The sequence below is a fragment of the Silurus aristotelis genome (assembly GCF_946808225.1).
Source record: "Silurus aristotelis genome assembly, chromosome: 8".
NCBI classification, from domain to species: Eukaryota; Metazoa; Chordata; class Actinopteri; order Siluriformes; family Siluridae; genus Silurus; species Silurus aristotelis.
This window is the reverse complement of record NC_139581.1, coordinates 21876268-21948356: the sequence shown is the minus strand read 5'-3', so window position 1 is coordinate 21948356 and position 72089 is coordinate 21876268. Positions and strand designations below refer to the sequence as shown.

The following is a 72089-nucleotide window of genomic DNA, read 5'->3' as shown; positions in this document are numbered from 1 at the left end:
CGCAACATCGCAGGGTCATGCTTCCATCGAACTGAATCTAGTTCTGATCACGTAGAATATCTTTTTTTTTCTTTAACAGTATGCGTGGGGTTTTTTTTGGGTAAGACTGGTGATGCAATGAGTGTGTTTTCAGAGGCAGATGTCTGTCTTTATTTTCTTAAGGCATTTTTTCAGTTTCCTTTCCAAGGACAGCAATACTGAACAGGATTTAAAAAAAAAAAAGCTGTATGATTTCTTAAATGCCTGCACATCGTGTAAATAATGTTTTAACATAGTTTATGGAAGTCAGAATAGACTTTCTGCCATAATGTGACAAAACATGTTATTTAAATCTGATCAACATAACTGACCTAACCTCATGTACCATCCATATAGGCATTTAACTTGAACTGCCTCGATTATGGGGGTTTTTTGTTTTTCTGTCTTAATAAATTCTCTGTGAAGCTAAAACCTCTTTTTTTTTTTACACCCTGGTTTAATTCTTTTGGAGACCAAAATCCAAAAATGCATCCTTTCCCCTTTATACATGTTCTTAAAAGAATTCATGGAGCTATTAGTTCTTTTTGCCGCTTCCAAATCAGAGAGGATTTTTTTTATTTCCATCCACAGAGGTAAGTGTCATTTATAAAGTGATTCCTGATTAAGGTTCAATGTTTAACATTTTAGAAATTGTTGTCTTTTGTAGGTTCTTCAATGTAATTTGACCCAAATGTTCAGCCAATTGGAGTGAGAAGAAATCTCCAGAAGGGGAGGTCTTTTTTTTTTTTTTAAACCGAACAATAAAATGACGTGGGACGGGTTTGAATTTGCCAGCAGGCTTGTGGGGAAGTCGAAACGTCAAAGTTCCTTTTTATTTCTTTTTTAATTTTTTTTAGGAGCAGCGTGTTCTCACAGTCCCGTGATGTCAGATAGCTTATCAGACTGGTGTTGGCTCTGAAGTCTGTAAGGCGACAACAGTCTGTAGGCTGACTGAAATTTTGGGTTTGTCACCTCAGAGGAAATGAAAGAGCTTCTGTTTTGCAATACCAACTTCTGTTCACTTCTGCCTTTTAATAAAGAAAATTGAAAAAAAAGCAGAGACGGTTGGAGTTTGGATTTCCCAAGAAAATGGGAGGAAAAAAAAATTGTAACCAGGAAACTGAAGTGAGATTTTTTTTCAACTCGGGTTTGTGAAATGATCTTTCAATTTTAGAGAAGTGAGTGTTTCAGATTTGCTGTTTTATAGTCCGCTTTTTCTACACCCCTGAAATTCGATTCATGCTTTTTTTGCAATAAGTAGCACAAATTAAATTTGCATATATGTAAAATAAAGCTAATTTGCATTTTTTTACTTGCGGGGGGGGGGGGGCTGTTGTGGTAACTGACGGACCAATGAAGACGAATATTCCTGTAAATGTTGATGATTACATGTGATTAAAAGAAATAGGGCAACATGCTGAATAAAAGTCTTTGTGCTTCATATTTTCTTCCTGGTGATTTTTATTTAAATCTTGATACGTCTTGTAGAAAACAACCATTTTCATGTAAAAGTTATTCAAAGTCCTGAGGTCTTTTCAGAGGTGGGTGTAGCTGGAAAGAATCTGTTCCAACATGGTAAAACTTTCAAGAAAATCATCTTCTGAAATCCCAAATTTGGTGTATTGATGAATATACGCCCTGTTCAGGAAAAAAAAAAAAGATATTAAAAAAAAATGTTTCCAAAGAAAAGTAAAATAAATTGACCTCTATTATATGATCATTTGGGTTCTTGGTACCTTGATGCGAACATGTTCCAGGCCTTCTGAACTATATTATCCAGAGGATTTAAAAGTGACTGGTTATTGCTGATTAAAGTGGCCAATTTCTCATAGCCACTGAATGGCACAGGGGAGTGCCATGTATGGAAAGTGCCATCTGCTGGAAGCCACGGCACGTACAGTCCAGTCTCTTTAAAAGCTCCTGATCGTTTAAAAAAAAAAAAAAAAATCCCATAATTAAAAGCACCATAATTAGTCTTTTCTTACAACCTTATAAATCTCGCGTACTTGCCTCCATCCGCAGAGGAAACCTCTTTCCCCCTCAGTATTAGAAGGTTAGAGAGGGATCTGTTGAAGCCCACGTGCGGGTTTCTTCCGCCCTCTGCTCTATTCGACGGCACACACACTTTCCAATCGATACCTAAACGTATAGTCATTTTATCTGATCGTTGTTAGAAAACCTTTTCCAGTGACCGTGTGTGTACGTGTGTGTGTGTACATTGCGAGTGTTCACCTTCCTCCATCCTGGCATTGGCGATAAGCATTTGTCTTAAATGCTTGAGCAGTCCGGGCCAGGTGTAGGCACTGTACTCCAGAGATGTCTGAGCCATGTGAGGTATGTTCAACATGCTGAGCAGTTTGTATTCAGGATGACACACCAGGGAGCTCAGCATTTCACCTGGAGCAAACACACGAACACATGACATGACACCACACCTACGAGCTGCAGTCTGTTGCTTGTATATGGCCGTTTTCACTGGGCGAGTAATAGCAGAGGGTGTAAAAAAAATTGTGCAATCGCAAAAGAGATTCTTGAGAAACAGGACTTTGAGTATTAGTTGTTTGAGAGGTGTTTTTTTTTGTTTTTTTTGTTTTTTTATACACAACTAACCCAGGTTTCGTGTACAAAATATTTGGAAAGAACTCTAAGAAACTCTTTCCAAGGAAAAACTAGTTGAATTCCATAACATTTTTTCCCCCTAATAATAGCTTCTAGCAATATTTAAATTGATTAAATAATTCATCAAATATAATTTCAAACATGCTGCAAATAAAAGCAAGTCTAAATAAGTATACCGTGTTAATAACATTTCCTGTGTATTTGACCCTGTATTATGTTAATCCTGTTTAATGCAGGAAATACATTTTAAAAGGTTTTTTTATTGTGCTATTTTTTTATGGTGGAATTTTTTTTTCCATTTTATATATATATATTTTACACAGTTGCAGTACAGGGCTTTCAGTAGGGTCAAGACATGTACCGTTACCCCTTTTTATATATATATATATATATATAAAATATAATAAGGGGTAACGGTACATGTATTCACCCTACTGAACTCACGAAACGGTGTACCGAGTGCAATCCTTTTTGTACGTGCAGAACAGTTTAAATTTAATTCACAAACAAATTATGTGGCCGACCGCAAGTTTGTTTACTCTTCGCCACGCACTTTGAGCGCAGTGTCCCCGTTTTTGTATTATTGTTAAACTTGAAAAGATACACAACAATGCCAGGGATATAAAAAGAAAATCGAGTTAGCGCAGTGTGACTGTAACCACTCACGCCGTACCGGAAATACAATCTGTAGCATATCGTTTTATGTACAGCTTCAAGAGTTTCTCATAATAGGAGAAAACCGTAAAAACCACATATCGAAGAGTGAATGACAGAAGGATGGAATGTTTTAAGCATGTTGTTAAAGTGTGCTGAAAGAAGTAAAACAGTTAAGTAGAACACACACACACACACACACACACACACACACACACACACCAAGAATGGGCTCTAACAAATGTAAATATTTAATTATTTCATTTATTTAATTTGTGCCAATTTATTCAATTACTTAATTCAATCCATTTAATCAGTGTATTGCATTCATTTGATTTATTCTATTTATTTTATATATATTTTTTTTATAAAATATTATTAAATATGATTTTTTCTTGTATTTTTTATTTTTTAATTATCAAATATTTTATACATTATTTAACAAAGCAGGCATTTGATTTAAACGTTTTATAAATGTAAACTGTTAATGTTCACAAATGTTAATAGTAGAAAATTGCATTAATAAAAAATTAAAAACTACAGGTAATTTTAGGTTTTGCATTTGCAACTGTACTGAAATTGTACGGAACGCTGACTTTAAAAATGCGGTTTGTACAGAAAACAACAAATTACCATCTAGTAAGTAAATAATTGATATATTTTAGGGCCGTCAATTGATAAAATATTTAATCATGATTAATCGCATTTTGACATATATATATATAAATTTACACACATTACAAATATATATTTACACACTCACACAGGGAGTTCAAGTCAGACCGGGACTTCTGTGTTTATAAAGTAAAAGAACAAATTTTAAATGAAAACTGCATTAATTTGTGAACATACTCCCCTGCTACATTTATACACTTCTCCTAGTGTTTAACTAATGCCTGGAAAGATTCAGCATGGACAGATTTGTCAGTGCACCTGACCCATCCTTTTTCTGTGAGTTTCTATAGATATTCGCGGGTTTTACGTCTTCGTTCACAACACAAATCACCACCACACGCTGTTCCATGCGTAAAGTAACACTGTTTTCTGCCATCTTGATTAACGGTGTGCGCCACCTATTGGTAATAAGACACACTAGCCTTTCACGACTGCGTGTAGTACCGCCACACTAAGATTCATTTTTAAACCTTTACAATTGCAAGTCCCGGTTTAACTTGAACGCCCATATATAAAACACCGACCAGCATGTTGATCTGTAATACCTATTGGGTTTCTGCTGTAGTGAGCGGGCGAGTCAGTGGTGTATGCAGGCTGCAGCATGCTACCCAGTTGATGGGCGATCACCTTGTTAAGGTCGGACACAGAGATGTGCTTGATGTTCATCAGCTGGCTGCAGATTTTGTGAACCGTGTCATTCTCGTGCACCACGAGAGCGTCGGAGAGCGTGTAGAGTCGGGACAGGGTGAGAACCGAATTGTAGTTTTGCACGATCACCTGTCGGAAAACGAGAACATTCTGAGAACTAATGAAACAAAAAATGTATGCAATTTAAGAACGTGTGACCAGGGTTACCTCTCCTGTTCCATAGGGCCATGTCAGGTGATTAAGAATAAACGAATGTGGATAAGTGTCTCGTAGACACTGGGTGACATAGGTGCCCACTCCAGAACCAGTACCTCCTGCCACACTCATCATGGCGAATATTCCTGCAAGCCGATCACAGCATTCTACCTCCCGCCTCACCAGATCTTCCACGACATCCTTGTGTTGAGGGCCATGAACATAGTACCTACCGAACAGTAATGACACATTAATCATACTGCAAAATCCTGCAATGAAACTTCATATACATATTAGGGATGTGCATCACCATAACTAAGGCCAACAATATGATAAATTAAAAATACATATGAAGCAGCTACTGATGCGATATGATTCACCAGTATTACGATTCAGTGCGATCCAATTCCCATTTGACTCAATACAACGCAATGGAAAAATTATGATGTGATGCATTTCAATATGGTACAAATAATTTCTTGGGTTCAGACAGACAGCAAATCATAAATTTGATTAAGTGCCTTCTGACTTGTAACGCATGCGTCTTTCATAAACAGACTTTAAAAAAGAAAAAAGATTCAATAAACCAGATTTCCCTGTTCTGTCTCCAGGAAGATGCAGCTCTACCTCTGCCATGTTAATCTATATTCTGTGTGACTCTCGGGACACGCCTCCATAGCGCCGTGATGCGTCTTTAGCAGCAGTGGTGTCGAGAGAACGAGCCCGAGAAACGGTTTAGTGAAGAGAAAACAATATGCATATCAAATATTGGTCACTGTCTAAATAATAAAAGTATAGCACATCTATTATTATATATAAATGAATGTGTTTTTACCAATAGGAATATGTTTATTTTTTATGCACACTTTTTTTTTTTTATCGATGCATCAGATCGTTAACTTTAATGCCGATGCGTCAATGCAAATCAGTGAATCGTCATAAACAGAAAACACTACACACAAATTAAAAAATAATGCACTACAATCCTCTTACCCATTTGCCCAGTTGTTTCCAGAGCCTTGTTTCTGGCAGAAGTGACTTTTTTCCCCATATCTCCATTTTCCTGAGCCTGATGCCTTTGCTATGGTTTGGGCAATTACTTTGGGCTCCATGTCAATAAGAACTGCGCGTGCCACCAGCGCTACACACAAAAAAAAGAATGTTATAATAACCTCCAATCCTCAAATGTTATTCAACAGATATAGGGGGGGTTGCCGCTACTGATTTCTGCCCCAAGAGCACATGATTGCAGTAGTGGGAAAGATATAGACAATGGACATTCAGTGTCACTCAGGAGGATGGGATCCCTTTGGAGTCTGGTTCCTCTCAAGGTTCCTTCCTCTTACCATCTGAGGGAGATTTTCTTGCCATGGTCAACTCTAGCTTATTAGGGATAAACTTCCAAGTTTATTTCCTTGGTTTTAGGAAGAAACCTTGAGAGGAACCGGACTCAAAAGAAAACCTCATTATCATTTGACAGTCATTTTCATTTACATACATTTTCACAGTCTTATACAGTCAGTTGATGTTCTGGAACCAGGAGCTACTGAGCAACTGATAAAATGGCTGAACATTTGAGATCATCATAGATTCAACACCGGCTCCTCCTTGCCAGAGCTTTTAAACCTTCAAAGAGGACCAATGTCCAAACTCTACATGAAGTGGGATCCATATGGCGCTGGTACTTCTCGGGATGTTTGCCGGGTCGGCATCTACTTCTTTAAAGGTCCATCATCTTCAGTAGGTGGGACACGACTGAGGCTGGCACAACCTCGAGATGGGTTTATATAAACTTGAGGAATGAACTTATATGGACTGATTTATAAATGTAAAAGTTATATTTGTCAATTATTTCATTCTGTAAAGCTGCTTTGGGACAATTCCCAATGTTACAAGTGCTATACATATAAAAATGGGATGTAGTGAAGAAAGGTGAGGAGGTCTGGAGTGCAGTCAGTTCATCCCAAAAGTTTTTTTGCATGCTTGAGGCTCGAGATCTTCCTCTTGACCAGACCTGCTTCATGGACATGGATATTGTTTGGCTGGAACAGGTTTGGTCCTCCAAGTAAAGGGAACATCTACAATGTTACAGCATTCTAACACATTATAGCATTTTGTGATTCTAGTTTTATAAAGAAAGATACATAGAGGTATGATGAGGGGGTGTCCGAATAATTTCGATCACACGCGTTCAGACGTGTTAAACCTCTAAAATAAGTTCATCTGACACATTAGCAGTTCTATTTACCTCCTTCTGCATCCTCCCTGAAGAACCTCTCATAGCTGCACTCTTTGTAGGTTCTTGCATGTGCTCCAGTGGAGTCCTCATACACAGTACTGAGCACTTCCGGTCCGATCTGATTTCCGCACTGACCTAACTGCACTGTCACAACCGACATGTTAGGAGCTAGAGAACGACCTCGGCCACTCCAGAAAACCAGCTACATCTTATTGCTTGACTACAAACTACCCCCAAACAGAGTACATGGCATCGTTAGCAACTAATCACGTGACGTCGCGAAAGATTCGGCTCATTGAGTCGACTCCTTTACACGAACGTTGTGTAAAGACATATATGAGTCGTTTCATTATTATTCTATTTGTTGTTGTTTTTTTGTTTTTGTTTTTTTAAGGATGCAAACAACGTAATTACCGTCGCACTAAAATACATGATCATATCTATATTATTATTATATATTCGGAGGGAAAAAATTTTAAACAAATTGTCGCCAAATTTGTCCGGGTTGAAACAAAATGGCAGAGAACCGTTTGAGAGCTGAAAGAGTCGGTTAGCTGAGCCAAATTATCTGACTCCGTCGAAGTCTGAGATATGTCTGAGTTAGTCTTTTAATATAATTACTAAGCTGTTTTTGATAGAACTAGAAAACACGTGCTTGGGTCCATCTGACTATACATCCACTCCAGGACTTTAGTAAAATACATACATGCATTAAATTCACAAAAGTCAGTGGTGCACCCAGGAAGGCCTTCTATGCTGGTCTAAGCTTTACTAGAATTACTGATTTACATTTTAATCTATTTTTGTTCATGAATATATATTAAATTATTCCCAGTAGTCTTCATTTCATATCGTTTAGGTTGCACTTTATTCCGCTGCACTGCTCTTTCACCATCTCAAGCAGCAATTCACTGAAGTCTGTGGACCATGAGTCTCTTATTCATCTGCTCAAAATCTGCTGGGTCTATCATCCCTAATCAAACATATTTTAATGAATCATTCTGTTGCAGTGTGAGAAACAGTATGAGAACAAAAGAAGGTGAAAATTTACATTAGGGTTGCATTTCCAAAAATAGCCAAAAATATGTTACCTCTCAGTATTTTGGAAAACCCCTGAGTTTAAGTACCTGCTAATGACCCAGACATAATTTGCATTATCTGATAATTCACTTCATGGTTACTTTCTGACATGTGAACAAGCCAAACGGGCAAGCTTAAACACTGGGTTTTTTTGTTTGTTTGTTTTTAAGAATACCATTTGTTTAAATTTTTCTAGAGCAAATACAAAATCATTGAGAGATACATATAATATCTACGAAATTTTGGAAAAAACTTTCATGATACAAAAATGTTTTGGCAAATCACCTAGCCCTAATAATCATTCATATGTTCCTGGTGTAAGCAAAATTGTTTTCCTTTGTAATTATAATGCAGTGGCGCTCTGTCTGGGCCAGTTTTTTGTTTTTTTAACAAATTTCTATCCATGAATATATATAAAATTATTCCCAATATTCTATTCACTTCATTTCATAGCTTTTCTCTCACTTGCGCAGCTGAGTGTTTGTGTACATTGGAGTTTATATCCAACCAGATTTCAGTCGTCACATCATGTGTTGCTGGGGTTAAAGGAATCTGTCCCGAGGTTTCAGAGTAAGCAATGCTTGTAGCTGTTGTTTTTACCAAACAAATTTTGAGTGTACAGCACTTGGGCCATCTTGCAGGGGCACAATAACGTTTGCATTAGATGGTCAGAGAGCTCACTGGTCAGAACTAGCAAACTGCATCTGTAGCAAACCGCACAAGCTCAAATATATTTGTGTGGATTTAATAGTTGTTTCTTCTTATTTCAAGAAATGTATATGGCTGCAGATACACTTACAAGGACATTAACAAGACAGACTTTTCAAGAAACGCTGGATATCGTGAGGAAAGGTCAATCAAAACTTCTTATTCTTAGAAAAACAGTAATGCATGGTAAAATGCAAAGAAAATGCAACCTGGGGACATTTTTTTAGTTTAATATTGATGCTTCTGCTAGAGATGATGTATGCGGGCAGCACAGCTGTGGCTGCAGTGAAAGGCAACTTGCTGAATTATGATTTTTAGATTTCTTGTTTTGTATTCATTCTCACTACACTACTATACCTGTCTGTGATGCAGCACTATACTATACTGCGTCTCTCAACAATATCAATGGTTTCTATTGTCATTGTATTAACAGGTATGACTGATTCAGGTAGGACACCACTGAAGGCCCAGGTATGAAAAGCACGGCCCATTGCTCGACCATCATGCCCATATGTGCTTTTTGAACATCCCTATCCAGATTTATTCTAACTTATAACTTCCACTTTTTTAAAAAGGTTTTTTTACTAGATTTTGAATCAGGCTTTGGGGATTTCCCAGTCAGTCAAAAGAACATAATATCAGGCATGAAGATGTGCAGGGATGTTAAGGTCAAAACTCTGGTCATTCAGGTAATTTTATTCCAACCTTGGCCAAAAATCTTTAATCCATCCATCCATCCATCCATCCATTCATCCATTTTCTATAACATTACTTTACACAGCGCCATAGAGAGTTTGAACTGTGGGACACCCTGACCTGGATGGGGTGCCACACACACACGTGCGCGCGCACACACACACACACACACACACACACACACACACACACACACACACACACACACACACACACATTACAAACAATTTGGGAATGCCAATCAGCTTTACACACGTCTTTTGATTCGGGGAGGAGTATGCGGAGAACATGGGCACTTTAATATAGTGCATATTGTGTTTTTGGTTTTGTGTTTTGCAAATCATATAATTTTGAATATAACATAGTGTTTGACTAGTAGTACTATAATCAATCATAGTGTATCTGATGGACAACATCATGTGGTCTTTTTGTGTTCATTTAGATTTACATAAATAAGTGTACCTGCGGTTATAAAATTAATTTTAGCTTAGCTAAAGAACCTCGATGATTCACAACTCCACCGATTCACATGATTCCAGTTTTGCATTTGTTCACGAACAATGTGATGCTTGTCATTTTTACAAGAAACTTTGCATTAAAGACTTTCCTTATGGGGAAAACCCTCAGAGGTATTTTAAGGTGATCTGACAGCAACCATGGCTGATTAATAAATGTGCTCAAGCACCCCCTTTTGTCAGCTCTGGCAATAACATACACTCTTCAAATGCATATCAAATACTGTACCTCAGAAAAATGATCTGCCTTGGATTTTCCAGGAACTGAAAGGAAATCCAGGAAATGCAGGAAACTCAGGGGTTAAGAGTAATTTTAATAGAGTATATTGTATTACCACCATTTATAAGATCAGAACTCCTCACTCTAACTGCTATTTAATGTTGGATATCTTTTATCATTTCTCAAATAGCTAACAAGACAAACATGCTTTGGATCATCTCTGGAAGGGGCGATATATCAAATATTAGCGATATTATCTATCTTAAGTTCTTTTTCTGGCTCTTTAAAATTGGATAACATCGTGGATATTGACTAATGTTAAAAATTAAGCTTGCTTTTCCAAAAATGCTGGTAAATAGGCACCAAAATGATGATTTGGTTTTTAAAATACAGACACTGAACAAAAATTGTCACAAAGGGTGGTAGCATAACTGATCTCTTTCACCATCTCAAGCAGATGTTTATGAAAGCCTGTGGGCCATGAATCTCAGACTCTTATTCATCTGCTAATCTGCTAGATCTACAGTCCTTAAACAAACATATTTGGATGAATCATTGTGATGCAGATGAAACAGGAAGAAATTACCAGAAGTTAGAAATTACCAGAGATGGCAAAAGTACACTCATCCTTCACTCAAGCTGAAGTTCAGATTCTCATGTTTTAAAAGACTCTGGTAAAAGTTAAAGTACTGAATACACTTTTTCACCAAAGTCTGACATGCACATAAGTAAAAAGTAGCCATTACTACTACTTGTTTTAGTGTCCCGCTCATGGACCTCACATCATTTTAATATATTGATATAAAATAATCTCAAATTTAGTTATCTAATGAATGTATCCAGGCTGAACAACCACCCTATAGAACACAAGCAGAGTAAAGATGATGATGATCAGGTGTTCAGGAATGTCTCGGTTTTTAGTCATGAACCCCTCTGTCTCATCATCAATGAACCGCTCTGTCTCATCCACGTCAGCACCATACTTTCTGTTGCCTTCTGCCTTGCTCATTGTTAGCTTCGTAGTCTAGTCTACGTCTGTGGTGCCTCATAGCCAGGAAACGATGCTGCGCAAAGACAGGAAATAGATTGATCAGCTAAAAAGAAATAATATTGATCATGTCACCAATTTGATTCAAACTAAAGTAGCGAGCCTGGTTTGAAAATGGAAGAAATTGAAAGTACAGATATTTGTGTAAAAATTTAGAGTGAATGTAAAAAGATTGTAAAAAATTAATAGTGAAGTAAAGTCTTCTACTTGAGTACAGTATTGAAGTATTTGTACTTCATTTCTTCCCACCTTTGGAAATTACATTAGTGTTGCATTTCCAATAGACAAAGAGATGATACCTGTCAGTATTTGCGAAAAACCCAGAGTTTGAGTGGCTGCTAATGACCCAGGTATAATTTGCATTATTAGGAAGCAATTGTCACAGACAGAACTCATATAATTCACTTCATGATTATTTTCTGACACGTCAACAAGCCAAACTTGCAATACACACCACAGTCTTTTTTTAAAAAGAAAATCACCTGTTTTATTATTGTGGAGCGAATCTATAAAATATCATCAAAACTTACATACAATTAACATTCATGTGTTGCTGGTGTAAGCAAATGTAGGTATTTTCCTGTTATTATAATGTTCTATAATATTCATATCAGTTCAATCCAGCTTATACACTGGCACTGAGTTTTCTTCAAGAAATACATTTTTACAAGATTTACAACTGGAACTAATATTTCTTCTGTGTGTTGGTGGAATTAACTTCCCCTGGATGCCTGAACAGCTGGTGTCTTCAAAGAAACACTAAAGACCTACTGTAAAGAGCTCACAAGAATGAGAAAATGGGAGACAGGCGGCAGGTTTTCAGCAACAACAACAACAAAATGGCTTTATTTTGCCACTTTCTGGTTATCACTTTTACTTTTTTCAGTATATATAATCGCACTGAACACACACACACACACACACACACACACACACACACACACACACACACACACACACACACACACACACACCTGTCTCCTGCTTTTTCTTTCTTTCCTAAGGCTATTGTCTCTCCCTGCTTTTATTTTCTCTACTGCTCACTGAAAGAGAGAACACTCCTTAATAAAAATTATGCACAGGTGTTTCTTCTGTTCTATTCACTTCCTCCAGCTCCACCCTCTATTCACAAACTCCATTCATTTGCCACATATCCTCAGCATTTGACTCTTATGTTAGCACTGCATTGCCCAAAAGGAAGGGTCAACAATTAAGTGGAACAGGCAATTTCTTCAAATAATATTAGGGTCAAGTGGATTTGCTGATATCTTTGTAAAATTCAGTAACATTCAGTAAAAATCACTCAAGAAGTTTGTATAAAATTTAGACACAGCATTGACCCTTCTAAAGTCCACAGAGGACTGATCTGAACTATCACCCATGGGTACCAGAACCACCGGGCTGGACCAGTCACAGTAGGACTACTTACCCCTATATCGAGCATAGCCATGAGCTCTTCCTGAGTCACCTGGGGAGCACACTACCACCATTGGGGGTGTCTCAGTTGGTGTTTTATGAGATTTGTGTACCCAGGCAGAGGCAAAAACATCAAAAAGGTTTTAACAGTAAGTTCAAATTCTCTGATTCTCTGCACACAAATTAATTTGATAATGATGTTTTTGCCTCTGCCTGGGTGCACAAATCTCATAAAACACCAACCACTGTTGGTTGATATTAGCAATATTATGTGCTGAAATGCAAGAGGTAAAACTTCTGTTGTGTCACCTGCTGAAAGTAACACAGAGTTATGCCCTTGTGTTGTCTATTCTAAGGTCAATCATAATTCTGGCTAAGGGGACCTGATTACTAGTAATGCTCATAATGTTGCTTTAGGGGTGGCCAGTGGATTCAACAGATGACATTTGTGACATTTTGGGTTACCCATAACTTCTTGTCCAGCAATGTTGGATATTGGATGTTGACCCACTTTGCTGTTACCTCCATCTCCATCTTTTGTAGGCAAAACAGAGCTGCTGGACGGCTGAGCTCTCGGACCGCCATTGCTGTTTAGGGGTACGGCTGACCTGCTGCAAAATTTTTGCTTCAGATTTGTAGTGTATGGACTGTGAGCTGCTGGCCTGTGAGTTGAGCTTCCCCAAAAAAGATTGGCAGCAGGTGGAACGCCCCTATAATTCGAGCCAGACCCATGTCTCAGATGCAAGCTCAAACAGCCCCTGAACTGCCTCAGTGTCGTTGTGTGAAATCTTGTTGAGCGTGACATAGGGCATGGCCATCAAACTGTTTTCTCTGACACAGGTCTTTTCCTCGGGTGGGAGCAGGGCCTGAAAGCATCTAACAGAAAATGCTGAAAGAGGCCTGGTGTTAAGTCTCCTAGTGGGTGGTGAGAACCTTAACAGGTGGCAGGGACTCCACAACCGTGTACCTTCCTCTGATCCTATTCTCTGCTGTTTCTGAGAATACACATTAATGAAAATTATGCCCAGGTGTTTGATTCTTCCCACTCACTTCCTCTGGCTCTGCCCTCCATTCACAAATCTGTGACAACTCCCCCACTGCCACACCTACATTTTCCCCAAGTTCTTGGATAAACACTTCAATTAAAAAAAAATCTCTTGTCTCCTTTCACGCTCTACTAACCTCTGCCTGACAGGATTTTAGTTTCTATTGTACTTGCACGAGGGTGTATTTTTATGCAAAAATTAAAAAATTTAATAAAAATTTGAATGCTACGAAATGTAAATGCCAGGATAAAAAATTAGCTGTTTATCAGACATTCCACATGTCCCAGATGTTCCCTACAGTAGGTGGCTTCCTACTGACAGTGGGGTGAAATAGGGTTGCAAAGGTGGTCTACCTCCCTGAAATGTGTTTGTGCTGGGTAAAAATGAATCAACAGCTTCTGACCAGTTAGAATCCCTTTGATATCACCCAAATGAGGATGGGTTCCCTTTTTGAGTCTGGTTCCTCTCAAGGTTTCTTCCTCATTCATCTAGGGAGTTTTTCACTTGCCACAGTTGCTTCACGCTGCTCATCAGCGATAAACACACATAAATCACTTTAATTCTTAAGTTCTGTAAAGCTGCTTTAAGACAATGACCATTGTGAAAAAGTGCTATAGGAATAAACTTGAACTTTATATGATATACACTACCAGTGAATAGTTTGGAGGCACCTTCCTAATCTAAGTTTGGAGACACATTCAATAGCTTTTCTTTATTCTTATTGTTTTTAATATTGTATATTAATATTTAGGTAAATAATATATTTCTAAGGCTGGTATTTCTAATAAAAATATTCTCTGCAGCAGAGGTAGCTCTTGGTCTTTTCCTGAAATAATTCTAATAAGAGCCTGTTCCATAATCCCTTTTGTTGGTTTTGGTGACTGCACTTGATGCTACATTTAAAATTCTTTAGGTAAATTTCTTAGGGTAATGATGTACTGTCTTTTCTCTTTGCTTATCTGAGTGTTTATGGCTCCAATATGGATTTTTTTGTAGTTGCATTAATACTGCACTAATAGTTCTATTGACTCTGTACTCACTGTTTCCTCTGCACAAGACAACTGATAGTCTAAAGCACATTAAGAAGGCAAGAAATGTCACAAATGAACTCTTCATAAAGCATCCCTGTGAACCGAAAATCATTCCAGGTAACTACTTCATGAATCTAATAAAAGAATGCCATGAGTTTGCCAAACTGTCATCAAAGATAAATTTGGACGATCTAAAATCTAAAATATGTTCTGGGTTGTTTAATGTTTTTGTTGACTAAATTCCATAAATGCTCTTTCATAGTCTGGTTGTCTTCAGTATTAATGTGCCATGTTGAAAATAAAAATAGAGATAAAATCAGACGTGGGAGGCGTGTCTAAACTTTTGACGGTACTGTACAATTGAAATGCAAACATAGAAGTAATTTTTGTTGGTCTCTTATTTAAAAATGCATTTCTACTTCTAGTAGACCTGATGATTTGTTTTAAGGATGTGCATCTCCATAACTGAGGAGATGTGATTCACATCTCGATGCACAGCCAACGATACGATATATTATATCCAAGATGGCGCCACTGTGTTTAGACGCCGTCTTGGTCGGGCCGCTTTTCATTTCACTGCAAGTTGTATTCTGCATATAACTATGTTTGTGACAAATAAAAATCTTGAGTCTTGAATATATTAAAAAGATATAAAACAGCTACCGTTGTGATGCGATACAATTCACCCTATTACGGTGCAATGCAATCCGATTTCGACACGATTTAACGCAAAGAAAATTCGGTATGCAATTCATTAAAGTACAGATAGTTCACTTTTATTTCGTTGGTTCAGACAGACAACAAATCATACATTTATTTAGGTGACTTCTAATGCATGGCCCTTTCACAAAACAGGCCTTTAAAAAAAAGATCAAATGAAACCAGACATCTTTTCCTGTTCCGTCTCCAGGAAGATGCAGCTCCACCTCTGCCATGTTAATCTATATTCTATGTGACCCTAAGAGCACGTCTCGATCTCCGTATTGTTGTGATGCGTCGTATTCACGTAGCAGCAGTGGTACTGAGAGAACACGCCGCTTAAAGAGGGAAAAAGATTTGGAGAAATCAAACATCGGTCACCAAATATTGGTCACTTTCTTAATAATAAAAGCGCATTTACTGATAATCATATACAAATAAATCGTTTTACCGATGCCAATATGTAAAAAAACTTGGATCTGTGGCACACTTTTTGGTGAATATTACTATGCTTGGTGTGTTGTGAATGTGCCATACAGTGTGCAGTCTATTTTTACTGCAGGTACACTACACTGTACACGCGGCCCGCCTCCTAAACGGGCGCGCACACGCGTTCCCCCAGTTCGCCACGTGAAGGCGCGCTCGACGCGCCGCGGTACCGCGCATGCGCAGACCAGAGTTGGTCATGGCGACGGTGCGTTCGCGTCCATGAGGCGGGAAGCACGACCTCTACTCGCAGCCCGGGAGCGGATTAAACACGCTGAAGAGGAACCATGGCCGGCGTCTTCGATATCGACTTGGACCAGCCGGAGGAAAATGTCTCCGACGACGAGCTCGAGGAGGTAACCGGCTTTCCTCCGCATGCTGGATCCAAGCCCTGCCAGCCTGGCGGCTAGCGCGCCTGCTACACTTAGGCCTGCTTCACTTAAATGCCGAGTGCCTAGGCCTCAGCTGTGTTTCTCAATGCAAATCACTACCCGTTTTGCGGAAGGGTGATAACCCCGCCCCGTACGCTACGATTGGCCAGTACTGAGGGTATTCTCCCGAATATCGACGAAATCTATCCACACCGGCCAATCACAGCGCAGGGGGCGGGCTGACTCCTCGAATACGGGTGGGGAAAAAAGTTAAAACGCAAAGCCAGGACGAAAACAGCTGAGAAGCTAACGCGCTCTGCACCTACCATATAACGCACATTCTTAGTAATTCCACGACTGATGATAAATGTTTTATAGATTAAATATACACATACACGATTTTTTTGACAGTCTGTTGTCCGTCGCAGGATCCTGACACACACATGTAGAGTGAATGCTAATTATAGGTGTGCCGTGTCCAGGATCGTGGGCTAGCAGCCTCACTGCTGCCTGTCTAGCCCTGTTTCATCATGGCTCAGTCCTCAGTTATGAACATGGACACTACATAGTTCACTACGAAGGGACCCCAAACCTTTATTTTTTATTGTAGGTAGGGCAAATGTAAAGGATGAAGAGCTGTGTTTAAGACAGAGTGGACATGGTGTATAAATGTCTCCGGTTTTGAGCGTGTAAAGTGACTTATTGTACAAACTTCATGCAGATCTGACACACAGCTGCTAAAAATCATGCACACGTGTGTGTGTATATGTGTGTGTGTGTGTGTGTGTGTGTGTGTGTGTGTGTGTGTGTGTGTGTATATATATATATATATATATATATATATATATATATATAATAAATTAATTGTGGGTTATCCCTATCACCTTGTTTTATATATATAATATACATACGTATGATTCATTAATTCAGTTGTCAAAAGTAAAAAAGTTTGTCCATAAAATACGCTTATGCAGTATGCTTCAATTGCTTATTATAACAATAAAATAATATATGTATTGCTAAAGACAACAAATGTTAACATGCAAAATGTACACAGTTTAGAACTGTTGAGAGAGAGAGAGAGAGAGAGAGAGAGAGAAACCCAACATTACCAACTTACTAGTTTTTAAAAGTGGTAAATAGTCTGCAGAGAGATGTTTGCATTCTGGAGTGATCTGGAAGTGATTAATATCTTCTATTAGACAGACATACTGTATTAAGAGGTCTAAGTTGACACTCTTTGGGTGTAGACTCCCTGTAACTGCACCTGAACTATTTAAAAGGGCAGTGTGTAAGTTTCTAACCAACCGCTGAGGAATGCAGATATGTTATTTATAGCGGTCCAATCAAGTGAAATGTCTGTTCTTCTTCAAGGCACAGATAAATGACATCATGGATCAGCGCAGTGGCTTTGAATTGTGAGTATCATGAAATACACTACATGTTTGTGAATTTATGTTTAAACATTTTTTTTGTTTATTTTTTAAATCAGTCCGACTGTTCGAAATCCATTGGTTGGATCATGTACGCTGTTTGTAGTTTCACACACGTGCAGAATGACGGCAAAACTTTGACATTGAATGCTGTATGTTTGCCGTGCACCTCCCCTTCCACTCGTTACAGTAACATGGACGACTGCGAGAAGATCGAGATCTTGGAGGGCAGTGTGAATCAAGGCACCGAGAGCATTCGTCCTGAGTGCTTTGAGCTATTGCGAGTTTTGGGGAAAGGCGGCTACGGAAAGGTACACATCAATAAAACTGTCTGAATAAAAAAAATGAATTAAAATATTTTTCTCCTGGTAATTACATTTTATTCAGGAAGAACGCATGTTCTGTTCATTGTGTTTCAGGTGTTCCAGGTTCGGAAGGTGACCGGTGGCGGGTCAGGAAAAATATTTGCTATGAAAGTCCTGAAAAAGGTTTGCTTCAAAATGTTTAATCCATACTAATGAATGTGGTGTGTGGCAGTGTTCTGAATTTCTATGGTATTTTTCCTTTTGACTTGCTAGGCCATGATCGTCCGCAATGCCAAGGACACGGCCCACACCAAGGCCGAGCGTAACATCTTGGAGGAAGTGAAGCATCCTTTTATCGTCGACCTCATTTACGCCTTTCAGACCGGCGGCAAGCTTTATCTCATCCTCGAATACTTAAGTGGTCAGTGAATCGAGCTCTGTCTTCATTCTAAGAAACTGTTTGCTCCTCGGTTGTGTCCGGACATGCCCACAGCATTAAATCGTGCCTTAATCACGTGCACTGGAAATCCTTCAGTGAATGGTTTTCATTGAGAGCGTATGTCTAGAGGATGTTTAAGACGATCCCACAGCACAGCGACTGAACTGTGTTGGACATAATATGATTAGGACAAATAGCTGAATTTTCTATTAATTGCTGTTTGATTTAGAGCTGCAACTAACCGTCATTTTGATCATCGATGAATCGGTCGATTAATCGGATAATATTATTAATAGTTAAATAAATCTGTTTTGCTTATCAAAACTATATAGAAGTATTCAGTATTTATGTATAAAAGCTTTTAGATTTGTTTGTTCGCATCGTTTAATGACATCCATGCTCGCGAGTCACGCCAGAACAGATCCAGTGCGACTGTCCCCAAGTCAGCAAACACAGTTAACACAATAGCACTTCATTAAACGAACCCTTTTCACATGATGATAATTATACAGGTTTTTCTGCTTACCGTGCTGCCGGTTGACCCTGTACTCTGCACCATGGATGTGTTATCTGGCCGTCACGCCAACCCCGTAAATGAAACTAAAAGTTATTGATTCGGTCGATTAATTGTTGCAGCCCTAATTTGATTAAACAGCCTCAACTAGTGGGCTTTTAAATGTATTTCTAAAAATGTACTAAGCAGATTTATTGACATTTTGGGGGCTGCTGGACAGCAAATGTATTTATTGATCCTTGTTGATTTAACAACAGCATGCCCTCAGCGTGACGTTTCTATCTCACAGGACATCTGTCTCACTGACTGACTCGAGGAGCCGACAATACAAAACCAATAATTTTTTCAAATGTACTCTTTAATACCATTTTTTACTCTCTCGGTGCAGTAATGTGCGACTGCTCATAAAACAGAATGTGACTGAATTGCAGCTAAATAAGAGAAGAGCAATTGTGAAAGTATTTATTCATCTATGAGATCTATATATTTTTTTGTTGTTGATGTAATTCACTGTTCCATTCTCCGGTGAGACCGTTACAACATACACACACTGGCCAGAACTGTGGGCTTACGCCTGCGGTCTCACGACAAGTTATTATTTAACACACTTTGTATTTTTTTTTTTTATTTAAGTATTAAGCAAATTTTTTTTTTATGTTATATATATATATATATATATATATATATATATATATATATATATATATATATATAAAAACTTTTTTGGAAACATTTTCCAAAATGATATGGTACAAAAAAAGTACAGTTACTTAAAAATAGAAATGAAGCACAATAACAAAGCAGAAACACTTTCATCACTGCAAAAAAGTGTATGTATATAACAAGTGTGACCGCATGCTGGTGGCTTTTTAACGGCAAATGTCCTCACGTGTTTTGTCCCGAGTTATTTTCGAGTGTCTGATTACGAATTGCTTTTGTGTCTGTCATCATTTGCAGGTGGGGAACTTTTCATGCAATTAGAAAGGGAGGGCATATTCATGGAAGACACTGCCTGGTAAGGATTGTGCTTTAGCTTGTGTTTTGCTCACTGAGTGTCCACATTTCGACAAATCCAAGTGATTTTTTAGGACTTTCCCTGTAAATGGAAGAAGAATGTTAATAATGAATGCAACTGCAACGTTCTGTTACTCTTAATATTTATGGTATACTGTTATTATATTATATAAGATCTTCACTTTCAGACATAGAAAGATCAGATGAGCTGTCTTGATTGGCCAAAATGAAATAGAATCACCAGAATGATCCTGGAGGCTTTTTACTTGCAGCTTTTACTTGGCAGAAATTTCCATGGCTCTCGGCCACCTGCATCAAAAGGGCATCATCTACAGAGACCTTAAACCCGAAAACATCATGCTCAATAGTCAAGGTAAAGCTGATGGTTATGATAAGTGATGTAATAATGCAGCTGTGTCATGGAAGACCAGCAGTTTTTTTTTTCTTTTTGGCGGTTCATCAAGTGTGTTTTATCTTTGTCTCGGAAAAGGCCACGTGAAACTGACCGACTTTGGACTGTGTAAGGAATCCATTCACGACGGGACGGTCACGCACACGTTCTGCGGCACTATCGAGTACATGTAAGTCATTTCATTACAAGTGTGAGCTCGTGTCTGTATCACTGAAATCGACAAACCTGTTAACAATTTGATTAGAAAACACATCTGCAGCCGTATTTATGCTTGCGAATAAGACCTGTGTGGTTTTGCTTTATGTATTTGTTTATTTTCGTTGCTTTGTTTCCTCATATGAAAGATCCTTCTCTTTCAGCGGCACGTGTAATGAATAGAGTTGTACCGATGTACCGTATGCAGTACTCGTCTGATTCTCTTTTCGATTCTCTTTGTACCCTTAGAGAAAGCAAGTGGCACTGCATGATGGTTTGAAAGCTTGCAGGAGCTGTAGGCTGATATTGGAGAGTTTAAAAGTGACACACGGATCAAATCCAGATTAATATATGCCCCAAGTTTAGATTTATTGGGGAGAAAAAATGTTGGTACATATTTGAGGGATTCCTCATATTAGGTTATATCGGTTTGGTAATATAATATAATTAGATGATATGTTACTGAATATTATGGGTTGTTTAGGTTCGATTATATTGGTGCTGTGGGAAGTGTAACTGATTAAGTTTCTCTTTTGTTCCAGGGCTCCAGAGATCCTGACGAGAAATGGACACAATCGTGCTGTCGACTGGTGGAGTCTCGGAGCCCTGATGTACGACATGTTAACCGGGGCTGTGAGTGTGAATTTTACGTATTCAGTTACACAAGTGTCTTCTTCTGATGCGGACCGTGTCGGGGAGAATCCTATAAAACGACACTTTCTCACTTTCTGCCAAGTTGCTAGCATGCATTTCTCTTTATTTTTCACAAAGGGTAATCCAAATAGCATTTCACAAGTGAGGAGATGGATAACGTGCACTATTCTGTCTTCACTGCAGAAGCCGCTGCTCCAAGTTGCTTTATATTAGAATAAAATGAATCTTTTCTTAGCTTTGTCACTGTATGTGAACAGATACTGCCTCTAAAGAAGCCAGTAAACCAGTAAACAATAAACCCGTACATCTCGGAGAAAAAGTGGCAGATGGAAAAGCTGCGCAAAATCAACCCTGCTATAAACGAAAAACAGTGATCAGCCCATATACAAGACTTTACTATTAAAGGGTGAAGAACCCACAGCATGTAAAACAAAAATGGCCGTTAAACATGTATTAATGAACTATTGATGCAAATATCCAAAGTGCATCACCAAGGAAAATTCTGGAGTCCTTATGTACTACAGTAAAGGACCTTATAAAGCTGCTGTTTATAACAGCTGAAATACTGCAAGATTCTTCTGTCGTAAAAGTACAAGAACTACTAAAATGTCTCGCTTTACCTATTTTTCTGCTTCCATGAAAATAGCCATTGTTTCTGGTACCAGTGAGAAACAAAGTTCAAGTGTTGTATCGTTCACCGTCAGTGCGATAAATAAAAGGAGACGTTTTGGCCATCAAATACACCGGGTTCAATAATTGGGAATTGTTTATTTTGTGGGCAGAAAGCCCATGTAAGTGGCATAAAACCCCCCCCCAAGAAAAGCATGTTTTGTATTGAGACAAACTGTCAGGCAAATATGAGAGTCCAAAAAAAAAACACACACATTGTTATACGTTTCACACTTTATTTTTGGCATTAAACATTACAAGTTCGGGACCTAAACGCATACAGATTCATTGATTTGAAATGTGCTAAAACAAAGTTTAATAAAGCTCTGACTAAACCTGTTAAATAGTCGCACATCTTGTGTCCTCCGTTGCAATTGATAGACACATGAAGAAACTAGTCAGATTTAATCATATATATATATATATATATATTTTGCTGATTTCTTCTACTCTTTTTTGCATGTTTGTCACACTTTAATGTTGCATCAAACTAATTTAAATATTAGTAAAAGATAACGCAAGTGAACGCAACATGCAGTTTTTAAGTCAAGTCAAGTTTATTTCTATAGCGCGTTTCACAACAGACATTGTCTCAAAGCAGCTTTACAGAAATCAACAGTCAATGTGAACAGTGTGTATTTATCCCTGATGAGCAGCCGTGGTGACTGTGGCAAGGAAAAACTCCTTAGATGTTATGAGGAAGAAACCTTGAGAGGAACCAGACTCATAAGGGAAACCATCCTCATTTGGGTGACATCAAGAGTGTGATCATAAATCTTTCAACAATACAGAACACTGAAGAGTGAATGAAGTTTAAATGAAGGTTTTTATTATTGAGGGAAAACCAAATCCAAAACTACATGGCCCCTGTTAAAACTGTGGTTTATCACACCTGAGATCAATTTCATTCGCCACACCCAGGCCTGATTACTGCCACACCAAGAAATCTCTTAAATAGGACCTGCCTGACAAAGTGAAGTAGACCAAAAGATCCTCTAGGATCTTTTGGTCTACTTCACTTTGTCAGGCAGGTCCTATTTAAGAGATTTCTTGGTGTGGCAGTAATGTGTGTGTGTGTCCCATTACGTCTGGTGTAAAAGTAACTCCGCATTTCAGAAAAAGAACATCATACCAACAGTAAAATATGGTGGTGGTAGTGTGATGGTCTGGGGCTGTTTTGCTGCTTCAGGACCTGGAAGACTTGCTGTGATAAATGGAACCATGAGTTCTGCTGTTTACCAAAGAATCTTGAAGGAGAATCTGTTTGACCTCAAGCTGAAGCGAACTTGGCTTCTGCAGCAGGACAATGATCCAAAACACACCAGCAAGTCCACCTCTGAATGGCTGAAGAAAAACAAAATAAAGATTTTGGAGTGGCCTAGTCAAAGTCCTGACCTGAATCCTATTGAGATGCTGTGGCATGACCTTAAAAAGGCGGTTTCTGCTCGAAAACTATCCAATGTGACTGAATTACAACAATTCTGCATAGATAAGTGACCAAAATTCCTCCACAGCGCTGTAACAGACTCACTGCAAGTTATCACAAACGCTTGATTGCTGTTGTTGCTGCTAAGGGCGGCCCAACCAGTTATTAGGCTTAGGGGCAAACACTTTTTCACACAGGGCCATGAAGTTTTGGATTTAGTTTTCCCTCAATAATAGAAACCTTCATTTAAAAACTGCATGTTGTGTTCGCTTGTGTTTTAATTTAATAATATTTAAATTAGTTTGATGATAATTTAATCTCTCTATCTATCTATCTATCTATCTATCTATCTATCTATCTATCTATCTATCTATCTATCTATCTATCTATCTATCTATCTATCTATCTATCTATCTATCTATCTATCTATCTGTCTATCTACAGGCTATCATGTTGTATATTTGAATGTGTCTGGAGACTGATTTCTGATTTCTTTCTAGCCTCCGTTCACTGGGGAAAACCGGAAGAAAACCATTGACAAAATACTTAAATGCAAACTGAGTCTCCCACCCTACCTCACACAAGAAGCCAGGGACCTGCTTAAAAAGGTAAGATGATATTTTGATATTATATGATATTTATTATAACATTTTGGGATTTGGGAGTTTGTCCTGCCTTATAAAAAAAATACAAATAAAACCCACATATAAATATTTATTATTTATTAAAATGTGTTCAGCTGCTGAAAAGGACTGCCTCATCCCGTCTTGGAGCTGGACCCGGAGATGCAACGGAGGTGCAGGTTTGTACAAACGGCTCTCATGTTTCTATCGCCTTTTTGAAATAAATAAAAAAAAATGCAAAAATGAATCTTCTGCACTATTCGTTTCTTAGACCCATCCATTCTTCCGGTTAATTAACTGGGAAGACCTTCTCGCGCGGAAAGTAGATCCACCTTTTAAGCCTTTCCTGGTGAGTACTTGCATGCTCAGGTTCCTTCGCTCGTTTCTTTGCCAACTGGCACGGCAGGGGGTTGAATGCGTCCAAGTGATTTTAAATGACCTCTGCTATTGCTTTCTTAGCAATCCGCTGAGGATGTGAGTCAATTCGATTCGAAGTTTACCAGCCAGACTCCTGTGGATAGTCCTGATGACTCCACACTCAGCGAAAGTGCAAATCAGGTCTTCCTGGTAAGGCTATGGTTTGTGTTTTTATTTAATCAATATTTTTTTTTTTTTTTTTTTTTTTTTTTTTTTTTCTTCTCCATATAAATATAAGAAGAAATGGTTTATTTTTTGTTGTATTTTTTATTCCTTAGGGCTTCACATATGTAGCTCCATCCGTGTTGGAAAACGTGAAGGAGAAGTTCTCATTTGAGCCAAAAATCCGATCACCTCGCCGCTTTTTAGGGAGCCCCAGAACGCCAGTGAGGTAATGAGAGTTTAACGTATGCAAACGTGTTGTGTGTAAATGTGTGTAAATGCACTGCTCGGCTCAGGTACGTGGACAGAGTTAAGTTTATACGTTTAGCTGGAATCAGATCATAGTGCTCATATCTTTGCTGCACAAGTGCCCACACACATGAGAAATGTCAGGAATGACGCATGACTGGACATGCAGTTACACACGGTGTTCAAATGAGGCCCGATGCGAAAGTTATAGGGTGGAACAATACACGTATTTGTACCGAGCCGTTCCGATACAGGACTCCGTAACGGTGCACATGTGTACCGAATGCAATACTTGTTTTACTTGCGGAACATATTTAAAATCTGATTTTCCTCACTAACGCATTAAGTTTGCGGAAACACGATTTGTAATGCACAAATGCGAAATATCAGATTTTGTTCTGCGTTTTATGTACAGTTACAAGAATTTCTCTTAAAAGAAGAAATTCCTGATAAATCTGCATATGGAGAATGGATGGATGGAATAAATTCATTTATGAATAAATAATTATAGCTATCCTGTGTGTTTCTTGAGTGCAGCAATCGTTAAAGTTTGCTGAAATAAGTAGAACAGTTAAGTTGAAAACTACATGTAAAAAAAAAAAAAAAAAACACGTTATATACACATCTGTATTACCCAAATCGGGTCTTACCTATGTAATCTATTTAATACAAATTTTCAACTGTAATTTAAGTATTTTTTGTATTATTTAAAATGTTAACAATTAACAACATTAAAATAAAATTTTAGGTTTTGCATTTCTTCCCCCAAACTGGACCGATATTAAATGCGACCTTGACCTAAAAAGCGAGGTGAATTTTGTGTACCGTTACACCAATAAAAGTTAGTGTTTGCAGGCTATAGTTTTTCTTTTCAAATAACACACATTCTAATGTGTATTAATCCTCTTATACCTGTCTCCAGACAGTGGAGACAATTCTGTCTCCAGACAGTGGAGACAATTCTGTCTCCACTATAATTCTCCCTGGCTGCGACTAGATTTAATGCAATGTCCATTAATACTATACGCTTATTGTTAATGTTTTACAGTGGTTTTGTTATTATAGTTTCGAACGAACTCAGCGGTTCAGGGATTTTTATTTTTTTAGGCCATATCGTCCAGCCCTATAGCAGCTATAAAGTGTTACCCCACCAGCCTTTCTTTCTTTCTTTTCTTTCTTTTCTTTCTTTTCTTTCTTTTCTTTCTTTCTTTCTTTCTTTCTTTCTTTCTTTCTTTCTTTCTTTCTTTCTTTCTTTCGTCTACCATGTAAATTTAATGTGGTACAGTACTGAGGAACATCAAAGTCTCCTGTTCGTGGCAGAAAATTGCAAACTGACTGTTATAAATGCTAGGCGTAGAAGCGATGACGTCTTCTGGCGTGCGCATTAATATGCCATCCTGTGCTTCGCCTTGCTCTGACCCAGTCGTCTAGCCTGAACGATTTGTCACAACGCGCTCAAATTCATTTTTCCTGCTTCTAACACATCAACTTTGAGGACAAAATGTTCACATATCCCACCCACTAACAGCTGCCATGATGCAGAGATAATCAGTGTTATTCACTTCACCCGCCATAATGTTATAATCTTAAGCCTGGTTGGTGTAATCCTATTGTTTTCCTCTCTTCCAGTCCTGTGAAGTTTCCTGGCGACTGCTGGCCTCGATGTCCTGGCATGCCTGGCTCTTCCACTCTTCAGTCCCCCTCCGAGCATGCTATGGAGGTGTCCACTGTGGATCAAATGGAGGTCTCAGCCAGCAACGAAGTCACCGCTCCACTACCCATCAGACAGCCCGCCGGCTCTGGCATGGGCACGTTCAAACAGCAGACGTACCCTGTTATGCCTAAACGGCCAGAGCATCTACGCATGAACCTATGACCTGTAACCCATGACCTAGACATTTACTATGAATTTGTGCCCTCAGTTTCTTTTATATGAATACTAAGGGGGGGGGAGGATAAACCAGAAAATTCCCCACCATCACAGATCCAAGTCTGTCGTTCACTGATCTGATGAGCATGTGCGCTTCACTGAGCTCCAGAAGCTGCTTCAGTTGCTCACATCCCAAAAACCTCAGCCCACATTGTTCTCAGATGCTATGCGTCACATCAGATGGGATTTTTTTTTTTTGCCCGCTTTTGGATGAATTTTTTTTTTTTTTTTTGATTGTACTATCAAAAGGAATATGAAACACACAAACAATAATCCAACGTCTGGCTCAATTCGCTCGACGTGCAAACTAGGTGACAAGGTGCTCCGCTCAAGATGATCAAGTGTTGTTGAGGAATTGCTTCCATGTGGAATTCTTCGTGTTTTTACAGTATTGCTTGGGAAGCCAGAATGACTTTTCTCTCTGAATGAAATCATTGTTTATTGAATTTGAGAGGAGAATTGAAATTGTGGGGATTCCATTAAGCGCCGGTTGATAAGATGGTGAAAAAGTCTTATTCTCTTTAAACTGAGTGTAGTCCCACGGTGATATTTAGATGATGGGTCATCACACAAAAAGCCTCAATAAAAAAACAGACATTTCACTTTTTAATCTTATTTTTTTTTATGTTGCACTTGGCCAATAGTCATGTATTTTTTTGTCCTTTTCATTGGGTGATTTACTTAATTGCCCTATTCCACCCTCTTACATTTTAGAAATTGTCCCATTGTTTGTTTTTGTTTATTTTTTTGTTTTGTTAGTACTAGGTTATTTGTATACAGGTAGTTCCTGGTTTACGATGACTCCATCCTAACTTTAAAATATCGCAAGTCAAGACATGCCTACTCAGGAGTCTTAAAGAATGGTGATCAGTAAGGGGTAGTATACTGTAATTTGTTAATAATGATTAAATTACAGTACATAATTCAGCAAAACAAAGCAATTTACAGTATCATGATAAACTTTACAGTGGGTGTGTGTGTGAAACCGAGCGGTAAAAAGCACACCTGAAGCTGATCAGAGTAAACAGTGCCCTTTGCTACAGTGTCCGGCAAAAAAGGAAAGAAACGAGCTAAAGTTGGGCTTCGAAACAGCGAAAACACCAAAAAACACGTGCTCTAACACAGAGACAACTGAATTCTGTCGACCGCCGCACATCCTCGCAGCGTCCCAATGTATCATTCAGCTTAAACGCTGCTGCGCTGGTAAAAAAACGTACTATATGTGTATAATACGGTTAATTTTGTCATATCTCTCTCATTGCAATTTTAAAGAATCGTAAATCAAATAATCGTAATTTGGGGACTACCTGTATTTGCTTATGATGTACATTCCAATACTTCATTCAGTCTTTAGGTTGACTGGCATTTGATATATAATTTAAAATTAGATACTTTTTATGTATAAAAAATATATATATTTTTACCAAGACAAAATACACATCATTTCAGACTGAAAAACCCCCCAAACCAACAAAAAAAAAAAACGCAAACGCTTGTTGTTCTCTAGCAGGGACACCTGTAACCTTGCCCAAGAGTTTTGAACATCACTGCTGTCGGTGACTGACTTTGGTATTTTGATTTGGGTCAGATGCACGTTTTCTGGATGAAAAGTCAGAGGAAACCCATCAGACTCATTCAAACAAACTGGAAGTCTGCATTAACTCAAATAACCACTCTATACATCCATGATGAGCAGAAATGCACATTTTAGTGTTTTTACAATTTTCAGTTATGGTAGCCTCAGATTTTTGTACTTGGCTTGCAGGAGTAGAACTCGATGTAGACTTTTGCTGTTGTAGCCAATCAAGCTCATGGTTCAACATGAGGTGTGTTCTGCTTTTCTGCTCTTCACAGCTGTTAAGCGTTAGTTCTGTACTAGTCAGCGCAAACCAGTCTGGGCCAATCACTCTGAGGTATGTTTTTTATTTTAGTTGTGTGTAAATTTTAGACTGTTGTGTCTAAAAATCTCAGGAGATCAGCAGTTTTTAAAATCTTCAAACCAGTGCCCCTGGCACCAACAACCATCCACAGAAAGTATCACCATGTTTTTCTCATTTCTCACAGCATGATGGTACAGAATGATTGGATGATTTTAACATCCTTTACTCAAATCACCTTATATTTGGTTACTATTGAAAATATTCTGGTGATTGTGGTCCAGTTGTTCCCTGTAGCCTTTGGTGAGCTCATATTCTTAAAAGGAAAAAAAAAATAGTCAAAGAATTTATGGCATAAAGTTTTTGACTTTCCAAATAGTTTTTTCAACATAGCCATTTGCTTGGAATAGAAGCCTAGAAGACTCAGTGAATGGTACAGTAGATGGACAAAAGTTTGACACCTGACCTGTGTTTTGTCCCATTTCACATGTCCTCTCAATGTGCTGACATAATTACCTGTCACTCTTCTAAGATGTTCCACTTTTTGATTTGTTCCACTTTTTGAAGTTCCAGATTTTTGATCATTCAGCAGTAAACTCAGGTACTGATGTAGCGTGAGGAAACCTGATGCAGTGAGCATTCCAGTTCTTGAGGTCAGAGTGTTAATGAAGGCCACTCAAGATCCTTCACACCAGCCCATGCAAGCCATATCTTCATGGAGCTGGATTTGTGAACACGGCCATTGTTATGATGGAAGAGTTTTGGGTCTCCTGGTGAAGGGCTCAAGTGAAGGAAAAATTGATTGCATCCAACAACATCCTTTTTGTTAACATTTCAGGAAACCAGATATGGCTGGAAAAAGTCAGGTGTCCCAATGAATTTGTCCTTATAGTGTATATGAAGCAACCTAAACAAACCCTTAGAGTTTGTATATTAATGATCTGAATTGCTTTATAATAACTTGATGTTTATTATATAAGCAAACATTGTAGCCAGCTGCAACAGTTTGTGTATATATGTGTGTTGTCACCCAGCATGAAAGAAAGAAAGAACCAATCCATTATGAAAAAAATACATCACTAGAAGCACACTGTAGTTGAAAAAATGTAGGTACGGACATGCCCATTCAACATGTCCGTATGTGCTTGTTGAACATCTCATTCCAGATTAATTCCATGTTGCACTTCACTACTTTTCTAGGAAGGCTTTTCACTATATCTCAGAGCATGTCTGCGATGATATTCTCATTCAGCCATAAAAGTGTTGGTGAGAGTTGGCATTGATATTGGATGGAAAAGCCTGAGGCACAGTCAGTACTTCAATACATGTCAGAGGTGTTTGGTTTCAGCACTCCAATTCATCCCAAAGGAACATGTCTGGGCTTGGCACCTTAGTTCCAGTAAAGAGGAATGTTTAATGCTACAGCATACAAAAATCCAATGCTTTGTGACAACAGTTTGGTGAAGAACTACATATGGGGTCAGGAGTCCATACACTTTGAGCCATATAGTGTAGTATTTCACCTCTAAGACCCTAAACATTTGTATTGTCTTGTTTAAGAAAACGATGAACATTGTCTCAAAGCAGCTTAACACAGATAATGTGGTGATAAAAAATGAATATGTTCTTGATAAGTAAGTTTGTCTCTGATGAGCGAGCCGGGGCGACTGTGGCAAGGAAAAACTCTCCAAGATGGCATAAGGAAGAAACCTTGAGAGGAACCAGTCTCAAGAGGGAACCTATTCTCGTCTGGGTTGCACCGAATGTCTATTTATTGCAGATATAAGATGTTGCGGGGTGCAGTGATGGTGATCAGAAGCAAACTGTAGTCCTGAGTCAGTGTAGGAGACTGTTGACATTAACTACAGTCCAAATCCATCCTCAAAGCTCCTGTTTTACTTCGGAATTTCATGGAACCACCCAAGGCGTTGATGAGAAACCGTCCCCAGCTGCACAGAGTGGCCTCCAGTCGAAGAGAACACTATCCAGAGCCAGGCCTGGACGATGTGGGAAGCTCCACGGAGGGAAGAGGGGCAGGAACAGTGGTCACTGGAACTTTAGAAGCATGTTTATCTCCTAATAATAATAATAAATAATGAGTTTACATATATTAAATCAACAAATGAAATTATATATGAAGGTTCTAGATTTTACATTCAAGTCAAGTCAGCGCTTTTCACAGCAGACATTGTCTCAAAGCAGCGTTACAGAAATCAACAGTCAAGGTGAATGGTGTGCATTTATCTCTGATGAGCAGCCGTGGCGACTGTGGCAAGGAAAAACTCCCTTAGATGTAATGAGGAAGAAACCTTGAGAGGAACCGGACTCAAAAGGGAAAACCATCCTCATGTGGGTGACATCAAGAGTGTGATCATAAATCTTTCAACAATACAGAACACTGGAGAGAGAGAACTAACATGAGTACTGGAGTATAAGATTATAAATAATGTTCTTTCTACAGTCTTTGGTATAAAAGTAGGAGCTACTAAGCTCAACATTTGTGATCATCACAGATCCAGCATCAGCTTCTCCATGCCAGAGCCTTTAAACACTCCAGGAGGTCCAATGTCAGAACTCCACACATGTAGCGGGATCCAAATGGCACTGGTACGTCTCTAGATGGTTCGGGATGTTTGAGAGTTCGGCATCTACTTCTTTAAAGTCTATAATCTTCACGAGGTGGGATGTGACTGGAGCTGGCCAACCTCAGGGTGCCTCGGGATGGGGAGAGAAAGAGAAGCAGTGGAAAGGTATTAGCTTAGCTGCTGTTCATGATATTAACAGCACAAGTTGATAATGTGCATGTAATCAGATGTTCTGGAGCACAAGGTTATGATGTGAGATGTATGTTATGTGTAGGCTTTGCTAAAAAGATATGTTTTTAATCTGCACTTAAACTGGGTGGGTGTGTCTGAGCCCCGAACACTGTCAGGAAGACTATTCCAGAGTTTAGGAGCTAAATGTGAAAATGATATACCGCCTTTAGTGGACTTTGCTATTCTAAGAACTACTAGAAGCCCACAGTTTTGAGATCTCAGGGAGCGTGACGGATTGTAGCGTGTTTAAAGACTGGAAAAATACATGGGAGCCAAACCATTTAGTGCTTTATATGTGAGAAGCAGTAGTTTGAAGTCTCTTCGAAACTTAACAGGAAGCCAGTGCAGGGATGATAAGATTGGGGTTATTGGGGTGATCATATTTTCTTGACCTAGTAAGAACTCTTGCTGCCGCATTCTGAACTAACTGAAGCTTGTTTATTAATGACGCAGGACATCCACCTAGTAATGCATTACAGTAGTCTATTCTGTAGGTCATGAACGCATGGACATTGTATTATATGTTTTGATACCAAATGGCCCTGAGATACTAATCATACCTTTATTTAAAAATAAGGAAGAAAATGTGTCTTCCTTAAGTTCATGCATCTTGAACAATAATTTTGGAAATCAAGTTTCAGTGTTTGTATTACAGGATATAACGTAATGGAGAGTGTATTATTGAAGTGAAGAAAAGAGTGCAGGCAGGGTGGAGTGGGTGGAGAAGAGTGGCAGGAGTGATTTGTGATAGAAGGGTATCTATAAAAGTGAAAAAGTAAGTTTATAGGACTGTGGTGAGACCTGCGATGTTGTATGGTTTAGTGGCATTGAGTAAAAGACAGGAGGTGGAGCTGGAGGTAGCAGAGCTGAAGATGCTGAGATTTTCATTGGGAGTGACGACGATGGACAGGATTAGAAATGAGTTTATTAGAAGGACAGTGCATGTAGGACGTTTTGGAGACAAGGTGAGTGAGGCGAGATTGTGATGGTTTGGACATGTGCAGGAGAGGGACATCGGTAGGAGAATGCTAAGTATGGAGCCACCTCAAATGTGGTGAGGGAAGAAATGCAGGTAATTGGTTTGTAAGAGGCAGATGTAGAGGACGGGGGTATGGAGACTGGAATTGTACCAAAGCAGCTTTACAGAAATAAAGAGATTAGAAATATACATTTTAAATGAATGAATTAGTCTCTAAAGTTAAAAGGTTTAAAGTTGCCAAGTTAAACTCTAAACCATCACTGTTAAGGTTATCAACTTTTAAATGATGGAGACTTTTCATTTAGCAAATTGTTCATATTAATTACATTTCAAATTCATATTCATAGAGGATATTCATCCTCTACAGTAACCTCATTGATCTTTAGACTGTTTATGAGGAACCAGTGGGTCAGGATGAATCAGGCAGGTCTGGGGGGAAAAAAAAGAAAGGGACAGGATTACTGATACCTCAGGAGCATGTTTGACTTGACAGCGAGAAAGAGAAACATGCATTGTTATGTATTCATATTGTTAAAAGCTAAAAGTGAGAGTGATAATGTAACACAGATATGAAGGATCTCTGGTATATAAGACGGCCTGACACACGGCCAACAAACCTAAGTGAAAGCATGAGAGTGGGGCATCCAAACATCCCAGTTCAGCAAATTCATATAATCTATATCACAATGTCTCCAGATCTGCTCCAGATCACAAAAGGTTTAAAGCTTCAACATATACAGACACTCCTTGTAGCAGCATATGTGAGAGAAATGGTATGAAATTAAGAGAATAGACTATTCTTCTAATTTAATACATATTTGTGGACAAAAATATATTAAAATGTATGTCAGTGATTCTGAAAGGGTTTAGGAGAAGGCCTTGATTTCCCTCAATAACAAATTCAGAGTCTAGTGTTTTATTCTATGGAAGCAATGAGGTAGAAATACAGTTTCGAATGTAATTTGCAAAATGGAAATGCAATAATTAAAATGGCAATGTATTTCTGTATTACCATTACCATATATGCAAAGTTTGGTGCAAAAGGAAAATGAAATACATTTGCCATTTCCAACAGTAGTTTTAACATGTAAATTACACACTCATTTTAATGCTTTATAAGTTGCAAAATGAAAATGAATGTCAAATTGATTTTATATGTTTAACAAAAATGGTGGCACAATGTTCATTTAAATGTCTTTAAAACTCATGGTTAGGATACTCAGGATTGCATTTTCATCATAATCCATTGTGATATTTGTAGAAACATGCAGTGTATTTTAAAATGCATTCTGAGCCAGAGGTATAGCGAAAATGTAGGAAAGTGGTGATTTAAATGTCATTTTTAATGCAGAATTAAAAAAAAAAGATAATACAGAAATGAATTGAATTGAATTTACATACCTTTAATTTTCCATATTATTCCTGCTATTGAGTCGATTCCTCGAATCAGAATCGCTTGCTGAATCGCTTGCAGAATCGCTTGCGGAATCGCTACTGATTCACTACTGAATCAAAATATGGACGACAGCAGTATGATGCCATGGAGTGATGTAGCCGGCTGTAAAACATGAATTCGCTTTATTAAATAGTTTTCTCCGGATTTATCCGAACAGGTGAAAGTTTATTATTTCTTTATTCAGCGTATGCTTGTATAGCAATGCGGCTAAATACCTAGCTAGCTAACGGAACTCCCTGAATCTAACCCCAGGTGTATTTAAATATATTTGTCTATTTATTATATTTATAATTACAATAATAACAGCATTAAATATAACAATGTATAACCACTCATGAATGAAAGCAATGTTAACGGAACATTCAGTGGTACTGAACAGACTGTTTTAGTTTCACTTTTCGTATAGATGTAGTTATTGAGAGCTAGCTTGCTTGTTAGCTGATCAAGAACTAGCATTGGATATGAATTGAAGCAAATTCAAGGCTACTTGTATATTTAATGAGTATTTATTTTTTTTGGTCAAGAGTGTTATAGCACTATGTTTCTTCTTCTGTGCATAGAAACTATGTCCTGCTCTAATATCCAAATATGGAGAAATCTTAACTACCAGGTCTTCAGGTTGTCAAAGGTGGATTTCTCGATTCAATGCATCCCACTTGTATGTCTTTCTTTTGCTCTTTGTGAATGATTTTCTGCATTGATCTGTTTTAACAGGAGCCCGGCTTTGCCATGAGTCACCCTGAGAGCCTCAGCCCATCTATGATGGCCTTGTCTGAATTTATGATGCAAAGAAAACTTCTTGGATTTGGCGTACTCCTGGCATGGGTTGTCCTCTTCCATTTGCTGATCAATGTTTGGCTCCTTTGCGTGTTCACGAGCCTCCTAGTAGTTATGGGAGGGTGGCTCGGCTCTCAGGCTCTCCTCGAGTCTGAAAGTGTCGTCCACCTCGAGCGCTTCATGACACTGGAAGAGATCCGTTCTTCCCCCGAGAGTGAGATACAGCTAGACCACGAGATCCAAAACACGGTTTGTAAGATCATCCGAGATTTTGTATCTTCATGGTATAACACAGTTTCCACAGAACGAGAGTTTGAGGATGAGATCCACAACTCCATGCTCTCGATGGCGATGGAGCTCAAGCGTCGGGCAAAGAAAGTCGACAGGAAAGCATTAACTCTGAGGATATTAGATCTCTGCGGATGCCATCTTCAGAGCTACTCTAAAGCTAAGGAAATCATGGCAGGAAAAGAGGGCGAGGACCGAAATGTGAAGGATAACGAGAGTCTCTGGAAGGAATACAGCACGCTTTGTGTTCCTCACCCAGCTCTTCAGAGTTCTGCCATAGAAGTGAATTATGCACGCGCAATAGTGGATTTGCTGTTACACGTACTTGTCCCTCCGCCACATCTTGAAACGAGAACGGGAAGATTTGTAGTGTGTGAACTTATAACGTGCAATGTTCTTTTGCCTTTAATATCGAAACTGTCAGATCCAGATTGGTTGAACATGTTGATTGTGGATGTGTTTACAAGGTCCAAAAATCCAGAAACCAAACCGGCCGAGTCCGAGAAAATGCCATCTCCTACTCCTTTGGTTTTAAATGCGAAAAATTCGCAGGATGCCGAGGTTCCATCTTCTTTAGCCTTGAAGATCAAGTCTGATACTCCCACTACGGTCGAGACACCAACACCTGAGTTGACAAATTTGGATGTTCTTCACTCTGCAGATCTTTACTGTCCACAGAACCACGAGGATGAAGTTGCAGTCAGACAGTCGTTTCCTTTGGAGCACCCGGGTTTCATTTCGAAGGATTATTTGCGAAAATCCAATCCATTCTACCAAGAAACAGACTCTGATTTGGAGTCTCCGCTGAACGATTTCAAAAGGAGCTCTCTAGAATCTTTGGTTCTGCTAGGCACAGAAGAAGAATCGGCAGAGCCGGTTACAGAATGTCCCACACTTGGATTACTGGACCAAAAAGAAGAATTCCAAGGCTTTTCCAATGCGCCGAGGGTCATGGTTTTGGACATGCAACCCTCTGATATCCCTGATGGGACGGATGAACTATCTTCAAGCTTTTGTGCTCTTCCAGAACTTTCCACGAGAACGGAAATAAGTGGTTTGGAGACATCAGTGGTGTTGAACGCCAACGGACTTGCTCTGTCGGAACCTCTTCAAGCCTCCTCACCTTCAACCGGATCCATACAGTTCTCTCCGTTCACGTTCGAAACCCTCAGTAGTCCTGAAGGCCCTGTTGTCATTCAGAACCTTCGTATCACAGGCACCATCACAGCTAAGGAGCACAGAGGCACAGGCTCTCATCCATACACACTCTACACTGTGAAGGTGTGTGTGCATTTAATCCAGTTATTTCAATTTTGCTTTAAACATACATAATCCTGTGGAGTATTACTGATCTCTGAAGTCCCCTCGGAATTCCTGAAGTCTCAATATTAGTTCAGGTCGTATGTTAGTAGGTCTATTACAGGTGCACACTGTATATATAATATATATAATGTGTATATATGTAATGTATATGTACAAGTAGGGGACTACCTGTACATATACATTATATGTATATATATATATATATATATATATAATATGTTGCGCGAAATTTGTAATATTTGTACAATTTTGTCGCATCGCTCTCGTCATCGTAAGATCGAAAAATCCTAAGTCGAGCCATCGTAACTCGGGGGACCATCTATATAAACAATCTTTTTATTTTGTAAGCCAAATCCAAACATGCGACATTAGAATTGTAAAGCTCTGGGTTACTGATGGGCTGGTTGGCGATTCAATCCGCAGTATCGCCATGCCACCACTCTTGGGCCCTTGAGCAAGGCCCTTAGCCCTCTGTGCTGCAGGGGTGCTCTATCACGTATGACCATTGCTTCCTAACATCGCTGGGATATGCAAAAAAAGAATTTCACTGTGTTGTAATGTAAAAAGCACCCTTGATTTCACCCTGACTTCAGCTGTTATTAGTGTACTCACTTTAAGGATGAAATCTTTGTTTAATGATTTTACACCTGACTAAGAAGCAGGCGAACACAAGGTGCACTAAATATCACAATAGCTTTTTTTGTACAAGCGAACCGAAAATAGAGTAGTGCCATGTGAAAACAATACAGTTTACTGTAAACAGTGTTCTGTGTGTGATGTTTAAACAAAACTGCATGTACTACTGTTAAGTCTTGACTGGTGTTAAGAACGAAAGAGGTTTTTATTTATTTATTTATTTATTTTTTGCAATTGTATTATCAGGCTGCAATATCAATAATTTTCTTTGCCAATGCTTTGCAGTACGAAACGGCCGTGGACACGGAGAATCCAGGCACACTGCAGCCAATGGCTTATCACATGGTCAATCGGCGCTATAGTGAATTCCTAAACCTGCAAACCCGGTTGGAGGAGAAACCGGAATTACGCAAGATTCTCAAACGTAAGTTCCAACGACAAATGGACAAATCACTAAGCAGGTTTTATGTCCAGATTATTATTATTTTTTTTCATTTGTAGTTGGTCACAGATAAGTAGAAAGTAGAAAGTAGAAAAAAAAATTATGTGGAAAGGAAGCATGAGAAAATGCAATAGAAAGGTCATATAACATTTTGGCACAATGTGTCATAGTGTGTATAATACGTTTCCTCACAGGTTTAACATACACAATATTGCCAAAGGTATTGGGTCACCTGACCTTTCCTGCTATGTGTGCTTCTTTTCCAAACTGTTAACACAAAGCTGGAGGCACTCAATTGTTTTTAGATGTGCTGTAATATAATTTATTTTTTCACTTAAACTTGGAAACCCAAACGTGTTTCAGCATGGCACTGCCCCTGTGCACAAAGTGAGCTCCATGAAGATCTGGTTTACATGCTTTGGAGAGGAAGATCTTGAGTGGTCTGCTATAGAGCTCTGATCTCAACACTACTGAACACCTTCGGGATGAATGTGAACGCTGACTGCACCCCAGGCCTCTTTACCTACATCAGCACCTGCCTTTTGTAACACCCTTATGGCTGATGAACACAAATATCCATAAGTACACTCCAGAATTTAGTGGAACATCTTCCCAGAAGAGTGGAGAAAATTATAAGAGCAAATAGGGACTAAATGGGGAATACAATGTTCAAAAATCACATACCATACTTATGACCAGGTGACCCAATACTTTTTGGCAATATAGTGTAGCATGAAAAAATAAAGATGGTATTTAGGCATAAACCATAACTTTTTTTTAAGGGGCATAAGGGAAAGTTACATCGTTTTCAATTTGACATCCATATATATATATATATATATATATATACACACACATACAGTGAGGAAAATAAGTATTTGAACACCCTGCTTTTTTGCAAGTTCTCCCACTTAGAAATCATGGAGGGGTCTGAAATTGTCATCGTAGGTGCATGTCCACTGTGAGAGACATAATCTAAAAAAAAAAATCCAGAAATCACAATATATGATTTTTAAACTATTAATTTGTATGATACAGCTGCAAATAAGTATTTGAACACCTGTCTATCAGCTAGAATTCTGACCCTCAAAGACCTGTTAGTCTGCCTTTAAAATATCCACCTCCACTACATTTATTATCCTAAATTAGATGCACCTGTATGAGGTCAATAGCTGCATAAAGACACCTGTCCACCCCATACAATCAGTAAGAATCCAACTACTAACATGGCCAAGACCAAAGATCTGTCCAAAGACACTAGAGACAAAATTGTACACTTCCACAAGGCTGGAAAGGGCTACGGGGAAATTGCCAAGCAGCTTGGTGAAAAAAGGTCCACTGTTGGAGCAATCATTAGAAAATGGAAGAAGCTAAACATGACTGTCAATCTCCCTCGGACTGGGGCTCCATGCAAGATCTCACCTCGTGGGGTCTCAATGATCCTAAGAAAGGTGAGAAATCAGCCCAGAACTAAACGGGAGGAGCTGGTCAATGACCTGAAAAGAGCTGGGACCACCATTTCCAAGGTTACTGTTGGTAATACATTAAGACGTCATGGTTTGAAATCATGCATGGCACGGAAGGTTCCCCTGCTTAAAGCAGCACATGTCCAGGCACGTCTTAAGTTTGCCAATGACCATTTGGATGATCCAGAGGAGTCATGGGAGAAAGTCATGTGGTCAGATGAGACCAAAATAGAACTTTTGGGTCATAATTCCACTAAACGTGTTTGGAGGAAGAAGAATGATGAGTACAATCCCAAGAACACCATCCCTACTGTGAAGCATGGGGGTGGTAGCATCATGCTTTGGGGGTGTTTTTCTGCACATGGGACAGGGCGACTGCACTGTATTAAGGAGAGGATGAGCGGGCCATGTATTGTGAGATTTTGGGCAACAACCTCCTTCCCGCAGTTAGAGCATTGAAGATGGGTCGAGGCTGGGTCTTCCAACATGACAATGACCCGAAGCACACAGCCAGGATAACCAAGGAGTGGCTCTGTAAGAAGCATATCAAGGTTCTGGTGTGGCCTAGCCAGTCTCCAGACCTTAACCCAATAGAGAATCTTTGGAGGGAGCTCAAACTCTGTGTTTCTCAGCAACAGGCCAGGAACCTGACTGATCTAGAAAAGATCTGTGTGAAGGAGTGGGCCAAAATCCCCCCTGCAGTGTGTGCAAACCTGGTGAAAAACTACAGGAAACGTTTGACCTCTGTAATTGCAAACAAAGGCTACTGTACCAAATATTAACATTGACTTTCTCAGGTGTTCAAATACTTATTTGCAGCTGTATCATACAAATAAATAGTTGGAAAATCATACATTGTGATTTCTGGACTTTTCTTTTTAGATTATGTCTCTCACAGTGGACATGCACCTACGATGACAATTTCAGACCCCTCCATGATTTCTAAGTGGGAGAACTTGCAAAATAGCAGGGTGTTCAAATACTTATTTTCCTCACTGTATATATATATATATATAAAATATATATAATGAGTGATTTGATTAGATGAGCTAATTTACATTTATGGCATTTGGCAGATGCTCATATCCAAAGTGATTTACAGATAAGCAAGTGTGGGTTAAGGGCCTTGCTTAAGGGCCCACCAGTGACTTGGTAGTGTTGGGATTTGAACTTGTGACCTTCTGCTCCAAAGTCCAATGCCTTAACCTCAAGTTGCTCTGGATATGGACCTCTGCCAAATGACATTAAATGTAAATGCTTGCTAACAAGTTTATCATTTGTTTTACCCCTGGTTTTAAAGTTTATTTTTTATTAAAAATGCATTTGTAAATTGTTTTAATTGTAGATGTCAAAGGACCTAAGAAAATCTTTCCTGAGCTCCCATTCGGAAACATGGACAGTGACAGAGTTGAGGCCAGAAAAAGTTTACTGGAAACATTCCTTAAGGTCAGAAGTCACTGATTACATTGTACATAAAGCAGAGAGAATATCTCAAAGTTTTAATTGTAAACTGGATAAATGTTAATTACACACTAGAATGTAGATTATACTAGAGTCTATACTAGAGTATGGAATAATATAATATTATTATATATTATTTCTTGAAATCTGATTGGCTGAAATGAGCTGCGGTTATTTATTTATTTATTTTTCAAATAATTGTATATCATGGCGTATCATCTTTTCTTAAAATTTTAAAAAGTCAAATCTTACATTTGAAATAAAAAACACCTTAGATTGTTTATAATGTAATTTATTTTTAAAAAACTTTATACAACACGAAAATCATTCTAGACTTATATTTATACTTATACTATACTTATCGTCCAGAACCCTTTTGCGATTCCTCTCTCCAGCACATACCTATGAAACCTAATCACATGTCTTATTTATTTATGAATTTTTTTTAATTACTATTATTTATTTCATTTGTTTGACCATCTGGTTTCATATTTTGCTGAAAGAATCTCGATTCTTTTGATTGTAGCATCTGTGTGCAATACCCGAAACTGCCAACTGTGAAGAAATGCAAGAGTTTCTTGCCCTTAACACTGACGCGAGGATCGCTTTTGTAAAGAAGCCGTTCATCGTTTCACGAATAGACAAGGTAAGTTCTTTTGTATTTGCAATTCTAACCACTTCATAGACATTTTATGCGGGTCTATCAAATATTGCCATGACTGTCAATCACAGGATTTGGCATAAATAATAAATTGTGAGGTACATTAATATCGAGTGATTAACAGACATCCCATTCCACATTTAGTCCTATTTGCTGTTATAATAACCTCCAATCATCTGGGAAGGTGTTCCACTAGATTTTGAAATGTGTGCTTGTGGAGATTTGTGTTCATTCAACCACAAGGGCGTTAGTAAAATCAGATACTGATCAAGAATAGAATAGCCTTTATTTGTTACATATACATTACAACACAGTGAAATTCGTTCTTCGCATATCCCAGCTTGCTGGGGTCAGAGCGCAGGCTTCGGCCGTGATACGGGCTCAAGGCCCCAAGAGCGGCAGCATGGTGATACCCGGGCTTGAACCCCCAACCTTCCAATCAGTAACCCAGCACCTTAACCACTGAGCTACTGAACCATCACTAGGGTGAGGATAGTGGGGTCTGGGAAGCAGTCGGCATTTCAATGCATTCCACATGCGTTCATGAGGGTTGAGGTGAGAGCTCTATATCAGCCAACTCAATATCTTCTATTCCAACTCATGCTGGAACAGGAATGAGTTTTTAAGTTCAAGTGAAGGGAAAATGTAACGGTTTTGCTTACTAAGGCGTCCTATATAATTATGTTCCTCTAACTTTGTGGGAACATATAGTGCCCATATAGTGTAGATCCAGAAGAAGTTACAATCATTACATGTGCATCTAAAATTAGCTTCCCTGTTTCAGATCCATTTTCATCTGATGATTCTTAATATTTTATATAAGTTATATGTATTTAAACTGTATTGTTTGCCATGTCTGAACATGTCTGAACATGTCTCTAACACTACTGTAGTACAGCTGACTAAAAATCGATTTAGCAATCAGTTGCATTTAAAGGAATTGTGTGCATATAATGTATATTAATTGATTGTATGCATTTATTTAATTTATTGACGGTGTGTTCTGTGTAAATTGGCAGATTGTGGTAAACGCTATAGTTGATACACTAAAGACAGCATTCCCTCGCTCCGAGCCGCAAAGCCCCACGGATGAAGTGGATGCTGAGCCTGATGGGAAATTATCTTCAGACAAGAAGAGCAAGTATGTGCACAATGCAACCATTTGTAGTCATATTTTAAATCCTGTGGTGCTTTTTTTTTTTTTTTTAAGCGATTTTTGTTTCTTTTCGTAACCCAGGTCCAGGATGCGATTCTCCAGTAAAATCGCTCCTGCTCTTAATGTGTCTGACATGAAACCCAAAGTGCTTTACTGCTTTGATGAAACCAGCACAGTGAGTGACTCCGTCGCTTTATCGTTTGCGATTTATTTGTGCACCACACGTACATGATTGGTGTATTAGGTGCTGAATTGATGAACGTTAACTGTATAAAGAAAATCCCCTTTTCAGGTTTTCAATGGCCTCACCATGGACAGTCTAGAGAACTTTATTTTGGAGCAGGAGCACCTTGTGAGCAAAGCACCACGCCGAGATTCAGATGGAGAACGGGACGTCAGCCTCGGCACCAAAGGAGACACGGAGCTCTGCGCTTGCTCAAAAAGCAAGTTACAAAATGTCATTCAAAATCAGGGTAAGAAACAATGAACTCTGAAATCACAGAAAGAAAACTGAATAGCTGATCGAGCAAAATGCTGCAGAATACAAATATCATTTTTAGACACCGGTATCGTCAAACTCATTTATAGAGTTTGAAAACTGGTTTGTAGTAGATCAACATTTAATGAACAACAAGACAGGATACAGAATAAAGTGTGAAAAAAAAAAATGTAAAAGCGTGCATTCTGCTTTTATGCGCATTTGCCTGAGGATGTCCGTTTGTCAATGTGTGGGGTTCGATTCTGTGATGTGGCAACTTTCAGGATAGAGTGCTGCACAGATCTCAGCATCTCTGGGTGCCTGATGCACCTCCGCCAGCACTTAGTCATCAGGCACTCATCGACCTCTGATCTTTGACATTTTGTGACAGACATTTAGACGGCTGCCCTGCTGTGATACTCAATAGCGCTTAGCAGCACAGAGATGCGTTTACTAAACCCGAGGCTATGTTCTCGTGGGTTACTGTTGTCACTGCTGTGCTGAGAATCGTGCATTTCAATTCTTACACAAATTGTGACAATGTTATGTAAATCACCACGATTCTGATTTCGGTGCCCTTTTTATTGCTAATGAACATGCTGTGTTCAAGATACTTGGAAATAGTGCAGGGAGGAACCAGTGAAAATACAGCAGTTCTTTGATTGGTGTATTTATTTTACAGAAAGCCACTGGAATATTTGCCTGTCAAATTTTGGGGCTGTTTTTTTCTGGTGGATTTTAGCAGTTATGGCTCAGTATAATGTATTGTTTCAGTGTTTTCTTTTTTAAATCTGAGGCTCTGAGCTCTTTGGTTCACCTTGTGTGAGAGACCTCAAAGTGACTTCAAATTATGTCTGGGGGGAAATTGTTTTAGATATATAAATATTTTTATATAGTCACTACCTGTCAACCTTCAGATATTTCTTTCTTAAGATGATCTGTTTATTTTTTGCCTATGTGTTCACAATTGAAAAACAACTGAGGCGATCTCTGAAACAGCATAAATTTGAAAATTGTCCAACGCATTATTCACATCTGGAAGGGTTAGTGGTGACCCTTCCAGTGCAAAGTAATGGAGAGTGTGTTAGAGAAGTGAAGAAAAGAGTGCAGGCAGGGTGGAGTGGGTGGAGAAGAGTGACAGGAGTGATTTGTGATAGAAGAGTATCTGCAAGAATGAAAGGGAAAGTTTATAGGACTGTGGTGAGACCTGCGATGTTGTATGGATTAGAGACAGTGGCATTGAGTAAAAGACAGGAGGTGGAGCTGGAGGTAGCAGAGCTGAAGATGTTGAGGTTTTCGTTGGGAGTGACGACGATGGACAAGATTAGAAATGAGTTTATTAGAGGGACAGCGCATGTAGGATGTTTTGGTGACAAGGTGAGGGAGGCGAGATTGAGATGGTTTGGACATGTGCAGAGAAGGGACATGAATTATATTGGTAGAAGAATGCTGAGGATGGAGCCACCAGGTAGGAGGAAAAGAGGAAGACCAAGGAGGAGGTTCATGGATGTGGTGAGGGAAGACATGCAGGTAGTTGGTGTAAAAGAGGCAGATATAGAGGACAGGGTGGTATGGAGACGGATGATCCGCTGTGGCGACCCCTAATGGGAGCAGCCGAAAGAAGAAGAAGAAGAAGAAGAAGAAGAAGGGTTAGTGGTGAGACATCATCTTCAAGGACGAAATGTGGTCAGAACAAAATCTTTAAAGATCATGATTGGAGATTATTAAATGTTTGGTCAAATCATTAAACAAACAACAGTGGAACAGTCAGAGCATTTCCACATGCACAACAGCTGTTTAGCCTTCGAGAATTTTTATTTCTTACATTTTGACAACTGTCACTAGTTTACCAGCTTACAACTGATGAGCTGGTGAAAAAGCAGTAGAATTGAACACGTTTTTTTTCTGGTTGATTTTAGCAGTTATATCTCAATATAATCTATAGTTTAGGTGTTTTCTGTTTTACATTTATTTTTGTAGGCTGTATTTTTCGTAGAAATATTAGGTTAGTAAAGTTTTGCAGTAGCTTTGAGGACAAGTTACAAAGCTTTATCTTGCCTCTAGAGGGCAGCACATCCACATTGCATCAGTTTTGCCTCAGGCGAGTAGATGTGTAATAAGGAGTGTAATGGGTGATAATATCGATAGAATATGTGTAAATGTAAAGTTGTTCATATTTTACTTGCCTTATTTCAGTTAAATCAAATTGTAAATATGTTTAAAACGGAAACGTTCCTAATAGGATGCACCAGTGCGAATATTAATCGGATTTGAAACATCGGCTGGATATAACATCAGACTTTCTGTATCGGATGCATGGTTTTATATAGATTTATAATAGAATTGGTTTGCTTTTTTTTTGTATATTTGATATTCTGTTAATGCTTAGGATAGATGACTGGATGGATTTGGACTGTACTTAATGTTAACAGTCTGCTACACTGACACAGGACCACAGTTTGCTTCTGATCATCATTACTGCACACTTCAACATCATTTAGCTGTAATAACTGGACATTCGGTGCCACCCAGATGAGGACGGGTTCCCTTTTGAGTCTGGTTTCTCTCAAGGTTTTTTCCTTGTGCCATCTCAGGGAGCTTTTCCTTGCCACAGTCGCTACCGGCCCACTCATCAGGGACAAACTTACACTTATAAAGAACATGTTCATTCGTATTATCTGTGTAAAGCTGCTTTGAGACAATGCTCGTTGTTAAAAGCGCTATACAAATGATAATAAATTGAATTGAATGACTGCATATATTTAAAGACACTTAGGAATCAGCTCTTTTGCTGTATAAAATGTGTTGAACGTAACAGTAACATCAGAATTGAATTGCATTTAATAACGATGCTAACATTTTGAGGAGTTACATGTATCTTCCACATCTTTAATAAGTGTTTATCCGACAGGGGAGACTGTGCTTGCTGACACAGCTCTGAATGTCCTGTGTCTGCTGATGAAGGATCAGTGGAGTTGGCTTTGCACCGAAAATATCCAGAGGAGCATCAGGTTGCTGTTTGGGACCCTGATTGAGCGGTATGCAACTAACAATCACACCGCACTGTTTGCTAAGTAGGAGTCAATGTGCCATAGACGAATAATCGTGTGAGTTACATTAATGTATTCCTTGGTGTTTGCCTCATAATTCATCATTTGTTATTTTCCCATAGATTTTACATACAGACTTGCCTGAAAATATTTTAAAGCTGGCAAAAATGGCAGTTATTTTTATTTAGCTGCCACCGTTCCCCATCATTTTTAGAATCCATATACACATTGTGTGCACACCCGTGTTATCATTTTTCTGCTATAAAAAACAATAAACAAGACTAATCAACTAACTGATACAGTGAGTATATTTCCATGTCTGAAGGCAAGGATAGCAATTATGGACATTATTGAAACTATCAACAACTGTATAACGCATTTTGAAAAACCTGAAAGGATAGTGGTGAGCCATTATCTTTCAGAGAAATGTGGTCGAAACAAAATCTTGTATAGTTGTGACTGGAGATCATCAAATTATTGAAAAGAAAAAATACAACGAGTAGAACAATAAGAGCATTTCCACATTTACAATGCGAAGGGAACCAAGGGATTTGGGCTAAACAGCTGTGTGGCCTTAAAAAAAAAAACAGAGGTTAATTTCAGAAAGGGCTTTAATTTGAGATTGATTGGACTTTAGAGCAATGAAAAAAGGTCATGTGGTGATTTACCCTGTTCCAGAGTGATTGATGCATCAGGATAAGAATAGAGGCAGATGAAGTGATGTACCTATCATGCCTACCTATCAGTGGTGTAAGGTGGTGGGGGAAGTGTTACGATCTGGGGTTGCTTCAGTTGTTCAGGTCTGGGCTTACTAGCATGTTTTATGCCCAAAAAGTTAGGTCAGCTGACTACCTGCATATAGTAAATGACAAGGATTTTTTCTGTCAATGGATTTTTTTTCTTCCCTGATGGTGCAGACATGTGCCAAGAATACAATAGCAGGATTAATTTGGGCTCAAACTGTGAAAGAGTGGTTCAGGGTGTATAGGACATCGTTTTTACACATTGAGTAGCCACCATTTTAGGATGCTTGGTGCTGTTTCCAAACGAAAAGTTCTTGGGCATCTTTCATGGCAGATTAACGTCCCATATTCCAAGGTAGAACCGATGCTGAGGGGCCGGATTCCCTAGGGTGTGGATGTGACACGACCATGTTAGGTCCTCTGTCATGTGAGACCAAGGTACCAAAAACACTCGTTTTGCTGATATTCAGTAAGAGATGAATCTCTTGGCACCAGTTCTCTACGCATTAGATGTCCTCCAAGTAGACCTTCTCATCAGAGATCAGACCTACTACAACAGTGCGATCAGAAAACCTGACAATTGTGGTAGAGTTGGAAGTGGCAAAGGTTGTATGAAGGGTACAGCAGGAGGCTTAATAACTTACTTGTGTCTGTCTGTCAGGAAGCTGGAGATCCACATCTACTGAGATGGGCTCAGTCTCAAGTCCTCCAAATTGTTGGTGAGTTTGGAGGGATTTATAGTGTTAAATGCTGAACTTGTCAACAAAAGCATTTTAGCATAATTTCCCCTCCTTGTGTCCAGATGGTTGAGAGTTGTGTGAGGGCATTGTCTGTAAAGAGATTCGGGTGGTATGTGAATAATGTGATGGCCAACGAAATAACGTAATAATAACCATCTTTAACTTCTCTTTATTTGACCATGTTATTCTACAGTTCATAGAAAAAATGCTCTAGATCTATCAAATCCTCCCTGAATAATGATTTAGATCGAGCCCTGACAGGGCCCATCCAAAAAAGTTGATCTTTATATTCTAAAGCTATTAATTTTCTGTTAACTTGGATTTGTGCTTCAGGTTGTTATCGGGTTGGAAGATGAAATCTTTTTTTTCATCCTCAGCTGTCCAACAGACTCTTGCAAGTTTTGTGCCAAACTAAATTGGATATTTGGACCTATCCATTATTTCTTCTTTTATGATTTGATCCCCAGTCCCAGCTGTAGAAAAGCAGCTCCATAACACGATGCTCCCATCACCATGCTTCACCGACTTGTTTTTGTGGAAACATAAAAAAAAATATAAAAAGTTTTATGTCCGTCTCATCATACCATAAAACACTTTCTGGCTCTGATTTTATTTTATTTGTTTACTATTTATTTATTTATTTATTTATTTATTTATTTATTTATTTTTGTTGAGAAAATGGTTTTTATCTAGTCACTGGAGATTAAGTAGAGATTGCAGTTGCAATGACCGGTATTTCTCAGTCTCAATCAAGTTGTTGTATACGCTGAACAGCGACACTGTTGTGATTATTCGCTGACAATCACAACCAATCTATTCAGATTTTTTAATCACAACATTAATGTTCTGAGTAATGTAAGTTTGATATTGCATTTGTAAAGCAGTTCTGTATACGAGGAATCGGGTAAATGACATTTTGGAAACGATGTGGCCAAATAAAGATGGTCCCCAAGTTAAGATGGTTCGACTTTTATTTCGCATGGCAAGCAAATGTAGCAGCGTATGCTCCGCCCTCCACTCCTAGTTTATACACTACAGTACTATAAATGGCTCTGTTTTGCTTAATGATGTACTGTAATTTGTTAAATTATTTACAGTATACTACTCCATACTGATCACCATTCTTTAAGACTCCTGGGTAGGAGGCCTAGCCATGTCTCGACTTTTATATTTTCATGTTACGATGGGGTCATCAGAACGCATCTCCATCGTAAGTGAGGGACTACATGTATTAGGTTTATTTATTTCTTGTTTTGTCCACTCGATGAAAATTCCACAGCTCGAAAAAGTCACTAACTTGCATGGTCCACTCCGTTACTGTTTAAAGTTTATGCTACACATATAGGTACAGTGCATCCGATACAGCCTTATTCCGAAGTGGATTAAATGAATTTTTTTTTCTCAAAATTCTACAAAAAATACCCCATAATGACAACAGGAAAAATGTTTGTTTGAAATCTTTGCAAATGTATTATAAATAAAAAACAAAACAAAAAAAATGACATGTACATAAGTATTTACAGTCTTGGCTTAATTCTTTTTGGAAGCACCTTTGACACCAATTACAGCCTCAAATCTTTTGAAGTATGATTCTACAAGCTTGGCACAACTATTTTTGGTCAGTTTCCCAGATTTTTCTTTTCAGAAACTCTCAAGCTCCATCAAGTTGGATGGGGAGCGTCGGTGCACAGTCAATTTTTTAGATCTCTCCGGAGATGTTCATTCGGGTTCAAGTCTGGGCTCTGGCTGGGTCACTCAAGGACATTCAGTCCTCACGTAGCCACTTCTTTGTTATCTTGGCTGTGTGCTCAGGGTCATTATTCTGTTGGAAGATGAAATGTCTCCCCAGTCTGAGGTCCAAAGGACTCTGGAGCAGTTTTTTTATCAATGACGTCTCTGTACATTGCTGCATTCATCTTTCCCTTGATTAGTCTCCCAGTTCCTGCTGCTGAAAAACATCCCCACAGCACGATGCTGCCACCACCATGCTTCACTGTAGGAATGGTATTGGCCAGGTGATGAGCGGTGCCTGGTTTCCTCCAGACATGACACTTGACATTCAGGCCAAAGTGTTCAGTCTTTGTTTCTAATGGTCTGAGAGTCCATCAGGTGCCTTTTAATTAAAAGCTATAATTCACCAGGGTGGAAAATATGAGAAATCAATGGACCATTCTCTAAGGTGAAAAAAATAATCAAGGTGCAGAAGAGCAATTTAGGGGCCCAAAGTTATTCTGTTTAAACAAAATTAAGCTTTGTTTTTTCTTTCCAGAGAAGCAGTGGGTAATTTTCTCAGTGGAGAATGCTTGTTTCTGCTTGTTTCTTATTTTAGTAACAGACCTTTGAATCTGTAAACTAGATTGCTGGATCCGGCTACTGCACAATGTCTCCCGGTAAAAGGAAATAAAATGAATATAGGCTTGTCTTTAGCATATCAAAGTGCGATTTCTCTTTTTGCATTATAAGAACTATAAGCATATAATAATTCTTTTTACAAACCTCTTTTTATCCCTCCTTCTCTAAGACGGAAAGACTTGTCCTCTGTTCTTTTCTCTGTACTGAAGACTTGCCTATGGGGGAAAAACCATGCTTACAACACTAATGATTACAACACTTAAAAATATGTGTTATTCTTTATAGTATTTCTATAGTATATGAACACTAGTTTTGGGACACTGGCGTTTTCCAGCCATGTATAGTTTTTCTCCACCAAAAGTTGAAGGCACACAATTGTACCTAATGTAATTAAAGTGTATGTAGTCCTGAATTCAATGGGACATGAACATGAATGATTTCTGTTAGATTACATTGTTTCCTAGATTTCAACCTGTTCTAAGCAACTCCTTGAGTAGGTCAGTTTACAATTCCTTATTAATAATTAATAGAATAATAGAAGTTCGAGGACTGTTGGAAATCTCTGGACTTCCCCATCTCTGCCAAACCAAACAAACTCTCTCTAGTACTAATTACCCCTATCTGTTACTCGTTTTTATTCATTCTTTTTTCTTGTCCCTCAGTTTGTAACTCACCAAACTTTTTCATTATGGGGAGCAGTAACGAAGTAAATGCAATTTGTTATTGTACTTAAGTTGCTTATTCGTGTATCTGTGCTTTACTAAAGTGTTTCCCCAAATGGAAACGGGTGAAAGACGCAACTTGTTTTAATTGACGCTTGGTGGGATGTACTTAGCACCAACATTCAGTTCAGCGTCAGTTCAACAGCAAGCAGAACATTTTGAGTGGAATCAATGATGGAAGAAATTCCTGTCTCGAACACGCCAAATCAAACCGTGGCCTTTTTTGTGCCAATTATTATTATTTTTTTTTAATAATTAAAAAGAAGGTTTAGGACTTATGATCATTTTAATAGGTATCAATCAGTGTTTGACTCATTAGTTTCATTCTCTGAATAGATCGGTGGGCTGAGAGTAACATTAGAGTCTTTTCACATAAACTGAGTTGATTAAGCAGAGTCTTGTGACAGAAATGATAGAAACATTATAGCCATAATAAATCACAGAAGTTTGGATACTTAAGTAAGTTTTAAGGCAAATACTTTTGTACTTTTACTCAAGTGTAAGTTTAAAGGCAGCACTTTTACTGGTGTAATGATCCCTACTTTAGCTCAAGTACATGGTTTGTGTGTTTCGTCCACCACTGTCCAACAGCCAAAAGACAAACAAGAAAAAAATTGCATGTTTGTGCCAAAGCCTTTGTTTCCAAGCCTGTTTATTTGTAGTTATGGCATTATGCCAAATCTTATCCAACAGTGTTTAATCTAGAAAGGTCTATGATTTTTCATGTTATGTTCCACTGTTTGTACTTCAGTGCATGTATTTAGCTAATGCACATTGAGGACTTTTTTTGCTTTCACACCAGAACAGGTGGAAAGAATGTTACCTTGCCATTGCTTTTGATTGATTGTTCCATTCCAGACAGAACATGCATTAGTCTGTCAAGTAAAGCTATTTGGCATGTTTGGGTTGAGCCGTTATCAGAAATAGTGCAGTTTTAAATCTTCTGGAGAGCTTCCTTGACAATGCCAAAGTCTCATATTTAGTGATTTCTATTTTTTATTTTTTTTTTAGACATGAAATTAATTAGATGAAAACTGCACATTAAAGTGCCAGCAATGTGACAAACTGGAAACGTCTGTGTTTGAAATTTGTCCGTAATTGATCTTTCGCTTGGCTCTTACAGCCTTTACTTTATTCTTGCCAGAGACTTGTACATTCATCATAGAGGCCACATGGACAATGTGGTCAGCTTTTAGGGGCCCTGGATGATTATTGTGAAAAAACAAAACAAAAAAAAAACATATAGTGTCTTTTGCTTGAATAAAGTTGGTCTGATGCTCTAAACGTCTTTGCCAGCATTAGAATACAAATCCAAACATTTGTAATTTTGCCGATATTTTTTGGATTTACGTAAGTGCACCAGCTTAGGAAAGATTTATTGTCACAAATCTAAGAGCTTGTTTTAATTAGAGACATACTGCCATCCTGGGATTGGTAACAAGGCTTATATCTACTGTTGTAGCTGTTTTTTTTTGACAGAGGAAATGATTTTCCAATATGGTGTCCTGAAGGCAAAAGGATAAACAAGACATACTGTGTGTAATAATATGAAACTCAACACAATCCAAGATCATATTTGCCCACCGATGTGTCCAGTGTTTTTTTTTTAACCCTTTTTTAAGGGTACTTTGCTCTCTAGAAATATCTTTGCTCTCTAGAAAATCCACTTGCCCTGGATAGAACAACAGCATTCTTCATGCAATGTCTCGTGACTTTATAGAAGCTTGTAATCTGAGACGGGAAGTAAAAAAAAAAGGACAAATACTTTGTTACTCGAATTAGTTTTTAATGAATAGATTTTTACTTCACTTTATTTTCCTTTTATTCATTACATTTTTTTTACACAAAAATCTGTACTTTATACTTCTTACATTTTTCAAACCAGGGTCGCTACTTTAGTTCAAATTTATTTGGTGACCAATATATTTTTTACTCTGCATCATTTCCTGGCTCTCACGCACCGAAGACCTAGGCTAGCCTAGGGTTAAATCCTGCTAACGTTGGAGTCAGTGGTTTAAACATGACTGAGAACAAAGACATTCCTGATCACCATCTTTTTTCCTGCTTGTGTTCTATATGGTGGATGTTCATCCTGGATATATTCATTAGATAACAATATTTCAAATTCTTTTGTATTGATATATTATGATGGGAAATTCAGTTACCAGTATAACACTAAAAAAGGTAGTAGTAAAGTCTACTTTTTACTTAAGTACATGTCGGAGCTTCTTTACTTCTAACTTGAGTGAAAAACTGTTGGCAGTACTACAACTTTTACCAGAGTTTTTTTTAAAGCATGAGTATCTGTACTCCTCTATGTTGAACATTTCAAACTCCTTTAGGTTTATGTGTAGATTTTCCTCATAAGGTTTTCAGCATAGTTAAAATTGTCATAGTTTTACATTCAAGGTCTTCTAGAAGGATCTTCCAGGCACTCCGCATGCACTACCAGGTTACCGGTTTGGACTTTGGACTGTCTTTCGGTTTGTGTTTTTGATCTGCCCTATATTGCTCTGTTTGCCATGCCTGATTTTTGTAACCATCATTGGATTCTGATTGTGTCTCAGCCCTCATTGCTCGGTTTGCCAGTGTTCAGACCCTGGACTGCTTTGTGGTTTTGTTCCTGCCTCTCCTAATTTGCCATGCTGCCTGTGCTCATAAGTGTTTGGCTGCCTTTTCTCTTGCTACCTTATTCATTAAAGACTGTTTAACATTACTCTAGTTGCGTCCTGCATTTCGGGTCCCCCCCCCAGTCTCACCGCTGACAAGATGTCATTTGTTGCTTTTAATTCTTAATTATATGAACTGCTTTTTAATGAGATTTCCACTAGACTAAATACTGGCAGGCTCGTTGCTGTTAACTATTGAATAAGATCTCGTAACCGCCGAGATATATTGTAGTTTTCCAGTACGTGGAAAATCTTTTATTAATTGTGTGTTAATGAGCTTGACTATAATCTCAGATCTTTTTTTGAAAACCCAATTTCTTTCCATCGAGGTTTCACAATCGTAAGCAGCTGTTTTAATACCTTGTCCAGACTCTCTTGGCAAGAACAGTGATGCTGATTTTGCAATGTGCAATTGAGTTCAAGGACCGATTCGGTGGAATCTTGAACATTTTCAGGACCTTAGATATGTGTCAGATTATACCATCAGTTTGAATGATAAGATTTAAATTGTTATAAGCGGTTTATGGATAGAGAATTTTCCTGATTCGTTTTGCTTCGTAGGCTTGTATCGCTATCGATTAAGTGTTTCGGGTAGTAAAATGTAGCTCACTGAAAATCTCCACTCAATGCTCAACTCAGTGCCAGCATTATAAATGTAATATTGTAGTAGAATGCAAGTTATACAGTATTATTGAAATAAGTGCATACAAATCAATCACAGGACCAAAAATTACTGGAGATATTGAAAAAATATATATTTTTGAAATTATTTTAATATTAAGTATCAAGCATGGGACTAGAAAGCGTTATTAGCCAGTTGTTGTATTGCCTTTGAGTCCTTGGAGGTGACGAGGATGGACAGGATTAGAAACGAGTTTATAAGAGGGACAGCGCATGTAGGACGTTTTGGGGACAAAGTGAGAGAGGCCCATTTGAGATGGTTTGGACATGTGCAGAGGAGGGACATGGGGTATATCGGTAGGAGAATGCTAAGGATGGAGCCGCCAGGAAGGAGGAAAAGAGAAAGACCAAGGAGGAGGTTTATGGATGTGGTGAGGGAAGACATGCAGGTAGTTGGTCTGAAAGAGGCAGATGTAGAGGACAGGGGGGTATGGAGACAAATGATCCGCTGTGGCGACCCCTAATGGGTGAAGCCGAAGTAAGTTTTGTTGTACTGTCTAGTTAGCAAATGCAATTCATTTGTTTTAATATTCCCTGAATGAATATCATGAAGATGATGTGTAGCTCATTTCTGTCATGTTCCCATGTTAAACAATTTACTATTAATCATAGAAAAACTACATGGTCTTTTGAATTGAGTATGGTTTAAATGCTGCCTCCACGTTTCTTTAAGAGTAACACTCGAGTATTACATTGCATCTTGTCTCTTGCTGCCAACTGGTCCGACGGCAAAAGGTTATATCGGGTGCTGAACAAATTATTCGTAGTATATCTACTGTCCCTGTGGTGCTATCTTTATTTGCTGTTAAAGTAGATAAGTTGGGTAATTCCATGTTTGCTTCGTCTCAGACAGTGGGGAAATGCCTCCCACAAAAGGGAGATTTGTTTCAGTCAACAGCTGTGAGATTAAATTTTTCAGATAAGAGCCTGGCTATTAAACATCTCGCAACAAAACAACACGAAGATAAATTTCTCTAACAGAAAAAAACCCCAGACTGGAATCACAGCAGTACAAACAATTTATAAGGTCTGATGCCTGTTAGGGCTTTTTAAATCGTCATCCAGAGATGACGGTGGCAAGTAAATAACCGCCTCCTGACATGAAGGAAGAGGAACCAGATGCATTCTCTTCAATGCTAATTTTTGTGGAACTCCATATGGGCTGATACACATAAAAAACTCTAGATTGAGAACCTGTGCTTTTAGGTTTAAACAGTGCTGTCTCAGTACAATGATGTTTCCTTAAAACCCATGTATGTCTTAGGTTTATGCATTTTTTAGGAGCTTTAAGAGATTTGAAGTTGGTCTATAGTTTGCTAAGTGAAAAAGGTCAAAGAAAGTTTTTTTTAATCAGTGGTTTACTAAATTTTTTGAACATCCATTTCAATAAATTTTGGTCCAAAGCCAATGCTAGGCGGAGGTTTTTTTTTTTTTTTTTTTTTTTTTTTAGAATTCTCTACAAGAAAGGAATAAAGGATTTACTACCCGTTTTTGATGTAAAGTTAATTCAGTCTCTTAAATTTGAATCACTCTATGCAAGATTGTTGTTCTCTACTAGAGATCGACCGGTAGTGGATTTTACAGAGGTTTGATCATACTTTCCGATAACCGATTAATCAATTGATTAAAATGGATACTGGATAAAAAAACAAACAAACAAAAAAAACAACATTTTATTTACAAAAATTACATTTTAATATACAGTACTGAATCATGAAAATGTGCTAAATGAAATGAATTTCTTCTTCTTCTTCTTTCGGCTGCTCCCATTAGGGGTCGCCACAGCGGATCATCCGTCTCCATACCACCCTGTCCTCTATATCTGCCTCTTTTACACCAACTACCTGCATGTCTTCCCTCACCACATCCATGAACCTCCTCCTTGGCCTTCCTCTTTTCCTCCTACCTGGTGGCTCCATCTTCAGCATTTTTCTACCAATATAATTCATGTCCCTTCTCTGCACATGTCCAAACCATCTCAATCTCGCCTCCCTCACCTTGTCACCAAAACATCCTACATGTGCTGTCCCTCCCAACGAAAACCTCAACATCTTCAGCTCTGCTACCTCCAGCTCCACCTCCTGTCTTTTACTCAATGCCACTGTCTCTAATCCATACAACATCGCAGGTCTCACCACAGTCCTATAAACTTTTCCTTTCATTCTTGCAGATACTCTTCTATCACAAATCACTCCTGTCACTCTTCTCCACCCACTCCACCCTGCCTGCACTCTTTTCTTTACTTCCCTAACACACTCTCCATTACTTTGCACTGTTGACCCCAGGTACCTGAACTCCTCCACCTTCTTCACCTCTTCTCCCTGCAACCGCATCACTCCACTGCCCTCCCTCTCATTCACACACATGTACTCTGTCTTACTCCTACTGACTTTCATTCCCCTTCTCTCCAGCGCATATCTCCACCTCTCCAGGCTCTTCTCAACCTGCTCTCTACTCTCACCACAAATCACAATATCATCTGCAAACATCATAGTCCAGGGAGACTCCTGTCTGACCTCGTCCGTCAACCTGTCCATCACCACTGCAAACAGGAAAGGGCTCAGGGCCGATCCTTGATGCAGTCCAACCTTCACCCTGAACCAGTCTGTCGTACCTACTGCACACTTTACTGCCGTTACACTGTCCTCATACATGTCCTGCACCACCCTCACATACTTCTCTGACACACCTGACTTACTCATACAATACCACAACTCCTCTCTCGGCACCCTGTCGTACGCTTTCTCTAAATCCACAAATACACAATGCAGCTCCTTCTGTCCTTCTCTATACTTCTCCATCAACATCCTCAAAGCAAATAAGGCATCTGTGGTGCTCTTCCTCGGCATGAAACCATACTGTTGCTCACAGATGGTCACCTCTTCTCTCAGCCTGGCTTCCACTACTCTTTCCCATAACTTCATGGTGTGACTGATCAACTTAATTCCCCTGTAGTTACTGCAGGTCTGCACATCTCCCTTATGCTTAAAGATCGGTACCAGCACACTCCTTCTCCATTCCTCAGGCATCCTTTCCCCTTCCAGAATCCTGTTAAACAATCTGGTTAAAAACTCCACTGCCATCTCTCCTAAACATCTCCACGCTTCTACCGGTATGTCATCTGGTCCAACCGACTTTCCATTCTTCATCCTCTTAATCGCTGCTCTCACTTCCTCCTTACTAATCCTATCTACATCCTGCTTCACCAACTCCACATCCTCCAACCTTCTCTCTCTCTGATTTTCCTCATTCATCAGCTGCTCAAAATACTCCCTCCATCTTCTCAACACACTCTCCTCACTAGTCAACACATTTCCCTCTCCATCCTTTATTGCTCTAACTTGCAGTACATCCTTCCCAGCTCGGTCCCTCTGCTTGGCCAATCGGTATAAATTCTTTTCTCCTTCCTTAGTGTCCAACCTCTTATACAGTTCCTCATATGCCTTTTCCTTGGCTTTCGCCACATCCCTTTTAACCTGCTGCCGCATCTCCTTGTACTCCTGCCTACTTTTCTCATCACTCTGTCGATCCCACTTCTGTTTTGCCAATCTCTTTCCCCTAATGCTCTCCTGCACTTCCTCATTCCACCACCACGTCTCCTTGTCTTGCTTTCTATTTCCAGATGTCACACCCAGTACTTTTCTAGCTGCCTCCCTCATCACTCCTGCAGTAGTTGCCCAATCATCCGGCACCTCTTCACCACCACCAAGCCCCTGTCTGACCTCTTCCCTGAACCTCACACTACACTCTTCCTCCTTCAGTTTCCACCATCTTATTCTTCTTTCAAACCTTACTTTCCTCCTCTTCTTCTTCGCCTCCAAAACCATCCTACAGACCACCATCCGATGCTGTCTAGCTACACTGTCCCCCGCCAACACCTTACAGTCTCCAATCTCCTTCAGGTTGCATCTCCTACACAGAAGATAATCCACCTGTGTGCACCTTCCTCCACTCTTATACGTCACCCTATGATCCTCCTTCTTCTTAAAATACGTGTTCACCACTGCCATTTCCATCCTTTTAGCAAAATCTACCACCATCTGCCCTTCCACATTCCTCTCTTAAAACCATACCTACCCATCACCTCCTCATCACCTCTGTTCCCTTCACCTACATGCCCATTAAAGTCTGCCCCAATCACCAATCGTTCTTTCCTAGGTACACCATCTACCACTTCATCTAATTCACTCCAGAATCTTTCTTTCTCCTCCATCTCACAGCCAACTTGTGGAGCATAGGCACTGATGACATTTATCATCATCCCTTCAACTTCCACCTTCACGATCATCACCCTATCAGAAACTCTCTTCACCTCCACTACACTCTTACTGTACGCTTCCTTCAGAATCACCCCTACACCATTTCTCTTCCCATCCACACCATGATAAAACAGTTTAAACCCACCTCCAATGTTCCTGGCCTTACTCCCTTTCCACTTGGTCTCCTGAACACACAACACATCTACCTTTCTCCTCTCCATCATACCAGCTATCTCTCTCCCTTTACCCGTCATAGTACCAACATTTAAAGTACCAACCCGAACCTCTACTCTCCTACACTGCTCCTTTTCCTGCCGTCTCTGTAGACGCCTTCCTCCTCTCCTTCTCCTCCTTCGGCCAACAGTAGCCCAATTTCCACCGGTACCCTGTCGGCTAACGATACCTGTGGCGGTCGTTGTTAACCCGGGCCTCGACCGATCCGGTATGAAATTCTCATTTGTGATCCGCATATTTGATTTGGCACATGTTTTACGCTGGATGCCCTTCCTAACGCAACCCTCCCCATTTACCCGGGCTTGGGACCGGCACTAAGAGTACACTGGCTTGTGCCCCCCTAATGGCTGGGTTGCTAAATGAAATGAATTTAAATATATGAATTCATGAATATAATACAAAATGCGTCATGCAGATGCACTGGGACACATCATCAAGGATGTATCCTGGGGTTATTGGGTGTTTTGGGTCAGACACCCTCGTCCAGGCGACCCATCCAGGGTTGATCAGACCCCGTGCCTGTGTCCCAGCAGCAATTGCCCACGGTTCTGCCCTCTTAATCCAAAGCCATCCAGTGGTCCAAAAGCCGAAAGCCATCTAGTGCTTAACAAGATGTTACCGTTCTTTACCCTGAGCATTGTCAATTCTTACAACCAGGAAGTAGCCAAAGCCTGCACGCCCTGTTGCTATTGACCCCACCAGTGACCTCTGCCTCAGCCACTTTCTCTGCATTTCCTACTTGTGCGCAGAGAATGAAATAAATATACATATATTAGCTAATAAATTTAATTATACAATGAATAAATTATAAATAATAAATATAATGTAACGCTTTCCTTGGTTCACATGGCATCAGTGATTCCCCTTTAGGGGCTGCTCTAATAATAACAGCGGACCGGAAAGCCGGAAAAACTATCGGTATGGATTTTTGCCAATAGACAATAATTCCAGCGATCAACATTCTGTGCTGATTGATCAGTCGACCTCTATTCTCCACACACTCCACACACAGACAAGACCGTTTTCAATTATGCCATTGAATAAATGTGTCTTTTTTATGTACTGTTGGCATTTGCTCAGTGCTCTTTTTCTGAATTAACTGTAACAAATACAGATCTCAGGTTAGTTTTGTTGTCTTTAATTGTATAGGTAAGATTTGCTGATCTGGTAGCACCTTTCTATGAACCTTTGTAGTTAAACAAAGATTTTTTTTTTTCCATTTTAATTTGATATCTGACATCATTTACATACTAACATTAGAGAGACCCGTTTTAAAGTGCATATGGTCATTTTTTGTTCCCTTACACACTTTAGCATGTCCCCACCAGAAATTATGATAATATAGAATGGAACAAAAATGGTAATTGTAAAAAAAAGGATCAACACTGGTTTTAGCTGGTTTTGATTCAAACCCTGTTTGTTTATGTTCCTGTCTGTTACTTTAATAACCAGCGCTGGGTGAGGTAGGAGTTTTTGGAGGAACAGCTTGGGTAAATAATTGTCTAAATCCAGTTTTTCCAATTCAACATTCTGCATAGTTGCTTTTTAACCATAATGTCTAACGATTTTTATTCATTAGGTCTCGTGTGGAATTCGGGGGCATGTTGGTGTAGATTAATGCTGTGATAAGAGATAAAAGATTGGACTGATTTAGAATACATAGACATACATGCATCACATTGATGTTTCATGTTCTTCCTTCATTTGTTAACAGGTTAGTTTGCCTTGGAGACTCCTTGGGTCTAGTTGTGGGAGAGCCATTGCAAAATTTTCATTTAAAAGGGAATTCATAAGGCTTCACCTCTCTCTAATATTAACATATTAAATACTTAACCCCATGCTGAGGCAAATTTACCACCCTCAATGGACCTAGTTTAACACTGCCATGTCATTATTTCTCCCCCGCCCAGGTATTAGCCTCTACTGGGTCTTTAATTACCACAGACCCAGGCAAGGGCTTGGGAAAGCATGTTGATTGAAAGCTTTCTTCAGACTGATCAGGAACCAAAAGGGTCTGGGCAATTGTACTCAGATTCCTGCTGTCTCTTTCTCCCAGTTATCTGCCACCCTGGGTTTTTTTGGCTTTGTGAGACTTTTCCATGGCCTGTGCTGTTTTCATGCTTGATCATTCAACAACCTAAAGGGGTTTTCATGAAAAAAGCATGTAGTTAATTAGTTGCATCTGTCATCTCGACACCATCAATTAATACTATTGGTTCAGCGCTGGGGGCCTATATTATTATTATAATTATTATTATTATTATTTTTTACAGACCTGCTCCAAGTAGTTTTGATATTTAGGGATGTAAATTGAGAATATTTTGATTATGACAGTAGGGCTTTCAATTCCATTCCCAGGTACTTATTAAGTCAGATTTTGTTCTAAAGTGAACCTGAAAGGAAAATTGGCACTTCTTTTTTCGATTGTTTTTTTTTTCTTTTCCATAGCCTGATCCCTCTATGGTAGTAGATCTTTCTCTAACACAATAGCTTCATCTTTGTAAGATCAATAGATAAAGCTTGAGACCACATTTTTAAGCAGCTGCAATACTGATAAGGATGTCAACAATTTTTGAGGTTTATCGAGAGAAATATCTAGAGAAATAATATTTTTCCAGAGAAATATTTAGAGCACAATTATGCCAGGCAACTGTGTGCATGCATTATAAACTATATGAATATATATAAAGTTTGTCGACACTTGCTTGTCATACCATTTGGGGTGTCCCCCGAATTGTCAAGTCTTACCTATAGTCAATTGATCAAGCGTATTTGTGTGTGTGTGTTAGGGGGAGATGTCACACAAATATCTAGAAAAAAATATTTCACCATTTTGTGGATCAATAAACCTAAAAAAAGAAAGAAATATATGCATAAAGGCCACACTACAGTCAGGATTCGCATTTCACATGTCGGAAAATAAAACGAAATCCTACGGCGCATGATGCACCAAAAAACTATCAAAAATAAATTCACCATCTCTTGTCAAATATTTAATTAATATTTTAATTCAGCATTATTATTAAAGGCTGTATATTAAGTTGTTAGAGGAAAAAAATCGGTAGTTCTATGTGAAACCAGACAGTGAGCACTCCCATATAACCAGAACGGCATAATCCTCATTTTATAACACCTCTGAGAAGATTTAACTTTGAGATCGGTAGTCGAATATTCGACTATTCGGACTCATCCCTTAAACATCTCATTCCAGTTTAAGTCCACTTTGCTTTTGTAATAACCTTCACTCTTCTGGGAACACATTCCACTACATTTTAAAGTGTGGCTGTAGGGGTTTGTGTTCATGTAGCCACAAGAGCAGTAGTAAAGGTTATGCCCTGATTTTGGGTGAGGATGCCTGGGGTGCAGTCTGATCCAGTTCTTTCTAAAGGTGTTCAGTGAGGTTGAGGTCATAGTCAGATTATAGGGTTTACTCGTAAAACGCTTTGGTTGATTTATTTCATGGATCTTCACTGGAAATGGTAGAAACCCACAGGGTCATGGCAGTCATTCAAAAAATCCCTTGATTTTCTCGTGATCTCGACAAAGCAAGCATCGTTTCCTCTTGATTTTTCTGTGTATTCAACATAAGAGCATGTTCTAGAGGTGGATTCATGGAGGATAACCATAACCATTTGTGGCAGCAGAGGCGTGAACGCATGATGATGATGATGAAATCGACTTTTGTTATTTCAAGATCACGAGAAAATTAAGTCAAGATCATGAGAAAACAAGAAAAAAACTTATTATAATACATGGCCTCTTTCTGTACTTTTGTAACATAACCTGATAAACTGTTCTGAAAATCCCTTACTCAAAGGATTCTATTTTGTCTACCATATGGTCTAGTGGTTAGGATGCGGCGCTCTCACCGCTACGGGCCGGGATCGATCCCCGGTCAGGGAACCGACCCCAGCCATTAGGGTTGCACAAGCCAGTGCACTCTCAGTGCCGGTCCCAAGCCCGGATAAATGGGGAGGGTTGCGATAGGAAGGGCATCCAGTGTAAAAACTTGTGCCAAATCAAACATGTGGATGATCCGCTGTGGCGACCCTCTAATGGGAGAAGCCGGAAGAAAATTAAATACCATACCATACATTATTTCATGTACTATCTTCAATTATACTAAACCTGCTTAGTGAAAACAATTGCCTGCTGATCAACCCCCCTTTTTTTTTTTTGGCTGAGGACAACTAATAATTCCATCTGGAGACACTTGGACACAGATGTAGCTGTACATGTTAGTGTTTGTAAATAGGTGCTTGTTTGTCTTTATTTTACATCAGAACCAATTGGTTTCAAACACAGTTCTCCTTGACCAAGCCTTGCCCTCATCCTTGGAAATGAAAGTTTTATGCAAATTCTCTGGTGATGGAAATGAATGTGTTTTGAGAGAAACCAGAAGTCGGGATAGATGATTTGTTTATTTCAACATTACCCTGGGTATTGCAACAGTATGTAATGGTTTATTTAAAGGCTCGCTCATGACTCTTTTCCGAGGCTGATTATTCCATAAGATGATTTAGGACTTGGCTACGCAGACAGATCTCCGTGTTCCATTCGGTAAGAACATCGAGATTGAATCAGTGCCTTCATCCCGTGTATTTGGAAAAGGAGTAATTAGTTTGTGGAGACACCTGCAGGAGACACCTCAGTAAAGCCAGAGCACTAAATGAATCATTCTTTTCATGTAAATATATGGAGATTAAATTGCCAAGTAAAGTGTTGCATAGCTTAATTTCAAGAAGGGTTAAACCTTTTTTTGTTGGTTTGGTGTTTTTTTTTTCTTTTTTTTTTAAACATTAAAAGAAACAAGTTGTCCAAAAACTAGATTGTTGCATAAGCTTTGTCATCATTTTTTGTGGTTGTGTGAATGATGCTGATGTCTTGTGGACAAGACTAATATTGAAAAAAAAACAAATAAATTATGTTAATAGATGGCGCACTCATAAGGTGGTTCACATTCAAATTACGTAACGTGATCAAGATTTTTCTTGATCACATTTAAATCTAGTTCGAATGAGTCTTGAGGCTTGGGGAGATGGATGCATTTACATTTGCCTAAAGTAGCTAACTGCAATTACTATCTGTTTACATGTGGATCTCTATCCATATATAAACTTGATACTCAAACATTTAGTACATTATAACAAAAAATAAGCAACCCAGCCATTAGGGAGGCACAATCCAGTGCACTCTTAGTGCCGGTCCCAAGCCCGGATTAATGAGGAGGGTTGCGTTAGGAAGGGCATCCAGCGTAAAAACATGTGCCAAATCAAATATGCAGATTATGAATCAGAAATTCATAGGCCCGGGTTTCCAACAACCACCACAGATGTAGTTAGCCAACAGAGTATCGGTGGAAATTGGGCTACTGTTGGCTGAAAGAAAACATGCAGGCAGTTGTTTTGAAAGAGGCAGATGTAGAGGACAGAGTAGTATGGAGACGGATGATCCGCTGTGGCGACCCCTAAACGGAGCAGCCGAAATAAGAAGATAACAAAAAAATAAGCCTTTTTTTTTTTTCTTTTGGTAAACTTTGGTAAAACATTCTGGGAATTTTCTAGACTGGAATCTTTGCAAAGGGAATATATGGAATTTAACAGGAAACTGGGAATTTACAAAATGTACAAAATATAACAAGGAACTTAAATGTAGTTAAAAAACAAATCTTGCTGGATAATCTTGTTTAAAACAACCAGATTGAATGTAATTCCAGTTGAATTTTTACCTGCACGTTCATCAATCACGAGCTCACAGCACACTTACTGTACTGCAGGACTATTACGGCCACACCCCCTACATGCACTGCGCATCCCTCTGTAAACTAAACATCATTTCTTCAATCCTGCACATAAAATAATGTCCAAAAAATGACATCAATATTACATTTATGTTCAAAACTACCTTGTGCCTTGTGTAAACTACTGTGCAACAAAATTATACTAACTTTTTTTTTTAAAATCTGTATTAGTTTGCATGTGTGTCAGCTTATGACCAAACAAATATTCATAATTACGTTTGTGTATGGTAAAGTTTATATACATTTCTTAAAATTTTTAATAAAAAAAATTTGTGGTAGGTTTCCAACTTGGAATATTTTCCCCAGATGAAGATCCCATGGAAGGTTTCTGGAAATGTTCTGCCCTTTTGCAGCCCTAGTTTCTGTTCAATGTGAACCGCCACTGAATGTACTGCTTAAATATAATTTGGCCTCTGCAGCCGTCAGCCATCCCAAATCATATTACTGTCTCAGTAAAGCATAATAGTTCAATGACATTTGCATTCCCTTTTGAACATATTATGCAGCTTTTTTGAAGAATGGCAGAAAAGTGCTTGTAAATCAGACGATGCCATGACATTCGTGTCATGTACAATAATGCAGCTTACTGTACCAAAAAGAATCCAAGGGTAAAATATATACAAATAGTTGTTTGCAATGCTTTACCGGTACTGTACACAGCACTGCACTTCTTGGACGCTTCCAAGATTTATGGACTCTGTTGCTGGCTCATAGCATTCGTCTCCGTTTGCAATGTCAAGACAATGAATTTGCCGTCTCTCCTGCTCTGTATTACGTCTTCATTCCAGCGCCAGCGGCCAATGACTTGATTCTCCAATGGTATAATTATATCCAGTTGAAATCCAATTACCAAGTAGGCAGTCCATATGGAATATACTTATATACCTGTTTATGTTTTTGGAGTGTCACTTCGAATCAGGGCTGCCATTAACATTTCGAATGCCATTTAGCGGCTCATTTCTGCTCACACTAACACGTTTTCCACTGCTCTTGAGAAATGTGCTCCCAGTTAATGTCTTGTGTACACTTACTGAGATTGTTCCAGTCATAATGAGCTGCAGTGTATAAACAGCTCTAATGCAGTTAGTGGAATAAAATGTCCTACTGTTGATCATTAGTCTCCGTTCCTAAAATGTCAATATTTTGCCCGGACTTGTCACTATACACCAACTACCACATATCCTTTAAGGATCTGTGGATAATAATGCATATTCCTAAAGACATTATTGCATAGTCCGATTCTTTTGTATTTAGCATTTTTGTTTGAGTTGAAAAGATGAGATGTTAGATTAGCTTTCATTCCCTGATATTTACATCTATCCATGTAAAACAACGTTAATGTTACACCATATGTTTAAACCCACCCTTTGTCCTGGTGGAACATGTGACTGACATGCATTTCTTATTTCCCAGGTTCGATTGTTTGTTAATAACTGCAAATTTTTTCTAAAGCTTCTGAGCTCGGATTTCACTCGCAAAGACTTGTTTATATACGAATACTTATAAAGGATCAATGAACACGAAGCCCAGTGCCCAATGGTCTCTCTCTCTCTGGGAGAAAATCAAGCTGTTTTTAACCAGAGAAACGAGGGGGGAATTAATCAGATCTTGTGGACATAGCCAAAACAACAATGTGGAATGTATTGAAGAAGAAACAAACCGTGGTAATACTGACATCAGACATGAGCCTTGATGATTATTATTAAACAGATAAGGAATTAAAGGAGCAAAACTTGGGGCAAAAACTTGGATCACTAGGGATGGCACCCAAATGGAACTGCCACAAAACTGTATGGTCCTCAGTCTGCAACAGGTGTCCCAGAACTGCTTAAAGTCATTCTGATGAGCTGCTGCATGGTTTAACAGTTGCTTGATTTTGGATCATCCTGTGGTCCCATTTTGAGCATGATGAGGGGCATGGCCATGGTGGCTGCTGCTGAAGTATCACCCAGCTAGACCAGGCCTTGTAACACCTGCCAGTCATCTGTTTTGACTTGCTTTTTTTTGTTGTTGTTTTGAGCTATAATATGGCTTGAGGTTGCATCTGCTGGATTCTGCTGAGGATCTTAATGATTTGGGAAAGCATGAGAACTGGCAGTGGCAGTGTATTTTTATTTATTTATTTAATAATTTTTTCTCTCTCTCTCTCTCTCTCTCTCTCTCTCTCTCTCTCTCTCTCTCTCTCTCTCTCTCTCTCTCTCTCTCTCTCTCGGCTCTTGTCTCGCCACCTTTCAGCCTCATTACTGCTCAGTGAAACCTAGCACATTTGCTAGGAAAATTACCCACAGATGCAGCTTCATCACTACCACACACATTCTTGAATTCAAAGTTAACCATCTAGAAAGAAGCATTCGGAAACCTCCTATTTGCTAACCTCTGTTGCACACGAGTCTTTTGAGGGCTGTAACTCTGTTTTAAAAAAAGGTCTGGCTTTTTGTGCCGTATTAACCAAATGTTTTATTTATTTTATTTTTTTATTATTTAATATCCAATTTTTTTATGGCAAGGTTAAACCATAATGCTGACTTAGTCCACATGTTTTTGATTTTGCTTTGCTTTGCTTTGATGTGTGTGTAGGTGGCTGGAGGTTGGAGTGGCTAATCTGACGTGTATGCAGTATTGGGTGACTTATTTGAGGGTCCTGCAGCAAGCTGTGTGGCCTGGGGGCAATCTGCCTGCTCTTCCCCGGCCTCAGCGAACCCAGCAGCAGAAAGAAGACACCAGACAGCAGTCACTGCAGTGTTTAATGAATTTGCTTCCTGGTAGTCACTGTTTTACTTACTTTCTGTAAAATCCAGTAAAACGGATTTGCTAATATGCAGTAACTTAAGTCATTAAAACCACCTACTGTTTTTAGTGCTGTTTTTCCATGCGTTCTCACTTCTATGGCGTGTCTGCTAATCTGACCATGCGATTTGCATCTCTATCCATAGCCAACGATAAGATACATTATTTATTAAATATATTTTATATATATGTGTTATTGATTATTTACTTAAGTGCTTTCTGATTTCCAAAAAGTAAAACCAGATGTTTCCTGTTGTGTCTATTAGGAAGATGCACCTCTACCTCTGCCATGTTAATCTATATTCTATGTGACTCTCAGGACACGCCTCTGTCTTTATAGTGTTGTGAAACAGCATTTTCTCAAGAAACAGTGTAGCAAAGAAAAATCCATCTACATATAAAATATTGGTCACTATAGCGCAAATCAGGTTTTACTAATGCATATATCTTCAAAAGGATGCATCGTGATGCAAAATGCACACTTTTTTTTAAATCGACGCATCATCGTTAACTTTTATGCCGAACTGGTGAATCTTACCATCTTTACCCTGTATGTTTACAGAACTTGTTTCAGATATGCTGGGCTCAGAGAGGTACAAGCATTCCTGGCAGGTCGTTCTCGACTCTCTTCAAGATTCTACAATAAACCGGTCAGTTGAAAGACTTTCAGTGCATCACGCACGATAAATTGAACGCACACAAGCACTGCAGTCGGTGTTGTTATGCAACAGGCACAAAACCACCATGCCAAGAAAAATGTACTCTGAGATATTCCAGTTAAAGCTATTATTATAAATCTGTATGGAAAAAAAGAAGTGTATTTAAATGCCTAAGGAACAAGGGCTGCACAGTACAGATTAAAATAGCATATTGTACGTATGCTGACTGAAGGTTACATCTTCCTGTAGAAGCTATCCTTCTAATAGGGAGCATGCAGTGTCAACTGTTTTACATTGGTTTAGTTACGTACTCTAGTTATACAAACCGATCAGGCATAACATTGTGATTCACTGAAGTTACTGAAGTTACTGAATTATCTCTTCATCATGGCATCTGTTTTATAGGGTGGGACTTATTAGGCAGCAAGTGTACATTTTGTCCTCAAATGTGTTAGAGGCAGGGCAATGGAATGGGCAAGCGTAAGGATGTATCTGGAGGTAGCTCCGTTGTCCCCAGTCTACAAAGTCCTTTGATCAGTCCTTTGTACTCCCTGCCATCATCATCAGGCCGACAATGGCAGAGTCATTACAGAACTTCTGAAGGTGACGGGTTGCTGAGCTGAACATGCAGTGTAGACAGTGAAGAGGAACGGAGCCAGGACCGCACCCTGCGGGGCTCCGCTGTTGCAGACAACCATGTCAGACTCACAGTCATGAGTCCTCACATACTGTGATCAGTTTGTGAGGTAATCCAGTACCCAGGTAGACACATGATGGTCCAACAGCATATACACCAGCATATACACAAGCTTATCCCTCAGACGTGCAGGTTGGATGGAGTTAAGCTTTTTCCAGGTGTGAAAGAGCCCTGTTAAGGAGGAAGATGACCGCTTCTTCCACTAACATGCCTTCCACTCCTATCAATAAATCTCTGATTTCGTTGTCTGATCTGACATTGACATATTCTTAAAGGGTAATTTATTGGTACCCAAACCATTCAAAATGTAGCACAATTAAAACTATAGAGAACCTCATTAAAATTAGCAGCATTGCCTAAATTGGCAAACTGGTTTATTTATTGTGTATTTTATGGACCATTTTTGAACATCCAAATATCCTGTTTTCTTGGCCTCGCGAAACGTGCATCTGCATCCTTACATATTTGATTACTGTGCTATCGGTATAAAGCACGTTGAAATGAAAACAAACAAACTCTAATAACTGTCATCTGGTAAATATACTGCTAGCACCTGCATGTCATTTCTATTAATTATTATTTCTACATTCTTGCACACTCAATGCTCTGGGACACTGCGGGAGAGTAAATACTTGGCAGGAAGAGCATGATGAATCTTCAGCCTTTATTTTTTAATTCAGTGCTTTTGTGTTCAAGTGTTTTTGTTGACACAAGTGCACAGATGAGCCTCTGACCTTTGACTTATTATACACAGGCACCTGGTTTACTGCGTGTGGGATGTGCTGTTTGAGTTCCTAATCCCCGAGCTGTTTGATGACGACTTTCAAAAGATGCTGCTCCAGAGTCTTTCTAAAAACGCGGAGAAACTACCACCATAGGAACTCCTACAATCACCAACTTCTCTTGTCCGACTAAGTCCGGTCAGTAAGGGAGGTTCAGTCATGGAAGAGGTAAAATGCAATGTGTGCATGGTTTGGTCTGACTCTAATTTAGCCCTTACGTGTCTGGGTCTCGCACACAATATGTGCATCTGGCCTCGCTTTGATTACCGGCCACCTGTTTTGCATTTTAGCAGACCTTGACTGATCTCCAAAACACCCCTGGACCGGATTTGAATTAGTGGAGAGCTCTCATCTGAAGCTCTTATCCACCCTCTTCCAGCTTGAACTTTGGGCAAACCTTTCACAGATGGACTCGTATTAAAGTTCACAACACCAGGACAGATTAAACTTATCTTGGCCCTGCTTTAGAGTTTTTTCCCCCCCAGTCACTTTATGTTTACTTGTAGCTTTTTTCACCCTGCTCTTTGCCATGGGCACTGTGCTGTGACACATTTGTCTCTCATTTGCTTAAGATCCCAACCTCCAGCTTCCTGTTGTATATTCCTCCACTTTATTTAGGTTGGAGGGCTTTTCCATGCAAGTTGGCATGAGATTCATGCTGAAAATGTACATGGTTCAGGGGAACAACTTTAACAACTTAAATCTTGTCTGTTCACAGAGAGGGACTTGGTAATACTGCGTTTTTATGGTTGGCCTTAAGGAAAATGTAAACAGAATATCATTAGAATAATGCAGAAAAGAATGCAGAGTGGTCTTCTTTCCATTCTAGTTCAATGTTTAGGTCATTGTGTATATGATGAATCAATTTTTCGGATATAAATACTGAGATATTTTTTCCCCTTTACACTTGTGCACTTTGATGAATATTATGTCTAAAACTGTAAAAGGAGTGTCTTATCAGCCTCAACATGTTTGTATACCTTATTTATCTGCTTCAAGATTTAAAAAAAAAAGAAAAGAAAAAGAAATGGCACTAAAGCTTGCATCATTCTTACATGGTCAATAACTTTCCTGAGTGCTTGATGTTTTGAAAAAAAGTTTCTCTTATTTAATTCTGCATTATGGTTTCGCTTCAGTATAATGAACCTAGTGATCCTTGTGAAGTGTTTATTATAACAATCCAGTAAATGATTCCCTGCTGTCCGTTACTGTGTGAAATGTAATATGTCTGATGCACTATTTCTAAATCTTTCAGTGGAGAAATTGTATTGTAAGTTAAGCTGTGATTAAAATAAATATGTAAAAAGAATTGACCTGAGAGAGATCATGTGCATGTGCATATTTATTCAATAAATTTAAATGTACTTTTTGTTTATAATTACAGATGTGGATATAATTACTAATATATGTAAACATATGTGTAAACATACGTGCAGTAAATAAATAAAGGCTATAGCAGTGCAGAGATGTATGGACACCGTTGTAAGGAACATGTACAGGGTTATAAGTTTATAGCATAAAAAAAATAAAAAATAAAAAATAATGTGTGTGTGTATATAAATATACACACACATCAATGTAAAATATTAGGCAGAATGTACAGTAAGGTGTATATATAGATTCCAGTGGCGGGCCGTGCATTTAGTACCTGGGCCTTCAGTGGGGTCTTACCAATGGCATTAGAGAGAGAGAGAGAGGCATTTCACATACGGAGGATAAATACAATTTTACTAAAGCAAGAAACCCAGTTAAGACTCCAAACCACATCACACTTGGCGGTAACAGGTTCCCTCGGACCAACCAATCAGAGGATGGAAAAATGCTGACACTGTTCTGTGCCAGCTAGCTGTCCCTGAACCTGCTGGATCTTGTGCGTATGTTCCTGTATCTCCTTCTTGATGGAAGGAGGTTAAACATTTTGTGACTGGGATGTGAAGAGTCTCTGATGATGTTGTGAGCTCTGGGTGAGCATCTGGGTGCCAGTGATGCGTTGATATATAGGATAAGGATAATGCAAAATAATTGAGCACAATTTGTTTGCCATTGTGGTAATGTGTTAAACACAATCCATTTTTGAAGAAAAACCAACAAAAAAAGACTACCGTTATTTGGGTAAAATCGTAGAATCAGGAAAATGAAGAGTGTCTGAAAATACAATTTTATAGAACATCTGTATCCTGTGACACCACAGAAACAATATAAAAAAAGATGCACGTAAAGTTGAATCCTACAACAAAAATTCAGTATTAATAAAAATTATTTATTGGCAATGTACACACTTTTCAATCTTTTTTTTTTTTTTTCCATGTCATATGAAAATTATTTGTAGCTATTTTATTTGCAACAATTATAAGATTGAATGGAGCTAATCGAATGGAGCAAAATTTAGAAAATTCTATTATGCAGTTTAATTTAATTCACTTTTATTTCTATAGCACTTTTAATAATGCATATTGTCCCAAAGTAGATTTACAGAAATATATTATAAATGTAAAATGTTTATTTATAAATCAGTCCCCCTAAAGCTTATCCCTAATGAGCAAGTCAGTGGTACCAGTGGCAAGGAAAGACTCCCTGAGATGGTATGAGGGTGAAACATTGAAAGGAACCAGACTTAAAAGGGAAACCTTCCTCATCTGGTCGACACTGAATGTTTATTCGTTATAGTTCCATCATTGTTGAATTTATTAACTCTTCAGTGATAAGCACTTGAATGCACAACTTTTCATGGCAACTGTAAGTCCTAAACATAAGCCAGACTGTTCACAGTACATTAATAAAAGTCCTAATCCACCTTCTTGGACAAGAAAAAGGTAACACAAACATAAGGGATCTTTAGGATATAAGATGGCTCACCACACCATCATCAACAAACCTGAAAGGAAACTCGTCAGAGTGGTGGGTGACAGCATTCAAACATCCCAGTTCACCAAAACACCCTATAACCATTATCCCTCCAGATCTGCTTCTTTTCTTCTGAAAAACCTATTTGCAAAAGACTTGATTAAACAACCTAGACTTGAACACTGAGACTGAATCTGAGTCCCAAGAATTAGTTGGAAGGCTGTCTCATAACTTTGTAAGAGAAACATTTGTAAGAGAAAGCTCAGCCTCCTGCTGTAGTCTTCACAATTCAAGGTACCAACAAATAACCTGCACCATTTGATCAATTGGATCATAATTGACCAAAAAAAAAAAAAGGTTGCTCAGGTACTGTGGCATGAGACCATTCAGTGCTTTATACATGATATGTATATGCAATTATGGTTGTCTATTAAATATAACCTTGAAG

The 72089-nt window shown here is 38.8% G+C and overlaps 3 protein-coding genes across 3 annotated transcripts; 2 read left to right on the top strand and 1 right to left on the bottom strand.

The window, feature by feature from the left end:
* Nucleotides 1-1461: 1461 nt before the first annotated feature.
* On the bottom strand, nucleotides 1462-7347 carry tubd1 (tubulin, delta 1). Its single transcript, XM_083548745.1, has 8 exons — nucleotides 7058-7347; nucleotides 5803-5950; nucleotides 4822-5038; nucleotides 4512-4743; nucleotides 2251-2415; nucleotides 2029-2157; nucleotides 1755-1938; nucleotides 1462-1656 (listed from the first exon to the last, which is right to left on the bottom strand). Exons 1-8 carry the CDS (start codon nucleotides 7206-7208, stop codon nucleotides 1554-1556), a joined length of 1329 nt encoding a protein of 442 aa, XP_083404871.1. The 5' UTR covers nucleotides 7209-7347; the 3' UTR covers nucleotides 1462-1553.
* Nucleotides 7348-16084: 8737 nt separating this feature from the next.
* On the top strand, nucleotides 16085-27416 carry rps6kb1b (ribosomal protein S6 kinase b, polypeptide 1b). The gene is made up of 15 exons (XM_083549623.1): nucleotides 16085-16349; nucleotides 17739-17782; nucleotides 17988-18108; nucleotides 18217-18285; nucleotides 18376-18523; nucleotides 20013-20070; nucleotides 20342-20442; nucleotides 20560-20650; nucleotides 21219-21309; nucleotides 23926-24033; nucleotides 24165-24227; nucleotides 24320-24397; nucleotides 24508-24615; nucleotides 24744-24856; nucleotides 26506-27416. Exons 1-15 carry the CDS (start codon nucleotides 16281-16283, stop codon nucleotides 26750-26752), a joined length of 1509 nt encoding a protein of 502 aa, XP_083405749.1. The 5' UTR covers nucleotides 16085-16280; the 3' UTR covers nucleotides 26753-27416.
* Nucleotides 27417-33932: 6516 nt separating this feature from the next.
* Nucleotides 33933-70103, top strand: snx19b (sorting nexin 19b). The gene is made up of 12 exons (XM_083549621.1): nucleotides 33933-34091; nucleotides 34649-36280; nucleotides 37244-37382; nucleotides 40212-40312; nucleotides 40854-40973; nucleotides 42008-42129; nucleotides 42226-42319; nucleotides 42437-42617; nucleotides 45534-45660; nucleotides 66450-66634; nucleotides 67222-67309; nucleotides 68770-70103. Exons 2-12 carry the CDS (start codon nucleotides 34664-34666, stop codon nucleotides 68891-68893), a joined length of 2898 nt encoding a protein of 965 aa, XP_083405747.1. The 5' UTR covers nucleotides 33933-34091; nucleotides 34649-34663; the 3' UTR covers nucleotides 68894-70103.
* Nucleotides 70104-72089: the final 1986 nt, after the last annotated feature.

Coding starts and splice junctions, on each gene's coding strand:
- tubd1 (XM_083548745.1), bottom strand. CDS start 7,208: ATGTCGGTTGTGACAGTGCAGTTAGGTCAGTGCGGAAATCAGATCGGA. Junction 5,951..7,057: donor CAGGGAGGATGCAGAAGGAG/GTAAATAGAACT, acceptor TTTTGTGTGTAG/CGCTGGTGGCACGCGCAGTT. Junction 2,158..2,250: donor CAATGCCAGGATGGAGGAAG/GTGAACACTCGC, acceptor CTATACGTTTAG/GTATCGATTGGAAAGTGTGT.
- rps6kb1b (XM_083549623.1), top strand. CDS start 16,281: ATGGCCGGCGTCTTCGATATCGACTTGGACCAGCCGGAGGAAAATGTC. Junction 18,286..18,375: donor CTATGAAAGTCCTGAAAAAG/GTTTGCTTCAAA, acceptor TTGACTTGCTAG/GCCATGATCGTCCGCAATGC. Junction 21,310..23,925: donor ACGACATGTTAACCGGGGCT/GTGAGTGTGAAT, acceptor ATTTCTTTCTAG/CCTCCGTTCACTGGGGAAAA.
- snx19b (XM_083549621.1), top strand. CDS start 34,664: ATGAGTCACCCTGAGAGCCTCAGCCCATCTATGATGGCCTTGTCTGAA. Junction 36,281..37,243: donor ACACACTCTACACTGTGAAG/GTGTGTGTGCAT, acceptor AATGCTTTGCAG/TACGAAACGGCCGTGGACAC. Junction 45,661..66,449: donor TTTGGGACCCTGATTGAGCG/GTATGCAACTAA, acceptor ATGTGTGTGTAG/GTGGCTGGAGGTTGGAGTGG.